The sequence below is a fragment of the Leptidea sinapis genome, chromosome 28 (genome assembly GCF_905404315.1).
Source record: "Leptidea sinapis chromosome 28, ilLepSina1.1, whole genome shotgun sequence".
Classification (NCBI taxonomy): Eukaryota; Metazoa; Arthropoda; class Insecta; order Lepidoptera; family Pieridae; genus Leptidea; species Leptidea sinapis.
The window spans coordinates 3,747,405-3,819,493 of NC_066292.1; the positions used below are offsets into that span (position 1 = coordinate 3,747,405).

General features: G+C 41.8%; 1 protein-coding gene across 1 annotated transcript; it reads left to right on the forward strand.

The window, feature by feature from the left end:
- Nucleotides 1-25,510: 25,510 nt before the first annotated feature.
- Nucleotides 25,511-30,500, forward strand: LOC126973112 (uncharacterized). The gene is made up of 2 exons (XM_050820255.1): nucleotides 25,511-26,533; nucleotides 29,499-30,500. Exons 1-2 carry the CDS (start codon nucleotides 25,589-25,591, stop codon nucleotides 29,532-29,534), a joined length of 981 nt encoding a protein of 326 aa, XP_050676212.1. The 5' UTR covers nucleotides 25,511-25,588; the 3' UTR covers nucleotides 29,535-30,500.
- The last annotated feature ends 41,589 nt before the right edge of the window (nucleotides 30,501-72,089 follow it).

Sequence of the window (72,089 nt, forward strand, 5' to 3'; positions counted from 1 at the left end):
TCGGACACGAAATCCATATTGCTGAAATCATAATTTTAAGCGGCGGCCATCTTTGATTTGAAAAATGATCACGAAATCGTTTTCTGCTCCCTCGAGAACCTCGGGTACGATATCCATATTGCTGAAATCATAATTTTGTGCGGCGGCCATCTTGGATTTGAAAAATAATCACAAAATCGTTCTCAGCACCCTCGAGAGCCTCGGACACGATATCCATATTGCTGAAATCATAATTTTGTGCGGCGGCCATCATGGATTTGAAAAATGATCACAAAATCGTTCTCAGCACCCTCGAGAACCTCTGATACGATACCCATAATGTAGTTATCATACTTTTGAGCCGCGGCCATCTTGGATTTGACAAATGATCACAAAATAGTTCTCTGCACCTTCGTGAACCTCGGATACTATACCCACAACGTAGTTATCATAATTTTGAGCGGCGGCCATCTTCGATTTGAAAAATTATCACAAAAAGTTCTAAGCACCCTCGAGAACCTCGGATACGATACCCATAATGTAGTTACCATAATTTTGAGCGGCGGCCATCTTGGATTTCAAAAATGATCACAAAATCGTTCTGTGCACTCTCGAGAACCTCGGATACGATACCCATATTTTTATGATCATAATCTTGCACGGCAGCCATCTTGGATTTGAAAAATGATCACAAAAACGTTCTCTGCACCCTCGAGAACCTCGGATACGATTCCCATAATGTAGTTATCATAATTTTGAGCGGCGGCCATCTCGGATTAAAAAATGATCCCAAAATTGTTTTCTGCACCCTCGCGAACCTCGGACACGATATCCATATTGCTGAAAACATAGTTGTTTGTGGCAGCCCTTTTGGATTTCAAAAATGATCACAGAATTTTTCTCTGCACCCTCGAGAACTTCGGATACGATACCAATAATGTTGTTATCATACTTTTGAGCGGCGGCCATCTTGGATTTGAAAACTGATCACAAAATCTTTCTCTGCACCCTCGAGAACCTCGGATACGATACCCATAATGTAGTTATCATTATTTTGAGCGGCGGCACTCTCGGATTTAAAAATGATCACAAAATCGTTCTCTGCACCCTCGAGAACCTCGGATACGAAACCCATAATGTAGTAATCATAATTTTGAGCGGCGGCCATCTCGGATTTAAAAATGATCCCAAAATTGTTTTCTGCACCCTCGAGAACCTCGGGTACGATATCCATATTGCTGAAATCATAATTTTGTGCGGAAGCCATCTTGGATTTGAAAAATGATCACAAAATCGTTCTCAGCACCCTCGAGAACCTCTGATACGATAGCCATAATGTAGTTATCATACTTTTGAGCAGCGGCCATCTTGGATTTGAAAACTGATCACAAAATCTTTCTCTGCACCCTCGAGAACCTAGGAAACGATACCCATAATCTAGTAATCATACTTTTGAGCGGCGGCCATCTTGGATTTAAAAATGATCCCAAAATCGTTCTGTGCACTCTCGAGAACCTCGGATGCGATAGCCATATTTTTGTGATCATAGTCTTGCACGGCGGCCATCTCGGATTTGAAAATGATCAGAAAATCGTTCTGTGAACTCTCGAGAACCTCGGACACGATACCCATATTTTTATGATCATAATCTTGCACAGCAGCCATCTTGGATTAGAAAAATGATCACAAAAACGTTCTCTGCACCCTCGAGAACCTCGGATACGACACCCATAATGTAGTTATCATAATTTTGAGCGGCAGCCATCTCGGATTTAAAAATGATCCCAAAATTGTTTTCTGCACCCTCGAGAACCTCGGACACGATATCCATATTGCTGAAAACATAATTGTTTGCGGCAGCCCTCTTGGATTTCAAAAATGATCACAAAAACGTTCTCTGCACCCTCGAGAACCTCGGAAACGATTTCCATATTGCTAAAATCATAATTTTGTGCGGCGGCCATCTTGGATTTGAAAATTGATCACCAAATGGTTCTCTGCACCCTCGAGAACCTCGGGTACGATATCCATATTGCTGAAATCACAATTTTGTGCGACGGCCATCTTCGATTTGAAAAATGTTCAGAAAATCGTTCTCTGCACCCTCGAGAACCTCGGATCCGATACCCATAATGTAGTTATCATTATTTTGAGCGGCGGCACTCTCGGATTTAAAAATGATCACAAAATCGTTCTCTGCACCCTCGAGAACCTCGGATACGAAACCCATAATGTAGTAATCATAATTTTGAGCGGCGGCCATCTCGGATTTAAAAATGATCCCAAAATTGTTTTCTGCACCCTCGAGAACCTCGGGTACGATATCCATATTGCTGAAATCATAATTTTGTGCGGAAGCCATCTTGGATTTGAAAAATGATCACAAAATCGTTCTCAGCACCCTCGAGAACCTCTGATACGATAGCCATAATGTAGTTATCATACTTTTGAGCAGCGGCCATCTTGGATTTGAAAACTGATCACAAAATCTTTCTCTGCACCCTCGAGAACCTAGGATACGATACCCATAATCTAGTTATCATACTTTTGAGCGGCGGCCAACTTGGATTTAAAAATGATCCCAAAATCGTTCTGTGCACTCTCGAGAACCTCGGATGCGATAGCCATATTTTTGTGATCATAGTCTTGCACGGCGGCCAACTCGGATTTAAAAATGATCATAAAATTATTTTCTGCACCCTCGAGAACCTCAGACACGATATCCATATTGCTGAAAACATTATTGTTTGCGGCTGCCCTCTTGAATTTCAAAAATGATCACCAAATCGTTCTCTGCACCCTCGAGAACCTCTGATACGATAGCGATAATGTAGTTATCAAACTTTTGAGCGGCGGCCATCTTGGATTTGAAAACTGATCACAAAATCTTTCTCTGCACCCTCGAGAACCTAGGATACGATACCCATACTCTAGTTATCATACTTTTGAGCGGCGGCCATCTCGGATTTAAAAATGATCCCAAAATCGTTCTGTGCACTCTCGAGAACCTCGGATGCGATAGCCATATTTTTGTGATCATAGTCTTGCACGGCGGCCAACTCGGATTTTAAAATGATCATAAAATTATTTTCTGCACCCTCGAGAACCTCGGGTACGATATCCATGTTGCTGAAATGATAATTCTGTGCGGCGGCCATCTCGGATTTGAAAATGATCAGAAAATCGTTCTGTGAACTCTTGAGAACCTCGGATACGATACCCATATTTTTATGATCATAATCTTGCACAGCAGCCATCTTGGATTAGAAAAATGATCACAAAAACGTTCTCTGCACCCTCGAGAACCTCGGATACGACACCCATAATGTAGTTATCATAATTTTGAGCGGCGGCCATCTCGGATTTAAAAATGATCCCAAAATTGTTTTCTGCACCCTCGAGAACCTCGGACACGATATCCATATTGCTGAAAACATTATTGTTTGCGGCAGCCCTCTTGGATTTCAAAAATGATCACAGAATTGTTCTCTGCACCCTCGAGAACCTCGGAAACGATTTCCAAATTGCTAAAATCATAATTTTGTGCGGCGGCCATCTTGAATTTGAAAAATGATCACCAAATGGTTCTCTGCACCCTCGAGAACCTCGGGTACGATATCCATATTGCTGAAATCACAATTTTGTGCGACGGCCATCTTCGATTTGAAAAATGTTCAGAAAATCGTTCTCTGCACCCTCGAGAACCTCGGATACGATACCCATAATGTAGTTATCATTATTTTGAGCGGCGGCACTCTCGGATTTAAAAATGATCACAAAATCGTTCTCTGCACCCTCGAGAACCTCGGATACGAAACCCATAATGTAGTAATCATAATTTTGAGCGGCGGCCATCTCGGATTTAAAAATGATCCCAAAATTGTTTTCTGCACCCTCGAGAACCTCGGGTACGATATCCATATTGCTGAAATCATAATTTTGTGCGGAAGCCATCTTGGATTTGAAAAATGATCACAAAATCGTTCTCAGCACCCTCGAGAACCTCTGATACGATAGCCATAATGTAGTTATCATACTTTTGAGCAGCGGCCATCTTGGATTTGAAAACTGATCACAAAATCTTTCTCTGCACCCTCGAGAACCTAGGATACGATACCCATAATCTAGTTATCATACTTTTGAGCGGCGGCCATCTTGGATTTAAAAATGATCCCAAAATCGTTCTGTGCACTCTCGAGAACCTCAGATGCGATAGCCATATTTTTGTGATCATAGTCTTGCACGGCGGCCATCTCGGATTTGAAAATGATCAGAAAATCGTTCTGTGAACTCTCGAGAACCTCGGATACGATACCCATATTTTTATGATCATAATCTTGCACAGCAGCCATCTTGGATTAGAAAAATGATCACAAAAACGTTCTCTGCACCCTCGAGAACCTCGGATACGACACCCATAATGTAGTTATCATAATTTTGAGCGGCGGCCATCTCGGATTTAAAAATGATCCCAAAATTGTTTTCTGCACCCTCGAGAACCTCGGACACGATATCCATATTGCTGAAAACATAATTGTTTGCGGCAGCCCTCTTGAAATTCAAAAATGATCACAGAATTGTTCTCTGCACCATCGAGAACCTCGGATACGATACCCATAATGTAGTTATCATAATTTTGAGCGGCGGCCATCTTCGATTTGAAAAATTATCACAAAAAGTTCTAAGCACCCTCGAGAACCTCGGACACGATACCCATAATGTAATAATCATAAGTTTGAGCGGCGGCCCTCTCGGATTTGAAATTGATCACAAAACCGTTCTCTGCACAATCGAGAACCTCGGATACGATACCCATAGTGTAGTTATCATACTTTTGAGCCGCGGCCATCTTGGATTTGAAAAATGATCACAAAATGGTTCTCTGCACCTTCGTGAACCTCGGATAAGATACCCATAACGTAGTTATCATAATTTTGAGCGGCGGCCATCTTGGATTTCAAAAATGATCACAAAATCGTTCTGTGCACTCTCGAGAACCTCGGATACGATACCCATATTTTTATGATCATAATCTTGCACAGCAGCCATCTTGGATTTAAAAATGATCACAAAATCGTTCTCTGCACCCTCGAGAACCTCGGATACAAAACCCATAATGTAGTAATCATAATTTTGAGCGGCGGCCATCTCGGATTTAAAAATGATCCCAAAATTGTTTTCTGCACCCTCGAAAACCTCGGGTACGATATCCATATTGCTGAAATCATAATTTTGTGCGGAAGCCATCTTGGATTTGAAAAATGATCACAAAATCGTTCTCAGCACCCTCGAGAACCTCTGAAACGATAGCCATAATGTAGTTATCATACTTTTGAGCAGCGGCCATCTTGGATTTGAAAACTGATCACAAAATCTTTCTCTGCACCCTCGAGAACCTAGGATACGATACCCATATTTTTATGATCATAATCTTGCACAGCAGCCATCTTGGATTTAAAAATGATCACAAAATCGTTCTCTGCACCCTCGAGAACCTCGGATACAAAACCCATAATGTAGTAATCATAATTTTGAGCGGCGGCCATCTCGGATTTAAAAATGATCCCAAAATTGTTTTCTGCACCCTCGAGAACCTCGGGTACGATATCCATATTGCTGAAATCATAATTTTGTGCGGAAGCCATCTTGGATTTGAAAAATGATCACAAAATCGTTCTCAGCACCCTCGAGAACCTCTGATACGATAGCCATAATGTAGTTATCATACTTTTGAGCAGCGGCCATCTTGGATTTGAAAACTGATCACAAAATCTTTCTCTGCACCCTCGAGAACCCCGGGTACGATATCCATATTGCTGAAATCATAATTTTGTGCGGCGGCCATCTTGGATTTGAAAAATGATCACCAAATCGTTCTCTGCACCCTGGAGAACCTCGGGTACGATATCCATATGGATATCGTATGCTGAATTCATAATTTTGTGGAGCGGCCATCTTGTATTTGAAAAATTATCACAAAACCGTTCTCTGCACCCTCGAGAATCTCTGATACGATGGCGATAATGTAGTTATCAAACTTTTGAGCGGCGGCCATCTTGGATTTGAAAACTGATCACAACATCTTTCTCTGCACCCTCGAGAACCTAGGATACGATACCCATACTCTAGTTATCATACTTTTGAGCGGCGGCCATCTCGGATTTTAAAATGTTCCCAAAATCGTTCTGTGCACTCTCGAGAACCTCGGATGCGATAGCCATATTTTTGTGATCATAGTCTTGCACGGCGGCCAACTCGGATTTTAAAATGATCATAAAATTATTTTCTGCACCCTCGAGAACCTCGGGTACGATATCCATATTGCTGAAATCATAATTCTGTGCGGCGGCCATCTCGGATTTGAAAATGATCAGAAAATCGTTCTGTGAACTCTCGAGAACCTCGGATACGATACCCATATTTTTATGATCATAATCTTGCACAGCAGCCATCTTGGATTAGAAAAATGATCACAAAAACGTTCTCTGCACCCTCGAGAACCTCGGATACGACACCCATAATGTAGTTATCATAATTTTGAGCGGCGGCCATCTCGGATTTAAAAATGATCCCAAAATTGTTTTCTGCACCCTCGAGAACCTCGGACACGATATCCATATTGCTGAAATCATAATTTTGTGCGGCGGCCATCATTGATTTGAAAAATGATCACCAAATCGTTTTCTGCTCCCTCGAGAACCTCGGGTACGATATCCATATTGCTGAAATCATAATTTTGTGCGGCGGCCTTCTTGGATTTGAAAAATTATCACAAAATCGTTCTCAGCACCCTCGAGAGCCTCGGACACGATATCCATATTGCTGAAATCATAATTTTGTGCGGCGGCCATCTTGGATTTGAAATATGATCACCAAATCGTTCTCTGCACCCTCGAGAACCTCGGACACGAAATCCATATTGCTGAAATCATAATTTTGTGCGGCGGCCATCTTCGATTTGAAAAATGTTCAGAAAATCGATCTCTGCACCCTCGAGAACCTCGGATACGATACCCATAATGTAGTTATCATAATTTTGAGCGGCGGCACCCTCGGATTTAAAAATGATCACAAAATCGCTCTCTGCACCCTCGAGAACCTCGGATACGAAACCCATAATGTAGTAATCATAATTTTGAGCGGCGGCCATCTCGGATTTAAAAATGATCCCAAAATTGTTTTCTGCACCCTCGAGAACCTCGGGTACGATATCCATATTGCTGAAATCATAATTTTGTGCGGAAGCCATCTTGGATTTGAAAAATGATCACAAAATCGTTCTCAGCACCCTCGAGAACCTAGGATACGATACCCATAATCTAGTTATCATACTTTTGAGCGGCGGCCATCTTGGATTTAAAAATGATCCCAAAATCGTTCTGTGCACTCTCGAGAACCTCGGATGCGATAGCCATATTTTTGTGATCATAGTCTTGCACGGCGGCCAACTCGGATTTAAAAATGATCATAAAATTATTTTCTGCACCCTCGAGAACCTCAGACACGATATCCATATTGCTGAAAACATTATTGTTTGCGGCTGCCCTCTTGAATTTCAAAAATGATCACCAAATCGTTCTCTGCACCCTCGAGAACCTCGAGTACGATATCCATATTGCTGAAATCATAATTCTGTGCGGCGGCCATCTCGGATTTGAAAATGATCAGAAAATCTTTCTCTGCACCCTAGAGAACCTCGGATACGATACCTAAAATGTATGTATGTATGTATGTATGTATGCGGCGGCCATCTTTGATTTGAAAAATGATCATCAAATCGTTCTCTGCTCCCTCGAGAACCTCGGGTACGATACCCATATTGCTGAAATCATAATTTTGTGCGGCGGTCATCTTGGATTTGAAAAATGATCACAAAATCGTTCTCAGCACCCTCGAGAGCCTCGTACACGATATCCATATTGCTGAAATCACAATTTTGTGCGGCGGCCATCTTGGATTTGAAAAATGATCAAAAATTCGTTCTCAGCACCCTCGAGAACCTCTGATACGATACCCATAACGTAGTTATCATAATTTTGAGCGGCGGCCATCTTCGATTTGAAAAGTGATCAGAAAATCGTTCTCTGTTCCCTCGAGAACCTCGGATACGATACCCATAATGTTGGTATCATACTTTTGAGCGGCGGCCACCTTGGATTTGAAAACTGATCACAAAATCTTTCTCTGCATCCTAGAGAACCTCGGATACGATACCTAAAATGTAGTTATCATAATTATGAGCGGCGGCCATCTTGGAATTCAAAAATGATCACAAAATCGTTCTGTGGACTCTCGAGAACCTCGGATACGATACCCATATTTTTATGATCATAATCTTGCACAGCAGCCATCTTGGATTAGAAAAATGATCACAAAAACGTTCTCTGCACCCTCGAGAACCTCGGATACGACACCCATAATGTAGTTATCATAATTTTGAGCGGCGGCCATATCGGATTTAAAAATGATCCCAAAATTGTTTTCTGCACCCTCGAGAACCTCGGACACGATATCCATATTGCTGAAAACATTATTGTTTGCGGCAGCCCTCTTGGATTTCAAAAATGATCACAGAATTGATTTCTGCACCCTCGAGAGCCTCGGACACGATATCCATATTGTGAAAATCATAATTTTATGCGGCGGCCATCTTTGATTTGAAAAATGATCATCAAATCGTTCTCTGCTCCCTCGAGAACCTCGGGTACGATACCCATATTGCTGAAATCATAATTTTGTGCGGCGGTCATCTTGGATTTGAAAAATGATCACAAAATCGTTCTCAGCACCCTCGAGAGCCTCCTACACGATATCCATATTGCTGAAATCATAATTTTGTGCGGCGGCCATCTTGGATTTGAAAAATGATCAAAAATTCGTTCTCAGCACCCTCGAGAACCTCTGATACGATACCCATAATGTAGTTATCATACTTTTGAGCCGCGGCCATCTTGGATTTGAAAAATGATGACAAAATCGTTCTCTGCACCTTCGTGAACCTCGGATACGATACCCATAACGTAGTTATCATAATTTTGAGCGGCGGCCATCTTCGATTTGAAAAGTGATCAGAAAATCGTTCTCTGTTCCCTCGAGAACCTCGGATACGATACCCATAATGTTGGTATCATACTTTTGAGCGGCGGCCATCTTGGATTTGAAAACTGATCACAAAATCGTTCTCAGCACCCTCGAGAGCCTCGGACACGATATCCATATTGCTGAAATCATAATTTTGTGCGGCGGTCATCTTGGATTAGAAAAATGATCACAAAATCGTTCTCAGCACCCTCGAGAACCTCTGATACGATACCCATAATGTAGTTATCATACTTTTGAGCCGCGGCCATCTTGGATTTGAAAAATGATCACAAAATAGTTCTCTGCACCTTCGTGAACCTCGGATACGATACCCATATTTTTATGATCATAATCTTGCACGGCAGCCATCTTGGATTTGAAAAATGATCACAAAAACGTTCTCTGCACCCTCGAGAACCTCGGATACGATTCCCATAATGTAGTTATCATAATTTTGAGCGGCGGCCATCTCGGATTTAAAAATGATCCCAAAATTGTTTTCTGCACCCTCGAGAACCTCGGACACGATATCCATATTGCTGAAAACATAGTTGTTTGCGGCAGCCCTTTTGGATTTCAAAAATGATCACAGAATTTCTCTCTGCACCCTCGAGAACTTCGGATACGATACCAATAATGTTGTTATCATACTTTTGAGCGGCGGCCATCTTGGATTTGAAAACTGATCACAAAATCTTTCTCTGCACCCTCGAGAACCGCGGGTACGATATCCATATTGCTGAAATCATAATTTTGTGCGGCGGCCATCTTGGATTTGAAAAATGTTCACCAAATCGTTCTCTGCACCCTCGAGAACCTCTGATACTATAGCGATAATGTAGTTATCAAACTTTTGAGCGGCGGCCATCTCGGATTTGAATATGATCAGAAAATCGTTCTCTGCACCCTAGAGAACCTAGGATACGATACCCATACTCTAGTTATCATACTTTTGAGCGGCGGCCATCTCGGATTTAAAAATGATACCAAAATCGTTCTGTGCACTCTCGAGAACCTCGGATGCAATAGCCATATTTTTGTGATCATAGTCTTGCACGGCGGCCAACTCGGATTTTAAAATGATCATAAAATTATTTTCTGCACCCTCGAGAACCTCGGGTACGATATCCATATTGCTGAAATCATAATTCTGTGCGGCGGCTATCTCGGATTTGAAAATGATCAGAAAATCGTTCTGTGAACTCAGAACTGAACCGAACCGAACCGAACTGAACCGAGATCTGAGAACCTCGGATACGACACCCATAATGTAGTTATCATAATTTTGAGCGGCGGCCATCTCGGATTTAAAAATGATCCCAAAATTGTTTTCTGCACCCTCGAGAACCTCGGACACGATATCCATATTGCTGAAAACATAATTGTTTGCGGCAGCCCTCTTGGATTACAAAAATGATCACAGAATTGTTCTCTGCACCCTCGAGAACCTAGGATACGATACCCATATTTTTATGATCATAATCTTGCACAGCAGCCATCTTGGATTTAAAAATGATCACAAAATCGTTCTCTGCACCCTCGAGAACCTCGGATACAAAACCCATAATGTAGTAATCATAATTTTGAGCGGCGGCCATCTCGGATTTAAAAATGATCCCAAAATTGTTTTCTGCACCCTCGAGAACCTCGGGTACGATATCCATATTGCTGAAATCATAATTTTGTGCGGAAGCCATCTTGGATTTGAAAAATGATCACAAAATCGTTCTCAGCACCCTCGAGAACCTCTGATACGATAGCCATAATGTAGTTATCATACTTTTGAGCAGCGGCCATCTTGGATTTGAAAACTGATCACAAAATCTTTCTCTGCACCCTCGAGAACCTAGGATACGATACCCATAATCTAGTTATCATACTTTTGAGCGGCGGCCATCTTGGATTTAAAAATGATCCCAAAATCGTTCTGTGCACTCTCGAGAACCTCGGATGCGATAGCCATATTTTTGTGATCATAGTCTTGCACGGCGGCCAACTCAGATTTAAAAATGATCATAAAATTATTTTCTGCACCCTCGAGAACCTCAGACACGATATCCATATTGCTGAAAACATTATTGTTTGCGGCTGCCCTCTTGAATTTCAAAAATGATCACCAAATCGTTCTCTGCACCCTCGAGAACCTCGAGTACGATATCCATATTGCTGAAATCATAATTCTGTGCGGCGGCCATCTCGGATTTGAAAATGATCAGAAAATCTTTCTCTGCACCCTAGAGAACCTCGGATACGATACCTAAAATGTATGTATGTATGTATGTATGTATGCGGCGGCCATCTTTGATTTGAAAAATGATCATCAAATCGTTCTCTGCTCCCTCGAGAACCTCGGGTACGATACCCATATTGCTGAAATCATAATTTTGTGCGGCGGTCATCTTGGATTTGAAAAATGATCACAAAATCGTTCTCAGCACCCTCGAGAGCCTCGTACACGATATCCATATTGCTGAAATCATAATTTTGTGCGGCGGCCATCTTGGATTTGAAAAATGATCAAAAATTCGTTCTCAGCACCCTCGAGAACCTCTGATACGATACCCATAATGTAGTTATCATACTTTTGAGCCGCGGCCATCTTGGATTTGAAAAATGATCACAAAATCGTTCTCTGCACCTTCGTGAACCTCGGATACGATACCCATAACGTAGTTATCATAATTTTGAGCGGCGGCCATCTTCGATTTGAAAAGTGATCAGAAAATCGTTCTCTGTTCCCTCGAAAACCTCGGATACGATACCCATAATGTTGGTATCATACTTTTGAGCGGCGGCCATCTTGGATTTGAAAACTGATCACAAAATCTTTCTCTGCACCCTAGAGAACCTCGGATACGATACATAAAATGTAGTTATCATAATTATGAGCGGCGGCCATCTTGGAATTCAAAAATGATCACAAAATCGTTCTGTGCACTCTCGAGAACCTCGGATACGATACCCATATTTTTATGATCATAATCTTGCACAGCAGCCATCTTGGATTTAAAAATGATCACAAAATCGTTCTCTGCACCCTCGAGAACCTCGGATACAAAACCCATAATGTAGTAATCATAATTTTGAGCGGCGGCCATCTCGGATTTAAAAATGATCCCAAAATTGTTTTCTGCACCCTCGAAAACCTCGGGTACGATATCCATATTGCTGAAATCATAATTTTGTGCGGAAGCCATCTTGGATTTGAAAAATGATCACAAAATCGTTCTCAGCACCCTCGAGAACATCTGATACGATAGCCATAATGTAGTTATCATACTTTTGAGCAGCGGCCATCTTGGATTTGAAAACTGATCACAAAATCTTTCTCTGCACCCTCGAGAACCTAGGATACGATACCCATAATCTAGTTATCATACTTTTGAGCGGCGGCCATCTTGGATTTAAAAATGATCCCAAAATCGTTCTGTGCACTCTCGAGAACCTCGGATGCGATAGCCATATTTTTGTGATCATAGTCTTGCACGGCGGCCAACTCAGATTTAAAAATGATCATAAAATTATTTTCTGCACCCTCGAGAACCTCAGACACGATATCCATATTGCTGAAAACATTATTGTTTGCGGCTGCCCTCTTGAATTTCAAAAATGATCACCAAATCGTTCTCTGCACCCTCGAGAACCTCGAGTACGATATCCATATTGCTGAAATCATAATTCTGTGCGGCGGCCATCTCGGATTTGAAAATGATCAGAAAATCTTTCTCTGCACCCTAGAGAACCTCGGATACGATACCTAAAATGTATGTATGTATGTATGTATGTATGCGGCGGCCATCTTTGATTTGAAAAATGATCATCAAATCGTTCTCTGCTCCCTCGAGAACCTCGGGTACGATACCCATATTGCTGAAATCATAATTTTGTGCGGCGGTCATCTTGGATTTGAAAAATGATCACAAAATCGTTCTCAGCACCCTCGAGAGCCTCGTACACGATATCCATATTGCTGAAATCATAATTTTGTGCGGCGGCCATCTTGGATTTGAAAAATGATCAAAAATTCGTTCTCAGCACCCTCGAGAACCTCTGATACGATACCCATAATGTAGTTATCATACTTTTGAGCCGCGGCCATCTTGGATTTGAAAAATGATCACAAAATCGTTCTCTGCACCTTCGTGAACCTCGGATACGATACCCATAACGTAGTTATCATAATTTTGAGCGGCGGCCATCTTCGATTTGAAAAGTGATCAGAAAATCGTTCTCTGTTCCCTCGAAAACCTCGGATACGATACCCATAATGTTGGTATCATACTTTTGAGCGGCGGCCATCTTGGATTTGAAAACTGATCACAAAATCTTTCTCTGCACCCTAGAGAACCTCGGATACGATACATAAAATGTAGTTATCATAATTATGAGCGGCGGCCATCTTGGAATTCAAAAATGATCACAAAATCGTTCTGTGCACTCTCGAGAACCTCGGATACGATACCCATATTTTTATGATCATAATCTTGCACAGCAGCCATCTTGGATTTAAAAATGATCACAAAATCGTTCTCTGCACCCTCGAGAACCTCGGATACAAAACCCATAATGTAGTAATCATAATTTTGAGCGGCGGCCATCTCGGATTTAAAAATGATCCCAAAATTGTTTTCTGCACCCTCGAAAACCTCGGGTACGATATCCATATTGCTGAAATCATAATTTTGTGCGGAAGCCATCTTGGATTTGAAAAATGATCACAAAATCGTTCTCAGCACCCTCGAGAACCTCTGATACGATAGCCATAATGTAGTTATCATACTTTTGAGCAGCGGCCATCTTGGATTTGAAAACTGATCACAAAATCTTTCTCTGCACCCTCGAGAACCTAGGATACGATACCCATAATCTAGTTATCATACTTTTGAGCGGCGGCCATCTTGGATTTAAAAATGATCCCAAAATCGTTCTGTGCACTCTCGAGAACCTCGGATGCGATAGCCATATTTTTGTGATCATAGTCTTGCACGGCGGCCAACTCGGATTTAAAAATGATCATAAAATTATTTTCTGCACCCTCGAGAACCTCAGACACGATATCCATACTGCTGAAAACATTATTGTTTGCGGCTGCCCTCTTGAATTTCAAAAATGATCACCAAATCGTTCTCTGCACCCTCGAGAACCTCGAGTACGATATCCATATTGCTGAAATCATAATTCTGTGCGGCGGCCATCTCGGATTTGAAAATGATCAGAAAATCTTTCTCTGCACCCTAGAGAACCTCGGATACGATACCTAAAATGTATGTATGTATGTATGTATGTATGTTTGTATGCGGCGGCCATCTTTGATTTGAAAAATGATCATCAAATCGTTCTCTGCTCCCTCGAGAACCTCGGGTACGATACCCATATTGCTGAAATCATAATTTTGTGCGGCGGTCATCTTGGATTTGAAAAATGATCACAAAATCGTTCTCAGCACCCTCGAGAGCCTCGTACACGATATCCATATTGCTGAAATCATAATTTTGTGCGGCGGCCATCTTGGATTTGAAAAATGATCAAAAATTCGTTCTCAGCACCCTCGAGAACCTCTGATACGATACCCATAATGTAGTTATCATACTTTTGAGCCGCGGCCATCTTGGATTTGAAAAATGATCACAAAATCGTTCTCTGCACCTTCGTGAACCTCGGATACGATACCCATATTTTTATGATCATAATCTTGCACAGCAGCCATCTTGGATTTAAAAATGATCACAAAATCGTTCTCTGCACCCTCGAGAACCTCGGATACAAAACCCATAATGTAGTAATCATAATTTTGAGCGGCGGCCATCTCGGATTTAAAAATGATCCCAAAATTGTTTTCTGCACCCTGGAGAACCTCGGGTACGATATCCATATTGCTGAAATCATAATTTTGTGCGGAAGCCATCTTGGATTTGAAAAATGATCACAAAATCGTTCTCAGCACCCTCGAGAACCTCTGATACGATAGCCATAATGTAGTTATCATACTTTTGAGCAGCGGCCATCTTGGATTTGAAAACTGATCACAAAATCTTTCTCTGCACCCTCGAGAACCTAGGATACGATACCCATAATCTAGTTATCATACTTTTGAGCGGCGGCCATCTTGGATTTAAAAATGATCCCAAAATCGTTCTGTGCACTCTCGAGAACCTCGGATGCGATAGCCATATTTTTGTGATCATAGTCTTGCACGGCGGCCAACTCGGATTTAAAAATGATCATAAAATTATTTTCTGCACCCTCGAGAACCTCAGACACGATATCCATACTGCTGAAAACATTATTGTTTGCGGCTGCCCTCTTGAATTTCAAAAATGATCACCAAATCGTTCTCTGCACCTTCGAGAACCTCGAGTACGATATCCATATTGCTGAAATCATAATTCCGTGCGGCGGCCATCTCGGATTTGAAAATGATCAGAAAATCTTTCACCGCACCCTAGAGAACCTCGGATACGATACCTAAAATGTATGTATGTATGTATGTATGTATGCGGCGGCCATCTTTGATTTGAAAAATGATCATCAAATCGTTCTCTGCTCCCTCGAGAACCACGGGTACGATACCCATATTACTGAAATCATAATTTTGTGCGGCGGTCATCTTGGATTTGAAAAATGATCACAAAATCGTTCTCAGCACCCTCGAGAGCCTCGTACACGATATCCATATTGCTGAAATCATAATTTTGTGCGGCGGCCATCTTGGATTTGAAAAATGATCAAAAATTCGTTCTCAGCACCCTCGAGAACCTCTGATACGATACCCATAATGTAGTTATCATACTTTTGAGCCGCGGCCATCTTGGATTTGAAAAATGATCACAAAATCGTTCTCTGCACCTTCGTGAACCTCGGATACGATACCCATAACGTAGTTATCATAATTTTGAGCGGCGGCCATCTTCGATTTGAAAAGTGATCAGAAAATCGTTCTCTGTTCCCTCGAGAACCTCGGATACGATACCCATAATGTTGGTATCATACTTTTGAGCGGCGGCCATCTTGGATTTGAAAACTGATCACAAAATCTTTCTCTGCACCCTAGAGAACCTCGGATACGATACCTAAAATGTAGTTATCATAATTATTAGCGGCGGCCATCTTGGAATTCAAAAATGATCACAAAATCGTTCTGTGGACTCTCGAAAACCTCGGATACGATACCCATATTTTTATGATCATAATCTTGCACGGCAGCCATCTTGGATTTGAAAAATGATCACAAAAACGTTCTCTGCACCCTCGAGAACCTCGGATACGATACCCATAATGTAGTTAACATAATTTTGAGCGGCGGCCATCTTGGATTTAAAAATGATCCCAAAATTGTTTTCTGCACCCTCGAGAACCTCGGACACGATATCTATATTGCTGAAAACATTATTGTTTGCGGCAGCCCTCTTGGATTTCAAAAATGATCACAGAATTGTTTTCTGCACCCTCTAGAGCCTCGGACACGATATCCATATTGTGAAAATCATAATTTTATGCGGCGGCCATCTTTGATTTGAAAAATGATCATCAAATCGTTCTCTGCTCCCTCGAGAACCTCGGGTACGATACCCATATTGCTGAAATCATAATTTTGTGCGGCGGTCATCTTGGATTTGAAAAATGATCACAAAATCGTTCTCAGCACCCTCGAGAGCCTCGTACACGATATCCATATTGCTGAAATCATAATTTTGTGCGGCGGCCATCTTGGATTTGAAAAATGATCAAAAATTCGTTCTCAGCACCCTCGAGAACCTCTGATACGATACCCATAATGTAGTTATCATACTTTTGAGCCGCGGCCATCTTGGATTTGAAAAATGATCACAAAATCGTTCTCTGCACCTTCGTGAACCTCGGATACGATACCCATAACGTAGTTATCATAATTTTGAGCGGCGGCCATCTTCGATTTGAAAAGTGATCAGAAAATCGTTCTCTGTTCCCTCGAGAACCTCGGATACGATACCCATAAAGTTGGTATCATACTTTTGAGCGGCGGCCATCTTGGATTTGAAAACTGATCACAAAATCTTTCTCTGCACCCTCGAGAACCTCGGGTACGATATCCATATTGCTGAAATCATAATTTTGTGCGGCGGCCATCTCGGAATTGAAAATGATCAGAAAATCGTTCTCTGCACCCTCGAGAACCTCGGATACGATATCCATATTGCTGAAATCATAATTTTGTGCGGCGGCCATCTTGGATTTGAAATATGATCACCAAATCGTTCTCTGCACCCTCGAGAATCTCGGACACGAAATCCATATTGCTGAAATCATAATTTCGTGCGGCGGCCATCTTTGATTTGAAAAATGATCACAAAATCGTTCTCAGCACCCTCGAGAGCCTCGGACACGATATCCATATTGCTGAAATCATAATTTTGTGCGGCGGCCATCTTGGATTAGAAAAATGATCACAAAATCGTTCTCAGCACCTTCGAGAACCTCTGATACGATACCCATAATGTAGTTATCATACTTTTGAGCCGCGGCCATCTTGGATTTGAAAAATGATCACAAAATAGTTCTCTGCACCTTCGTGAACCTCGGATACGATACCCATAACGTAGTTATCATAATTTTGAGCGGCGGCCATCTTAGATTTGAAAAATTATCACAAAAAGTTCTAAGCACCCTCGAGAACCTCGGATACGCTACCCATAATGTAGTTATCATAATTTTGAGCGGCGGCCATCTTGGATTTCAAAAATGATCACAAAATCGTTCTGTGCACTCTCGAGAACCTCGGATACGATACCCATATTTTTATGATCATAATCTTGCACGGCAGCCATCTTGGATTTGAAAAATGATCACAAAAACGTTCTCTGCACCCTCGAGAACCTCGGATACGATTCCCATAATGTAGTTATCATAATTTTGAGCGGCGGCCATCTCGGATTTAAAAATGATCCCAAAATTGTTTTCTGCACCCTCGAGAACCTCGGACACGATATCCATATTGCTGAAAACATAGTTGTTTGCGGCAGCCCTTTTGGATTTCAAAAATGATCACAGAATTTCTCTCTGCACCCTCGAGAACTTCGGATACGATACCAATAATGTTGTTATCATACTTTTGAGCGGCGGCCATCTTGGATTTGAAAACTGATCACAAAATCTTTCTCTGCACCCTCGAGAACCTCTGATACGATAGCGATAATGTAGTTATCAAACTTTTGAGCGGCGGCCATCTCGGATTTGAATATGATCAGAAAATCGTTCTCTGCACCCTAGAGAACCTAGGATACGATACCCATACTCTAGTTATCATACTTTTGAGCGGCGGCCATCTCGGATTTAAAAATGATCCCAAAATCGTTCTGTGCACTCTCGAGAACCTCGGATGCAATAGCCATATTTTTGTGATCATAGTCTTGCACGGCGGCCAACTCGGATTTTAAAATGATCATAAAATTATTTTCTGCACCCTCGAGAACCTCGGGTACGATATCCATATTGCTGAAATCATAATTCTGTGCGGCGGCTATCTCGGATTTGAAAATGATCAGAAAATCGTTCTGTGAACTCAGACACGATATCCATATTGCTGAAAACATTATTGTTTGCGGCTGCCCTCTTGAATTTCAAAAATGATCACCAAATCGTTCTCTGCACCCTCGAGAACCTCGGGTACGATATCCATATTGCTGAAATCAATCAAGCCATCTTGAAAAATGATCACAAAAACGTTCTCTGCACCCTCGAGAACCTCGGATACGATACCCATAATGTAGTTATCATAATTTTGAGCGGCGGCCATCTTGGATTTAAAAATGATCCCAAAATTGTTTTCTGCACCCTCGAGAACCTCGGACACGATATCCATATTGCTGAAAACATAATTGTTTGCGGCAGCGCTCTTGAATTTCAAAAATGATCACAGAATTGTTCTCTGCACCCTCGAGAACCTCGGATACGATACCCATAATGTAGTTATCATACTTTTGAGCGGCGGCCATCTTGTATTTAAAAACTGATCACAAAATCGTTCTCTGCTCACTTGAGAACCTCGGGTACGATATCCATATTGCTGAAATCATAATTTTGTGCGGCGACCATCTTAGATTTGAAAAATGATCACAAAATCGTTTTCAGCACACTCGAGAACCTCGGACACGATACCCATAATGTAGTAATCATAATTTTGAGCGGCGGCCCTCTCGGATTTGAAATTGATCACAAAACCGTTCTCTGCACAATCGAGAACCTCGGATACGATACCCATAGTGTAGTTATCATACTTTTGAGCCGCGGCCATCTTGGATTTGTAAAATGATCACAAAATGGTTCTCTGCACCTTCTTGAACCTCGGATAAGATACCCATAACGTAGTTATCATAATTTTGAGCGGCGGCCATCTTGGATTTCAAAAATGATCACAAAATCGTTCTGTGCACTCTCGAGAACCTCGGATACGATACCCATATTTTTATGATCATAATCTTGCACAGCAGCCATTTTGGATTTAAAAATGATCACAAAATCGTTCTCTGCACAATCGAGAACCTCGGATACGAAACCCATAATGTAGTAATCATAATTTTGAGCGGCGGCCATCTCGGATTTAAAAATGATCCCAAAATTGTTTTCTGCACCCTCAAGAACCTCGGGTACGATATCCATATTGCTGAAATCATAATTTTGTGCGGAAGCCATCTTGGATTTGAAAAATGATCACAAAATCGTTCTCAGCACCCTCGAGAACCTCTGATACGATACCCATAATGTAGTTATCATACTTTTGAGCAGCGGCCATCTTGGATTTGAAAACTGATCACAAAATCTTTCTCTGCACCCTCGAGAACCTAGGATACGATACCCATAATCTAGTTATCATACTTTTGAGCGGCTGCCATCTCGGATTTAAAAATGATCCCAAAATCGTTCTGTGCACTCTCGAGAACCTCGGATGCGATAGCCATATTTTTGTGATCATAGTCTTGCACGGCGGCCAACTCGGATTTAAAAATGATCATAAAATTATTTTCTGCACCCTCGAGAACCTCAGACACGATATCCATATTGCTTAAAACATGATTGTTTGCGGCTGCCCTCTTGGATTACAAAAATGATCACCAAATCGTTCTCTGCACCCTCGAGAACCTAGGATACGATACCCATAATCTAGTTATCATACTTTTGAGCGGCGGCCATCTCGGATTTAAAAATGATCCCAAAATCGTTCTGTGCACTCTCGACAACCTCGGATGCGATAGCCATATTTTTGTGATCATAGTCTTGCACGGCGGCCAACTCGGATTTAAAAATGATCATAAAATTATTTTCTGCACCCTCGAGAACCTCAGACACGATATCCATATTGCTGAAAACATTATTGTTTGCGGCTGCCCTCTTGGATTTCAAAAATGATCACAAAATCGTTCTGTGGACTCTCGAGAACCTCGGATACGATACCCATATTTTTATGATCATAATCTTGCACGGCAGCCATCTTGGATTTGAAAAATGATCACAAAATCGTTCTCAGCACCCTCGAGAACCTCTGATACGATACCCATAATGTAGTTATCATACTTTTGAGCAGCGGCCATCTTGGATTTGAAAACTGATCACAAAATCTTTCTCTGCACCCTCGAGAACCTAGGATACGATACCCATAATCTAGTTATCATACCTTTGAGCGGCTGCCATCTCGGATTTAAAAATGATCCCAAAATCGTTCTGTGCACTCTCGAGAACCTCGGATGCGATAGCCATATTTTTGTGATCATAGTCTTGCACGGCGGCCAACTCGGATTTAAAAATGATCATAAAATTATTTTCTGCACCCTCGAGAACCTCAGACACGATATCCATATTGCTGAAAACATGATTGTTTGCGGCTGCCCTCTTGGATTACAAAAATGATCACCAAATCGTTCTCTGCACCCTCGAGAACCTAGGATACGATACCCATAATCTAGTTATCATACTTTTGAGCGGCGGCCATCTCGGATTTAAAAATGATCCCAAAATCGTTCTGTGCACTCTCGAGAACCTCGGATGCGATAGCCATATTTTTGTGATCATAGTCTTGCACGGCGGCCAACTCGGATTTAAAAATGATCATAAAATTATTTTCTGCACCCTCGAGAACCTCAGACACGATATCCATATTGCTGAAAACATTATTGTTTGCGGCTGCCCTCTTGGATTTCAAAAATGATCACAAAATCGTTCTGTGGACTCTCGAGAACCTCGGATACGATACCCATATTTTTATGATCATAATCTTGCACGGCAGCCATCTTGGATTTGAAAAATGATCACAAAAACGTTCTCTGCACCCTCGAGAACCTCGGATACGATACCCATAATGTAGTTATCATAATTTTGAGCAGCGGCCATCTCGGATATAAAAATGATCCCAAAATTGTTTTCTGCGCCCTCGAGAACCCTGGACACGATATCCATATTGCTGAAAACATAATTGTTTGTGGCAGCCCTCTTGAATTTAAAAAATTATCACAGAATTGTTCTCTGCACCCTCGAGAACCTCGGATACGATACCCATAATGTAGTTATCATACTTTTGAGCAGCGGCCATCTTGGATTTGAAAACTGATCACAAAATCTTTCTCTGCACCCTCGAGAACCTAGGATACGATACCCATAATGTAGTTATCATACTTTTGAGCGGCGGCCATCTTGGATTAAAAAAATGATCACAAAATCGTTCTCTGCACACTTGAGAACCTCGGGTACGATATCCATATTGCTGAAATCATAATTTTGTGCGGCGGCCATCTTGGATTTGAAAAATGATCACAAAATCGTTCTCTGCACCTTCGTGAACCTCGGATAAGATACTTATAACGTAGTTATCATAATTTGAGCGGCGGCCATCTTGGCTTTCAAAAATGATCACAAAATCGTTCTCTGCACTCTCGAGAACCTCGGATACGATAACCATATTTTTATGATCATAATCTTGCACAGCAGCCATCTTGGATTTAAAAATGATCACAAAATCGTTCTCTGCACCCTCGAGAACCTCGGATACGAAACCCATAATGTAGTAATCATAATTTTGAGCGGCGGCCATCTCGGATTTAAAAATGATCCCAAAATTGTTTTCTGCACCCTCAAGAACCTCGGGTACGATATCCATATTGCTGAAATCATAATTTTGTGCGGAAGCCATCTTGGATTTGAAAAATGATCACAAAATCGTTCTCAGCACCCTCGAGAACCTCTGATACGATAGCCATAATGTAGTTATCATAATTTGAGCGGCGGCCATCTTGGCTTTCAAAAATGATCACAAAATCGTTCTCTGCACCCTCGAGAACCTCGGATACGAAACCCATAATGTAGTAATCATAATTTTGAGCGGCGGCCATCTCGGATTTAAAAATGATCCCAAAATTGTTTTCTGCACCCTCAAGAACCTCGGGTACGATATCCATATTGCTGAAATCATAATTTTGTGCGGAAGCCATCTTGGATTTGAAAAATGATCACAAAATCGTTCTCAGCACCCTCGAGAACCTCTGATACGATAGCCATAATGTAGTTATCATACTTTTGAGCAGCGGCCATCTTGGATTTGAAAACTGATCACAAAATCTTTCTCTGCACCCTCGAGAACCTAGGATACGATACCCATAATCTAGTTATCATACTTTTGAGCGGAGGCCATCTTGGATTTAAAAATGATCCCAAAATCGTTCTGTGCACTCTCGAGAACCTCGGATGCGATAGCCATATTTTTGTGATCATAGTCTTGCACGGCGGCCAACTCGGATTTAAAAATGATCATAAAATTATTTTCTGCACCCTCGAGAACCTCAGACACGATATCCATATTGCTGAAAACATTATTGTTTGCGGCTGCCCTCTTGGATTTCAAAAATGATCACAAAATCGTTCTGTGGACTCTCGAGAAGTTCGGATACGATACCCATATTTTTATGATCATAATCTTGCACGGCAGCCATCTTGGATTTGAAAAATGATCACAAAAACGTTCTCTGCACCCTCGAGAACCTCGGATACGATACCTATAATGTATTTATCATAATTTTGAGCGGCGGTCACCTCGGATATAAAAATGATCCCAAAATTGTTTTCTGCACCCTCGAGAACCTCGGACACGATATCCATATTGCTGAAAACATAATTGTTTGCGGCAGCCCTCTTTAATTTCAAAAATTATCACAGAATTGTTCTCTGCACCCTCGAGAACCTCGGATACGATACCCATAATGTAGTTATCATACTTTTGAGCGGCGGCCATCTCGGATTTGAAATTGATCACAAAACCGTTCTCTGCACAATCGAGAACCTCGGATACGATACCCATATTGTAGTTATCATACTTTTGAGCAGCGGCCATCTTGGATTTGAAAAATGATCACAAAATCGTTCTCTGCACCTTCGTGAACCTCGGATAAGATACCCATAACGTAGTTATCATAATTTTGAGCGGCGGCCATCTTGAATTTCAAAAATGATCATAAAAACGTTCTCTGCACCCTCGAGAACCTCGGATATGATACCCATAATGTAGTTACCATAATTTTGAGCGGCGGCCATCTCGGATTTAAAAATGATCCCAAAATTGTTTTCTGCACCCTCGAGAACCTCGGACACGATATCCATATTGCTGAAAACATAATTGTTTGCGGCAGTCCTCTTGAATTTCAAAAATGATCACAGAATTGTTCTCTGCACCCTCGAGAACCTCGGATACGATACCCATAATGTAGTTATCATACTTTTGAGCGGCGGCTATCTTGGATTTGAAAAATGATCACAAAATCGTTCTCTGCACACTTGAGAACCTCGGGTACGATATCCATATTGCTGAAATCATAATTTTGTGCGTCCGCCATCTTGGATTTGAAAAATGATCACAAAATCGTTTTCAGCACACTCGAGAACCTCGGACACGATACCCATAATGTAGTTATCATTATTTTGAGCGGCGGCCATCTCCGATTTGAAATTGATCACAAAACCGTTCTCTGCACAATCGAGAACCTCGGATACGATACCCATAGTGTAGTTATCATACTTTTGAGCCGCGGCCATCTTGGATTTGAAAAATGATCACAAAAACGTTCTCTGCACCCTCGAGAACCTCGGATACGATACCCATAATGTAGTTATCATAATTTTGAGCGGCGGCCATCTCGGATTTAAAAATGATCCCAAAATTGTTTTCTGCACCCTCGAGAACCTCGGACACGATATCCATATTGCTGAAAACATAATTGTTTGCGGCAGCCCTTGTTCAAGTCTTGAACCGGTTAGCGCGGGGAGGCGCGGGGCGCGCGGGCAGGCGCGGGCGCAGCTCTCCGTGTCCAACAATGCTTCAGCGACGGTCATTCATACATCACGTATCAAGACATCATATTATATTCTCAAATTATTAAAGTCATGTTATAACCAAGGCGTATTCTCTTCTTCCCATTTACACGCCCATCCAATTTGGTCCTCCGGCCTTTGTATAATTTCAAGAAACCAGCCAAAATAACGGAATTGATCGCGGAAACAAAAGGATTGAGGACACGGACATTTGTGAGTTTGTTCCATATTATTCCTTTCTTCTATTCCGTCTTCTACTTGTTCCGTCTTCTATTTGGATCTTGTATTAAAATAATTTCAATATCTTATATTATCTTGTATTAAAATCATTAATTAATTTTAATTTAAAAGACAATTGTAAATTAAAAATTAGTTTTCGTTGCTTTACTTTGCTTATCAATTTATACTATACGATATATATTACTTAGCCAAACCTTACAAATACAAATTATAGAAATATTATATTATATTGCCATTACTAGTAATCATTTCATTACCTGTTTCGCTAATTCACTTCGTATTATAAGTGCACATAGCGAGCAATTGTTGCTCAAGCCACAACGCGAAGCCGGTTATAAACTCATCTTGCCGAGTGCCGGTCGCTTATTAGCTTATATTATTTACCTATTGCTAACTTGCCTTGCATATATACGTGTTAATAATGTCTGACATGAAGATTAAAGAATTAATTAAACTACGCGGCAGCGTTAAAGGAAAGCTTACCATATTTCAAAATTTTCTTAATAGCATAGATAGCGATAGTCTAACTGAAAACCAGTATAACGATCTTGAATCTCGGTTAAATAAATTAGATTCGCTAAACACTGAATACGATAAGTTTCAGACGGAGCTGGAGTTATTATCCGAAGATTCAACACAATTATTTCAAGAACGTGAAGAGTTCGATACAAAATATTTCTCACTTGTGGGATCAGCGCGTACGCTTTTAAATAAATGGAGTCGAGAGAGCAGGCGTATGCTTTCCGTTTCCGAATCCAATGAGGGAAGCGAGCTCAGAAATCGGGACGCACTGCGTGATTTCGTCAGGCTACCTAAAATCAATCTTCCTACCTTCGACGGCAACTTTCAGCACTGGCTCACATTTCGAGATACGTATATTTCTCTTATTCACACGAATATCACAATAGGTGAAATCAATAAATTTCATTATTTAAAAGCATCTTTGAAAGGCAGCGCCTTAAATATGATACAAAATTTAGAATTTACTTCTAAAAATTATGCGATTGCCTGGCAGCTTTTGTCTAGTAGATTTGATAATGAGAGACTTTTAGTGAATAACCATGTTAATGCAATTTTAAATTTTACTGCTATTGCACAAGAGTCTTGCCAAGCTATAAGAAAATTAATTGACACTATTAATAAAAATTTAGCTGCTTTAAATACCCTTGGCCAACCCACTGACCATTGGGACACATTAATTATACATATAATGATCAAAAAATTCGATACTGTCACATTTCGAGAATCGGAAGAAAAACGAAACTCAATTACAACTTCACCTAGCCTCAAACAATTCTTAGATTTTCTTACAAACAGAGCAGACTTATTAGATGCAATACAACAAGATGAAAAGCAAAGACAGCTTACAACATACAAAATTCATTCAGACACACAAAATTCACAATACACACACAAAGTCGAAATAAAATCAAAAAACACAAATTACAATAAAATAAAAAATTCAGACACAAAGGTAATTTCATGTCCAATGTGTAATCAAAATCATTTCTTATTTGCTTGTCCTGAGTTTAGAAATCTTGATATTGATTCTCGCATTATAAAAATGCAAAGCTTTAATAATATATGCAATAACTGCCTCAGGCCTGACCATAAGGAAAAATATTGCAAGCTGACGCATTGTAAATATTGCAATATTAAACACTCTAGCCTGCTTCACAAACATACACAGAAGCACACAGAACAATTCAATGAAGTTGCTTTATCTTCTGACATACATTATATTAACAAACCCAATATACTGCTTTCCACAGCCTTGGTGAACGTGGTCGGCGCATACGGGATACTACATCCTGCTCGCGTTCTTCTAGACAACGGTGCAACAGCACACTATGTCACACGTAAATTCTGTGAAAAGCTCGGCGTCTCGCGGCGTAGCGTAAGCTCCACGGTAACAGGAATCAATAATCAATGTTCCTACAGTGCAGAGTCTTGTAACTTATCCATCGAGTCATCTTCGGGTGACTATAAGTTTTGTGTCGAATGTTATGTTTTACCTCAAATAACAAAATCGGTACCTTCCAGTAACATTAATATAAAATCCATACGATTGCCTCTTAATATCAAACTAGCCGATCCTTCTTTTCACATATCCGCACCCATAGACATATTGATGGGAGCTGATGTATTCTGGGACGTCATATGTTCAAAATCAATTGATTTAGGTAAACATTATCCTAAATTACAGCAAACAAAACTTGGCTGGCTTGTTTCGGGCACTCTTAATACAAATAAAAATTTATCCTTAAAAAACTTAAATCAGTCTTCTAATTGTTTTTTCACTCAAAATGATGAGGCCTTACTAACACGATTTTGGGAGTTAGAATCGGTACATTCTAAATATAATTAATCTTTAGAAGAACAAGCTTGTGAGAAAAGCTTCGCAGAGAACACTCGGCGCGATAATAACGGCCGCTTCATTGTAACCATACCGTTGAAAGAGCCCCCCGAAGTTCTTGGCGAGTCTTATCACACAGCAAAATGTCGCTTATTGGCGCTAGAACGCAGGTTCGAACGCGATCCTATTTTAAAAGAGCGTTATATAAATTTTATGACTGAGTATGAAGAGTTAGGTCACATGACAAATACATCAAAACAATTCTCTGAACTCATTCATACACAGATATATTCTTATTATTTACCTCATCATGGGGTCATACGCGAATCCTCGTCAACCACAAAACTACGCGTGGTTTTCAATGGTTCTAGCCCCACGTCAAATAAAAAATCATTTAATGATATTCAAATGGTTGGACCGGTAGTCCAAGATGATTTGGTGTCAATTTTATTACGTTTCCGACAGCATAAGTATGTCGTATCCGGAGATATTGAAAAAATGTATAGAGCCGTGCTTGTAGAGCCCTCTCAACGTTCATTACAGCAAATTTTATTTAGATTTAACCGTAGTGATGTTATACAGTCATATACATTAAATACAGTTACATACGGCACTGCAGCCGCACCTTACTTAGCCACTAAGTGCTTGGTTTCGCTGGCAGACCAATGTTCCGATCCAGATGCAAAATTCGCTATTTCAAAAGATTTTTATGTCGACGATTTTTTGAGCGGCGGAGAAACCATTCCGTCAGTAATAAATCTATGTAAACAGGTGATCAATTCTTTACAGTCAGCACAATTTAAGTTACGAAAGTGGCAATCGAATAGCCCTGAGATATTAGAATCATTACCAAATGAGAATTTGCATGTTAATTATAGGGATAAAACACTTGATTTGGATAATTCATTACCACAAAAGACACTTGGTCTTCATTGGGATTGCAGTAAAGATAATTTATTATTCAAAATTAATTTAAACACAAATACAAAAAAAATTACAAAACGAATTATTTTATCGCTTATAAGCCAAATTTTTGATCCTTTAGGTCTTCTGGGACCATGTACTGTACAATCTAAAATTCTTATGCAAAAACTTTGGGTTCAGAAATACGGTTGGGATGACAAAGTTTCTAAAGAAACCCAGAAGTGTTTTTCAAATTTCGTAGCTTCTCTTATTTCACTTAACTCGCTTCGCATTCCCCGTTGGGTTTGTACTAATAATGTATTGTTATTAGAACTACATACCTTTTCAGACGCTTCAGAACGTGCATATGGCGCATGTGTTTACGTAAGAGCGGTCAACATGAATGGCAAAGTACAAGTTCGTCTTCTTACCTCTAGGAATAAAGTGGCGCCCTTGAAACCAACAACAATACCCCGGTTAGAGTTGTGTGGTTCACTTCTTGCCACTAGACTCCATACTAAAGTCATATCTTCTTTAACACTTAAAATACATAATTCTTATTTTTGGACTGACTCTACAATCGTGTTAGCATGGCTAAAGACTCAACCAAATCAATTAAAAATGTTTGTTACGTACAAACTAGAACAAACTAAGTACAACTCGAGTGGGTGAGATACAAGACTGAACAGCTGGTCATCGATGGAGCTACGTACCGTCAAAAGAAAACCCTGCTGATTTAGTCTCACGGGGAGTGACCGCAGACAGTATTAGCTCTGCTACTTTATGGTGGTCTGGTCCTCAATTTTTGCAGTCAAAAAATATTAATTTTCCAACCATACCAAATACGCATACAAACTCAAACACAGAATTAGTCCTACACACTACAAGTACACAAAAAAATGATACAATTAATTTTCAATCTAACATCATTCATAATTTAGTTCACAAAAAATCCAACTACACACTACACATTTAATAAGAACATTTGCCTATATATTAAGATTTATTTTCAACTGTAAGAATCCCAAAAGTAAGTTAACAAACTTTTTATCTCCATCTGAGATATCAAATTCAGAAACAATTTTATTACAATCCGTTCAACAAGAAATGTTTCCTGAGGAATACAAATTAATTAAGTCAGGTAAAAACATTCCATCAAACAGCAAATTAAATTCATTGTCCCCTTTCTTGGACCCACATAATCTCTTAAGAGTTGGTGGTCGCCTCAAAAACTCTTCTTACACTTATGATGTTAAGCATCCTATACTACTATGTAGTAAACATCATATTACTAAACTTTTATTTCAAAAAGAGCATACAGAGCTTATGCATGCCGGACCTCAACTTCTTTTGTCTTGTGTTAGACAAAAATATTGGCCACTCGGGGGGAGGAACTTGGTTAAACGCGTCGTGCATAGCTGCGTTAGATGCTTTAGATTTAAATCAAAATATGTTCAACCCATTATGGGCGATTTGCCTCATGATAGGACACATTTGGAATTTCCATTTTTACATACAGGCGTGGATTATGCTGGGCCAGTGTTGATAGCCGACCGTAAGGGAAGAGGCGCTAAGCTGACGAAATCTTATATATGTATTTTTGTTTGTTTTGCAGTCAAAGCAGTACATCTGGAGCTCGTCACGGACTTAACCACCGATGCCTATCTCTCGGCACTGTATCGATTCGTTTCACGCCGCGGTAAACCAGCATCAATTACCTCCGACAACGCTTCTACATTTCTTGGAGCTAGTAACGAACTTTCTACATTTTTAAATAATTCTTTAAATGATATTATGTCAAACATAAATAATAAAGGCATAGAATTCAAAACAATCCCAGCTTATTCCCCGCATTTTGGAGGAATATGGGAAAGTATGGTAAAATTAGTAAAGCATCATCTTCGTAGGGTCCTTACATTAACCCATTTAACTTACGAAGAAATGTCAACGTGTCTTATCCAAATAGAAGCCATCCTAAATTCCCGACCTTTGACACCTCTATCTTCTGATCCTTTGGACCTCAGTTGCCTCACTCCAGCACATTTCTTGATTGGGCGCTCACTTTTGACTGTTCCTCGTCCTTGCGTTAGCGATGCCAACATCAGCCGCTTGCAGCGCTACGAAAGGATTGAGAGCCTCAGACAACATTTTTGGTCACGCTTCTCACAAGATTATATCTCTCTCCTTCAGCAAAGAACCAAATGGCGAGCTTCAACATCAAGCCTCAAACGAGGCGCCATGGTGCTCGTGAGGGAGAAGAACCAACCACCGCTTTTGTGGCAGCTTGGAAGAATTGTGAAGCTGCATCCCGGTAGAGACGGTGACAACAGGGTTGCCGATATCAAAACTAAACGAGGAATCTTGCAAAGGGCTTTCAACAATATTTGTCCCCTTCCTCTCTCTTAATCAAGTTTGAAGACATCAACCTTGCCCCTGCAGACTGTTCAAGTCTTGAACCGGTTGGCGCGGGGAGGCGCGGGGCGCGCGGGCAGGCGCGGGCGCAGCTCTCCGTGTCCAACAATGCTTCAGCGACGGTCATTCATACATCACGTATCAAGACATCATATTATATTGTCAAATTATTAAAGTCATGTTATAACCAAGGCGTCTACTCTTCTTCCCATTTACACGCCCATCCAGCCCTCTTGGATTTCAAAAATGATCACAGAATTGTTCTTTGCACCCTCGAGAACCTCGGACACGATTTCCATATTGCTAAAATCATAATTTTGTGCGGCGGCCATCTTTGATTTGAAAAATGATCACCAAATCGTTCTCTGCTCCCTCGAGAAACTCGGGTACGATATCCATATTGCTGAAATCATAATTTTGTGCGGCGGCCATCTTGGATTTGAAAAATTATCACAAAAGCGTTCTCAGCACCCTCGAGAGCCTCGGACACGATATCCATATTGCTGAAATCATAATTTTGTGCGGCGGCTATCTTGGATTTGAAAAATGATCACAAAATCGTTCTCAGCACCCTCGAGAACCTCTGATACGATACCCATAATGTAGTTATCATACTTTTGAGCCGCGGCCATCTTGGATTTGAAAAATGATCACAAAATCGTTCTCTGCACCTTCGTGAACCTCGGATACGATACCCATAACGTAGTTATCATAATTTTGAGCCGCGGCCATCTTGGATTTGAAAAATGATCACAAAATCGTTCTCTGCACCTTCGTGAACCTCGGATACGATACCCATAACGTAGTTATCATAATTTTGAGCGGTGGCCATCTTGGATTTCAAAAATGATCACAAAATCGTTCTGTGCACTCTCGAGAACCTCGGATACGATACCCATATTTTTATGATCATAATCTTGCACGGCAGCCATCTTGGGTTTGAAAAATGATCACAAAAACGTTCTCTGCACCCTCGAGAACCTCGGATACGATTCCCATAATGTAGTTATCATAAGTTTGAGCGGCGGCCATCTCGGATTTAAAAATGACCCCAAAATTGTTTTCTGCACCCTGGAGAACCTCAGACACGATATCCATATTGCTGAAAACATAATTGCTTGCGGCAGCCCTCTTGAATTTCAAAAATGATCACAGAATTTTTCTCTGCACCCTCGAGAACTTCGGATACGAAACCAATAATGTAGTTATCATACTTTTGAGCGGCAGCCATCTTGGATTTGAAAACTGATCACAAAATCTTTCTCTGCACCCTCGAGAACCTCGGGTACGATATCCATATTGCTGAAATCATAATTTTGTGCGGCGGCCATCTTGGATTTGATTTTTTTTTTTTTTTGTGAGAGGAGGAAATACTGTTACGTATTTACGCCCCGGAACGGGGCGTAATATGTCGGACTCAAGTGGCCGCGTAAGCGGACGCCCCATACCGACTAAAACCTCCTCTGTGCTGTTAGCAGCCCTGGCTTTCACAGCGAAGTAGGACTTGGGCCGTGGAGCCCGCAAAGACTTCGCAACAACAGTCGCGGGGCGTCTCCTAAGGAGACTCGAACCTCAGACCGGCTGTGTGCTTGTGGGAAGGAGAGAGAATGAAAATGAAAATGAAGATGAAAAGAACACACTCGCCGCCGAGTGTGGTGATGTTTAGTGTAATGTATGTAAGTGTGTGTGTATGTGTTTATGATTGTATGTATGTATGTTTGTATCTGTGTAAGTAGTGTAAATGTTAGTGTGCATGTATGTTTGTGTTTGTTTGTGGAGTGTGTTTGTGATTGTGTAAGTGGTGTAAGTCAGTCCGTCAGTCAGTCCGTGTGTGAGTGAGTGTAGTGAAGCGATTACAGGACGAGGACTAACGTCTCGTCGGGTATCAAAACAATGTGTGGTGTATCTAGGGTGCGGGCCGCTGGCCATCGCCAGAGTGACGAGTGCCAGTGGTTTGCGGTGGTTGACCGCGCCTACGCCTGCGAAGGCGGTGTGTGCGTGTCTGTGTCGGTGTTTGTGTGGGTGTCGCGTTCGCGATGGTGATGTCGTCATCCGGGTCTACCGTTATGTGTCTGGGACGTCTTATTGGGTTGAGACTATGGTGAAGGGGGGTGTACCTGCATGCCTTCCTAACCAAGATGTTGGGATGGTTAGGCGCCTTGTCAAAGAAGCGTCGCGAGATCTCTTTAAAGTGTTGAGCTATCGTCGGAAGCTCTAGGTCGCGGTGAAGGTCAACGTTTCGGATGAACCACGGGGCTCCGGTTGCCATGCGCGTGAATTTATTTTGAACTACTTGCAAACGACGTAAGTAGCTCGGTCGGGTGTGCGCGAAAACGACGCTTGCGTATGACAGTATGGGCCGTACGATGGTTTTGTACAGCGTCACTTTGTGTTTGAGCGGAAGTTTGCTTCGCCCACACACAAGTGGATAAAGGCGACTGAGGACAAATTGGGCTCTATTGCATACCGTATCAATATGTTTCTTGAAGTTCATATTGCTGTTGAACGTGACTCCTAAGTATTTGTAATCCTTCACCCACGGTATGGGTGTTTCATACAATTTAATGACGTCGGTCGGTCGTTTTTTAGCGCGGATGCTATTCGCGTTACCGAAGAGTACCGCTGCACTCTTGGTGGGGTTCACTTTAATCCGCCATTTTCTGAACCAGTTGCCTAGTTCATCGATGGCGGCTTGAAGCACTTTAATGTTCCTGCTCAAGGTTGAGCGGTTCTATAGAGCGGAGCCAAAGTAGAGTGCCGTATCGTCAGCGTACTGAGCGAGCTGGACACTCGGAAACTTGGGAATGTCGCTCGTGAAGAGCGAGAAAAGTGTAGGAGAGAGGACTGAACCCTGTGGCACGCCAGACCTGATGGGTCTGGGTGAGGATAGGGTGCCCTCTTCTCGATATCGGAAGGAGCGATCAGTAAGGTAGGCTCGTATGATGCGCACGAGCCTGTCTGGCACTCCCAGTTGATACAGCTTGAATACTAAGCCGTTGTGCCATACCTTGTCGAATGCCTTCGCGACATCGAAAAACACGGCTGCCGTGGTATCGTGAAGTTGACGCCGTACGAGAATGTACTCGGTGAGTCGGTGAGCCTGCTGGGGACACGAGTGAGCGGTTCTGAATCCGAACTGTATGTCGGGTATCAGGTTGAGCTCCGCGATGTATTGATTAAGACGCGCGAGAATTAATCTTTCGTAAAGTTTCCCGATCGAGTTAATTAAGCTAATAGGCCTATAGCTACTCGGATTAGCTTTAGGTTTATTGGGTTTTGGGATACCGATAACAATGGAATCCTTCCATTGTTCGGGGAACGCGCTATTAGACAATAGAATATTAAAAATGGTAACCAATAAAGTAATAAGAGTCGAGGGTAGGATTTTAAGAACCCTATTGTTTATAGTGTCGGGCCCCGGGGCCTTCTTGGAGTTAAGCTCCTTAATGATTAGCTTCACCTCTTCGTAAGAGGTGGGTTTTATTACATCGCCTGAAGGGCTCAGAGCGGAAAGACGTTCAACTTCACGATCAACTTCGTCAACGTGTGTCGGGTCGGCTGCTACATTTGGAGAGCACTGACTCTAAGACTATCGGCGAGGCATTCAGCCTTCTCATCGTCATCGAGCGCCGGCTGCAGTCCCGGTCTGTCCAAAGGAGGCATGACAGTGGGCGGCTCCTGTTTGAACGCGCGAGGCAGCTTCCAGAAAGCCACATGTGATGGCTTAAGGTTGCCGAGCAAGCGGTCCCAACGTTCACTCCGCGGCACGTTCTCGTACCACCCGCTGTAGGTAGCGGAGGTGGCGCCTATTCTCGACCGACGGATACCTATCGCAAAGTCTAGTGTCTCTGTGCTTCTGTGTGAGTAAGTTCCTGACCTCTGGAGGCAGGTTTAGGCGATGCGGTTGCATCGTCGCCTGCCTGGAGCAGGCCTTGATCCTATTCTGTATATGTGACGTCACATGAGAGATAGCACTGTGAGCCGTGTCGACCGAGTCGATGACGTCCGGTATAAGGTCAAGGTCGTCGGACTTGATAGACTCGAGATCCTTTTCCAGCCGTTGCCAGTCGATCACTGTTTTCGTTGGTGGTTGAAAGTTAACCGGTGGGCCTAGATTTAGGACGACGGGCCGGTGGTCTGACTCTAATTCGTGAAAAACCTCGATTGAGTTTACATTGAGCGTTACGTTCTTAAGTAACGCAACGTCTAGAATGTCGGGTCGGTGCGCGACGTTATCCGGATAACGTGTTGGTTCGTCGGGTGCTATTACTGAAAAGTTCAGCTTGTTTGTCAGCGAATCTAATAAGATTCCGTTTCTATTTGTAGCTCTACTGTTCCAGCTGGAGTGTTTGGCGTTAAGATCGCCGCCCACTATGACTGCGGCCCCGTGGCCGAGTAATGCTTCTATATCTGTGTCTAATACTTGTTTGTTGGGCGAAAGATAAGCTGAAATAACAGTGATCGGCTGGTGATTCGCCATACTGACTCGGATGGCAGAGGCCTCGATGTAAGTGAGGACCGGAGGATCTATAGGTATACAGTGTAGAGACCTTTTAAAATAAATGAGGGTGCCGCCCATACGGGTGGTGCGATCATTCCTGACTAAGTTATAATTAGCGATACGCGGATCGCGTATACGTGGTTTTAGAAATGTCTCTTGCACTAAGAATAGGTCTAATTGATGTTCGTGAGCGAACTCCTTCACCAAGTCTAGTTGAGGCTTAAGGCCTTGGGCGTTAAAATACGCTATACGGAGCGTATGTGGTTTAACCCGTCCGCTTACGTAATTAGGCATCGCGAATGTTTTTATACTTTAGCCCTATATCGGTGAGGGCACGGAATATTTTGCCGTTGTCTGCCATAACTTTCAGGAGCGACGGCGGGTCGTCCCGGACAGCGTCGAGCCTGCTGGCCGGGGCTGTGATTTCATCAATGTCGAACAGCTGTGACAGTTCGAACATGAAGGCAAAGGTGCTGCCGCCTTTGTTACCTGTTGCCGCGGACGCGGGCGCCGGTGGCCTCGGTCGCGGGACCGACGCCGCCGGGCGGGACGCTAGCGGTGGCCGGAGGGGCGCGGGGGCCGCGAGAGTGGCCTCTGTGGCAGCGTTGGCAGCCGGAGGAGACCTCGCCCAGGCGTTTACCTTCGGGGGCGGCGCAGGTTTGAAGGTCGGAGTGAACTCCACCTTCTCTGCTCTGCCTTGCGGCTGGCGGCGCCCTGGGCGACGCATGTGTTTGGGTGCCTTGGGACACCCGCGATAGCTCGCGGGGTGCCCCTTCTCCCCGCACAAGACGCAGGCCGGGGGCTCCGCGCATTGCGCTGGTCGAGGGCACTCCGGCGTGCCGTGTTTCCCGAGGCACTTCACACACCTCGGGGTGTGTTCGCAGTTTCGTGCCGAGTGCCCGTATAATTGGCATCTGTGACACTGACCGGGCCCCCCGCGGTTGCGAGGAGCTTCGGTACGGATGCCCTGAAGGGAGCAAATCGATTTAATATTGAAAATTTCCTTTCCCTCTTGCGTGAGGTCGAGGATGACGAGAACCATGTTAAATGGTTGTTTGTTGGTGGTTCCGCGCATACGGTGCACCTCATGTGCAGGGTAACCCTGCTCTTTGAGGTCCGACAGAATGTCGGCCTCGTCTAATTCTTTGGGGACGTTCCTAATAACGACCCTCAGACGCTTCTCCTCAGGCAGGGCGTACGTGTGGAAACCCACACTCAGCTCTCTAAGAAGAGATGTCAAGGCGTGGTGGTCCGCTACCTCTTTGGACTCTAATTTGATGAGAGATTGGTACGCCCTCGCCTGGAAGGAGAGCGTCTTCGGGATCCTATTTTTGATAGCTAGCCAGCGCCCTCGGTCTCCTATAAAAATAGGAGGCGGGCGCTTGGTCGGGGGCGGTACGCGGGCTTTAGCGGGCGCGGGCGCGGACGCGGGAGTGGGGCCAGTCGTGGCCTCGGCTTTCTTGGCGGGTGTGCCATCAAGAGAAGGCGATTCGCGACCGCGCTTCTTCTTGCGACTGACGGTGATGAAGCCGTCAGCATCCGACGCTACACTCTCCGCTCTCGACGGTAGAGCAGTTTCCGGCTGGGCCGGTGTAGCACTGGAAGCCTGAGGGGCTTCCGTGCGGACAGGACTGACCGCGGGGACCTTAGGGGTCGCCTGCGCGTCGAAGTACGCCTGTAGGACAGGCGGACGGGCTGATCGGGTGATCACTTTTCTCGGTTTGACCGAGGCCACGGAACTTGCGTCGGACGCATTACCTATCTCCATTTCGGATTCCCCGTCGGAACTCGAAATGTCAGATAACGATTTGTATTTTTTGGATTTCGCTCTAAAAGCCGGATCCACTGTCTCATCTATAGTTTCCTTAATTAGCGGAGCGATCTTCTCCGTAAATAATCTATCTAAGAGAGCGCTGAAGAAGCCCTCGTCGGGAACCATTGGTGAAGCCATGGTTGTTATTAATTAGGTTAAGCGGGTGACAACCCCCGCTGCCCGAGTCAGGCAGAGGGGGAATATAATAATAAAGTGGTCAACTATACTTTAGTTGTACACTTGCACATTAATAAAATACTATTAATAATAATGAAATATACTAAAATTAAAAGAAATTAATAATAATACTTAAGCCTAAGACTTAGCTTTGCTGGATGTAGACTGGGCCGGGACACCGATGCACGCTGTGCAGGCCCCCGCGGAGAAGACACACACGGCATGGTCTACAACACTCACAAACACACACGATTAGCGTGCAGAATCGCGAAACACAGAACAGGTGCTAACTAACACGATCGTAAAACCGGCTAATTAACACAGATAATAACTAAGCTACGTTCCGCGAAGGTACGTAACAGGTGCGGGACTCGAAGAGTCCCGAACAATAGAGCGCGATAACAATAGCAGCCCAGGTGGCCTGAGCAGATAGTGCGATAACGCAGGTAATAAAAATATTCGAAGGAGGACAGATAACGCGGCACGTGTGCTCGCGTTGCCTGCCTGAATCGAACACTTGGATTTGAAAAATGATCACCAAATCGTTCTCTGCACCCTGGAGAACCTCGGGTACGATATCCATATGGATATCGTATGCTGAATTCATAATTTTGTACGGCGGCCATTTTGGATTTGAAAAATTATCGCAAAATCGTTCTCTGCACCCTCGAGAACCTCTGATACGATAGCGATAATGTAGTTATCATACTTTTGAGCGGCGGCCATCTTGGATTTGAAAACTGATCACAAAATCTTTATCTGCACCCTCGAGAACCTAGGATACGATACCCATACTCTAGTTATCATACTTTTGAGCGGCGGCCATCTTGGATTTAAAAATGATCCCAAAATCGTTCTGTGCACTCTCGAGAACCTCGGATGCGATAGCCATATTTTTGTGATCATAGTCTTGCACGGCGGCCAACTCGGATTTAAAAATGATCATAAAATTATTTTCTGCACCCTCGAGAACCTCAGACACGCTATCCATATTGGTGAAAACATTATTGTTTGCGGCTGCCCTCTTGGATTTCAAAAATGATCACCAAATCGTTCTCTGCACCCTCGAGAACCTCGGGTACGATATCCATATTGCTGAAATCATAATTCTGTGCGGCGGCCATCTCGGATTTGAAAATGATCAGAAAATCGTTCTGTGCACTCTCGAGAACCTCGGATACGATACCCATATTTTTATGATCATAATCTTGCACAGCAGCCATCTTGGATTTGAAAAATGATCACAAAAACGTTCTCTGCACCCTCGAGAACCTCGAATACGATACCCATAATGTAGTTATCATAATTTTGAGCGGCGGCCATCTCGGATTTAAAAATGATCCCAAAATTGTTTTCTGCACCCTCGAGAACCTCGGACACGATATCCATATTGCTGAAAACATAATTTTGTGCGGCGGCCATCTTGGATTTGAAAAATGATCACCGAATCGTTCTCTGCACCCTCGAGAACCTCGGGTACGATATCCATATTGCTGAAATCATAATTTTGTGCGACGGCCATCTTAGATTTGAAAAATGTTCAGAAAATCGTTCTCTGCACCCTCGAAAAACTCGGATACGATACCCATAATGTAGTTATCATAATTTTGAGCGGCGGCACTCTCGGATTTAAAAATGATCACAAAATCGTTCTCTGCACCCTCGAGAACCTCGGATACGAAACCCATAATGTAGTAATCATAATTTTGAGCGGCGGCCATCTCGGATTTAAAAATGATCCCAAAATTGTTTTCTGCACCATCGAGAACCTCGGGTACGATTTCCATATTGCTAAAATCATAAGTTTGTGCGGCTGCCATCTTGGATTTGAAAAATGATCAACAAATCGTTCTCTGCACCTTCGTGAACCTCGGATACGATACTCATAACGTAGTTATCATAATTTTGAGCGGTGGCCATCTTCGATTTGAAAAATGATCAGAAAATCGTTCTCTGCACCCTGGAGAACCTCGGATACGAGACCCATAATGTAGTTCTCGTAATTTGGAGCGGAGGCTATCTTGGATTTCAAAAATGATCACAAAATCGTTCTGTGCACTCTCGAGAACCTCGGATACGATACCCATATTATTATGATCATAATCTTGCACGGCAGCCATCTTGGATTTGAAAAATGATCACAAAAACGTTCTCTGCACCCTCGAGAACCTCGGATACGATACCCATGATGTAGTTATCATAATTTTGAGCGGCTGCCATCTCGGATTTAAAAATGATCCCAAAATTATTTTCTGCACCCACGAGAACCTCTGATACGATATCCATAATGTAGTTATCATACTTTTGAGCGGCGGCCATCTTGGATTTGAAAACTGATCAAATAATCTTTCTCTGAACCCTCGAGAACCTAGGATACAATACCCATAATCTAGTTATCATACTTCTGAGCGGCGGCCATCTCGAATTTAAAAATGATCTCAAAATTGTTTTCTGCACACTCGAGAACGTCGGACACGATATCCATATTGCTGAAAACATAATTGTTTGCGGCAGCCCTCTTGGATTTCAAAAATGATCACAGAATTGTTCTCTGCACCCTCGAGAACCTCGGACACGATATCAATATTGCTGAAATCATAATTTTGTGCGCCGGCCATCTTTGATTTGAAAAATGATCACAAAATCGTTCTCAGCACCCTCGAGAACCTCGGATACGATACCCATAATGTAGTTATCATACTTTTGAGCGGCGGCCATCTTGGATTTGATAAATGATCACAAAATCGTTCTCTGCACCCTCGAGAACCTCGGATACGATACCCACAATCTAGTTATCATACTTTTGAGCGGCGGCCATCTTGGATTTGAAAAATGATCCCAAAATTGTTTTCTGCACACTCGAGAACCTCGGACACGATATCCATATTGCTGAAAACATAATTGTTTGCGGCAGCCCTCTTGGATTTCAAAAATGATCACAGAATTGTTCTCTGCACCCTCGAGAACCTCGGACACGATATCAATATTGCTGAAATCATAATTTTGTGCGCCGGCCATCTTTGATTCGAAAAATGATCACCAAATCGTTCTCTGCACCCTCGAGAACCTCGGGTACGATATCCGTATTGCTGAAATCATAATTTTGTGCGGCGGCCATCTTGGATTTGAAAAATGATCACAAAATCGTTCTCAGCACCCTCGAGAACCTCGGATACGATACCCATAATGTAGTTATCATAATTTTGAGCGGCGGCCATCTCGGATTTAAAATGATCCCAAAATTGTTTTCTGCACCCTCGAGTACCTCGGACACGATATCCATATTGCTGAAAACATTATTGATTGCAGCAGCACTCTTGGATTTCAAAAATGATCACAGAATTGTTCACTGCACCCTGGAGAACCTCGGACACGATATTCATATTGCTAAAATCATAATTATGTGCGGCGGCCATCTGGGATTTGAAAAATGATCACCAAATCGTTCTCTGCACCCTCGAGAATAGCGGACACAATATCCATATTGCTGAAAACATTATTGTTTGCAGCAGCACTCTTGGATTTCAAAAATGATCACAGAATTGTTCACTGCACCCTGGAGAACCTCGGACACGATATCCATATTGCTAAAATCATAATTTTGTGCGGCGGCCATCTTGGATTTGAAAAATGATCACCAATTCGTTCTCTGCACCCTCGAGAACCTCAGGTACGATTTCCATATTGCTGAAATCATAATTTTGTGTGGCGGCCATCTTGGATTTGAAAAATGATCACAAAATCGTTCTCAGAACCCTCGAGAACGTCTGATACGATACCCGTAATGTAGTTATCATACTTTTGAGCAGCGGCCACCTTGGATTTGAAAAATGATAACAAAATAGTTCTCTGCACCCTCGAGAACCTCGGATACGATACCCATATTGCTGAAATCATAATTTTGTGCGGCAGCCATCTTGGATTTGAAAAATGATCCCAAAATTGTTTTCTGCACCCTCGAGAATCTGAAATACGATATCCATATTGCTGAAATCACAATTTTGTGCGGCGGCCATCTTGGATTTGAAAAATGATCAGAAAATCGTTCTCAGCACCCTCGAGAACCTCTGATACGATACCCATAATGTAGTTATCATACTTTTTAGCGGCGGCCATCTTGGATTTGAAAAATGATCACAAAATCGTTCTCTACACCCTCGAGAACCTCAGATACGATACCCATATTGCTGAAATCATAATTTTGTGCGGCAGCCATCTTGGATTTGAAAAATGATCCCAAAATTGTTTTCTGCACCCTCGAGAATCTGAAATACGATATCCATATTGCTGAAATCACAATTTTGTGCGGCGGCCATCTTGGATTTGAAAAATGATCAGAAAATCGTTCTCAGCACCCTCGAGAACCTCGGACACGATATATATATTGCTGAAAACATTATTGTTTGCGGCAGCACTCTTGCATTTCAAAAATGATCACAGAATTGTTCACTGCACCCTGGAGAACCTCGGACACGATATCCATATTGCTTAAATCATAATTTTGTGCGGTGGCCAACTTGGATTTGAAAAATGATCACCAAATCATTCTCTGCACCCTCGAGAATCTCGGACATGATAACCATAAAGTAGGTATCATAATTTTGAGCGGCGGCCATCTCGGATTAAAAATGATCCCAAAATTGTTTTCTGCACCCTCGAGTACCTCGGACACGATATCCATATTGCTGAAAACATTATTGTTTGCGGCAGCACTCTTGGATTTCAAAAATGATCACCAAATCGTTCTCTGCACCCTCGAGAATCTCGGACACGATATCCATATTGCTGAAATCATAATTTTGTGCGGCGGCCATCTTGGATTTGAAAAATGATCACAAAATCGTTCTCAGCACCCTCGATAACCTCTGATACGATACCCACAATGTAGTTATCATACTTTTGAGCAGCGGCCATCTTGGATTTGAAAAATGATAACAAAATCGTTATCTGCACCCTCGAGAACCTCGGATACGATACCCATAATGTAGTTATCATAATTTTGAGCGGCGGCCATCTTGGATTTGAAAATTGATCACAAAATCGTTCACTGAACTCTCGAGAACTTCTGATACGATACCCATAATGTAGTTATCATAAGTTTGAGCGGCGGCCATCTCGGATTTAAAAATGATCCCAAAATTTTTTTCTGCACCCTCGAGAACCTCGGCCACGATATCTATATTGCTGAAAACATTATTGTTTGCAGCAGCCCTCTTGGATTTCAAAAATGATCATAGAATTGTTCTCTGCACCCTCGAGAACCTCGGACACGATATCCATACTGCTAAAATCATAATTTTAAGCGGCAGCCATCTTGGATTTGAAAATTGATCACAAAATCGTTCTCAGCACCCTCGAGAACCTCTTATACGATACCCATACAGTATTTATCATACTTTTGAGCGGCGGCCATCTTGGATTTCAAAAATGATCACAGAATTGTTCTCTGCATCCTCGAGAGCCTCGGGCACGATATCCATATTGCTAAAATCATAATTTTGTGAAGCAGCCATCTTGGATTTGCAAAATGATCACAAAATCGTTCTCAGCACCCTCGAGAACCTCTTATACGATACCCATACTGTAGTTATCATACTTTTGAGCGGCGGCCATCTTGGATTTGAAAAATGATCACAAAATCGTTCTCTGCACCCTCGAGTACCTCGGACACGATATCCATATTGCTGAAACCATTATTGTTTGCGGCAGCAATCTTGGATTTAAAAAATGCTCACAGAATTGTTCACTGCACCCTGGAGAACCTCGGACACGATATTCATATTGCTAAAATCATAATTATGTGCGGCGGCCATCTTGGATTTGACAAATGATCACCAAATCGTTCTCTGCACCCTCGAGAATAGCGGACACAATATCCATATTGCTGAAATCATAATTTTGTGCGGCGGCCATCTTGGATTTGAAAAATGATCACCAATTCGTTCTCTGCACCCTCGAGAACCTCAGGTACGATATCCATATTGCTGAAATCATAATTTTATGCGGCGGCCATCTTGGATTTGAAAAATGATCACAAAATCGTTCTCAGAACCCTCGAGAACCTCTGATACGATACCCGTAATGTAGTTATCATACTTTTGAGCAGCGGCCATCTTGGATTTGAAAATTGATAACAAAATCGTTCTCTGCACCCTCGAGAACCTCGGATACGATACCCATAATGTAGTTATCGTAATTTTGAGCGGCGGCCATCTTGGATTTCAAAAATGATCACAAAATCGTTCTGTGCACTCTCGAGAACCTCGGATACGATACCCGTAATGTAGTTTCATAATTTTGAGCGGCGGCCATCTCGGATTAAAAATGATCCCAAAATTGTTTTCTGCACCCTCGAGTACCTCGGACACGATATATATATTGCTGAAATCATAATTTTGTGCGGCGGCCATGTTGGATTTGAAAAATGATCACCAAATCGTTCTTTGCACCCTCGAGAATCTCGGACACGATATCCATATTGCTGAAATCATAATTTTGTGCGGCAGCCATCTTGGATTTGAAAAATGATCACCAAATCGTTCTCAGCACCCTCGATAATCTGGGACACGATATCCATATTGCTGAAATCATAATTTTGTGCTGCGGCCATCTTGGATTTGAAAAATGATCACAAAATCGTTCTCAGCACCCTCGAGTACCTCTGATACGATACCCATAATGTATTTATCATACTTTTGAGCGGCGGCCATCTTGGATTTGAAAAATGATCACAAAATCGTTCTCTACACCCTCGAGAATCTCGGACACGATACCCATAAAGTAGGTATCATAATTTTGAGCGGCGGCCATCTCGGATTAAAAATGATCCCAAAATTGTTTTCTGCACCCTCGAGTTCCTCGGACACGATATCCATATTGCTGAAAACATTATTGTTTGCGGCAGCCCTCTTGGATTTCAAAAATGATCATAGAATTTTTCTCTGCACCCTCGAGAATCTCGGACACTATATCCATATTGCTGAAATCATAATTTTGTGCGGCGGCCATCTTGGATTTGAAAAATGATCACAAAATCGTTCTCAGCACCCTCGAGAACCTCTGATACGATATCCATAATGTAGTTATCATACTTTTGAGCAGCGGCCATCTTGGATTTGAAAAATGATAACAAAATCGTTATCTGCACCCTCGAGAACCTCGGATATGATACCTATAATGTAGTTATCATAATTTTGAGCGGCGGCCATCTTGGATTTCAAAAATGATCACAAAATCGTTCTCAGCACCCTCGAGAATCTGGAATACGATATCCATATTGCTGAAATCACAATTTTGTGCGGCGGCCATCTTGGATTTGAAAAATGATCAGAAAATCGTTCTCAGCACCCTCCAGAACCTCTGATACGATACCCATAATGTAGTTATCATACTTTTGAGCGGCAGCCATCTTGGATTTGAAAAATGATCACAAAATCGTTCTGTGCACTCTCGAGAACTTCGGATACGATACCCATAATGTAGTTATCGTAATTTTGAGCGGCGGTCATCTTGGATTTCAAAAATGAGCACAAAATCGTTGTGTGCACTCTCGAGAACCTCGGATACGATACCCGTAATAAAGTTATCATAATTTTGAGCGGCGGCCATCTCGGATTAAAAAAGATCCCAAAATTGTTTTCTGCACCCTCGAGTACGTCGGACACGATATATATTGCAGAAAACATTATTCTTTGCGGCAGCTCTCTTGCATTTCAAAAATGATCACAGAATTGTTCACTGCACCCTGGAGAACCTCGGACACGATATCCATATTGCTTAAATCATAATTTTGTGCGGCGGCCATCTTGGATTTGAAAAATAATCACCAAATCGTTCTCTGAACCCTCGAGAATCTCGGACACGATACCCATAAAGTAGGTATCATAATTTTGAGCGGCGGCCATCTCGGATTAAAAATGATCCCAAAATTGTTTTCTGCACCCTCGAGTTCCTCGGACACAATATCCATATTGCTGAAAACATTATTGTTTGCGGCAGCCCTCTTGGATTTCAAAAATGATCATAGAATTTTTCTCTGCACCCTCGAGAATCTCGGACACTATATCCATATTGCTGAAATCATAATTTTGTGCGGCGGCCATCTTGGATTTGAAAAATGATCACAAAATCGTTCTCAGCACCCTCGAGAACCTCTTATATGATATCCATAATGTAGTTATCATACTTTTGAGCAGCGGCCATCTTGGATTTGAAAAATGATAACAAAATCGTTATCTGCACCCTCGAGAACCTCGGATATGATACCTATAATGAAGTTATCATAATTTTGAGCGGCGGCCATCTTGGATTTCAAAAATGATCACAAAATCGTTCTGTGCAATCTCGAGAACCTCGGATACGATACCCATAATGTTGTTATCATACTTTTGAGGGGCGGCCATCTTGGATTTGAAAAATGATCACAAAATTGTTCTCTGCACCCTCGAGAACATCTGATACGATACCCATAAAGTAGGTATCATAATATTGAGCGGCGGCCATCTCGGATTAAAAATGATCCCAAAATTGTTTTCTGCACCCTCGAGAATCTGGAATACGATATCCATATTGCTGAAATCACAATTTTGTGCGGCGGCCATCTTGGATTTGAAAAATGATCAGAAAATCGTTCTCAGCACCCTCCAGAACCTCTGATACGATACCCATAATGTAGTTATCATACTTTTGAGCGGCAGCCATCTTGGATTTCAAAAATGATCATAGAATTGTTCTCTGCACCCTCGAAAACCTCGGACACGATATCCATATTGCTAAAATCATAATTTTTTGCGACAGCCATCTTGGATTTGAAAAATGATCACAAAATCGTTCTTTGCACCCTCGAGAACCTCGGATACGATACCCATAATTTAAATATCATAATTTTGTTCGGCGGCCATCTTGCATTTGAAAAATGATCACAAAATCGTTCTCAGAACCCTCGAGAACCTCTGATACGATACCCGTAATGTAGTTATCATACTTTTGAGCAGCGGCCATCTTGGATTTGAAAAATGATAACAAAATCGTTCTCTGCACCCTCGAGAACCTCGGATACGATACCCATAATGTAGTTATCATAATTTTGAGCGGCGGCCATCTTGGATTTCAAAAATGATCACAAAATCGTTCTGTGCACTCTCGAAAACTTTGGATACGATACCCATAATGTAGTTATCATAATTTTGAGCGGCGGCCATCTCGGATTTAAAATGATCCCAAAATTGTTTTCTGCACCCTCGAGTACCTCGGACACGATATCCATATTGCTGAAAACATTATTGTTTGCAGCAGCACTCTTGGATTTCAAAAATGATCACAGAATTGTTCACTGCACCCTGGAGAACCTCGGACACGATATTCATATTGCTAAAATCATAATTATGTGCGGCGGCCATCTGGGATTTGAAAAATGATCACCAAATCGTTCTCTGCATCCTCGAGAATAGCGGACACAATATCCATATTGCTGAAAACATTATTGTTTGCAGCAGCACTCTTGGATTTCAAAAATGATCACAGAATTGTTCACTGCACCCTGGAGAACCTCGGACACGATATCCATAATGCTAAAATCATAATTTTGTGCGGCGGCCATCTTGGATTTGAAAAATGATCACCAATTCGTTCTCTGCACCCTCGAGAACCTCAGGTACGATTTCCATATTGCTGAAATCATAATTTTGTGTGGCGGCCATCTTGGATTTGAAAAATCATCACAAAATCGTTCTCAGAACCCTCGAGAACGTCTGATACGATACCCGTAATGTAGTTATCATACTTTTGAGCAGCGGCCATCTTGGATTTGAAAAATGATAACAAAATCGTTCTCTGCACCCTCGAGAACCTCGGATACGATACCCATAATGTAGTTATCATAATTTTGAGCGGCGGCCATCTTGGATTTCAAAAATGATCACAAAATCGTTCTGTGCACTCTCGAAAACTTTGGATACGATACCCATGATGTAGTTATCATAATTTTGAGCGGCGGCCATCTCGGATTTAAAATGATCCCAAAATTGTTTTCTGCACCCTCGAGTACCTCGGACACGATATCCATATTGCTGAAAATATTATTGTTTGCAGCAGCACTCTTGGATTTCAAAAATGATCACAGAATTGTTCACTGCACCCTGGAGAACCTCGGACACGATATTCATATTGCTAAAATCATAATTATGTGCGGCGGCCATCTGGGATTTGAAAAATGATCACCAAATCGTTCTCTGCACCCTCGAGAATAGCGGACACAATATCCATATTGATGAAAACATTATTGTTTGCAGCAGCACTCTTGGATTTCAAAAATGATCACAGAATTGTTCACTGCACCCTGGAGAACCTCGGACACGATATCCATATTGCTAAAATCATAATTTTGTGCGGCGGCCATCTTGGATTTGAAAAATGATCACCAATTCGTTCTCTGCACCCTCGAGAACCTCAGGAACGATTTCCATATTGCTGAAATCATAATTTTGTGTGGCGGCCATCTTGGATTTGAAAAATGATCACAAAATCGTTCTCAGAACCCTCGAGAACCTCTGATACGATACCCGTAATGTAGTTATCATACTTTTGAGCAGCGGCCACCTTGGATTTGAAAAATGATAACAAAATCGTTCTCTGCACCCTCGAGAACCTCGGATACGATACCCATATTGCTGAAATCATAATTTTGTGCGGCAGCCATCTTGGATTTGAAAAATGATCCCAAAATTGTTTTCTGCACCCTCGAGAATCTGGAATACGATATCCATATTGCTGAAATCACAATTTTGTGCGGCGGCCATCTTGGATTTGAAAAATGATCAGAAAATCGTTCTCAGCACCCTCGAGAACCTCTGATACGATACCCATAATGTAGTTATCATACTTTTGAGCGGCGGCCAAATTGGATTTGAAAAATGATCACAAAATCGTTCTCTACACCCTCGAGAACCTCAGATACGATACCCATAATGTAGTTATCATAATTTTGAGCGGCGGCCATCTTGGATTTCAAAAATGAGCACAAAATCGTTGTGTGCACTCTCGAGAACCTCGGATACGATACCCGTAATGTAGTTATCATAATTTTGAGCGGCGGCCATCTCGGATTAAAAATGATCACCAAATCGTTCTCTGCACCCTCGAGAATAGCGGACACAATATCCATATTGCTGAAAACATTATTGTTTGCGGCAGCACTCTTGCATTTCAAAAATGATCACAGAATTGTTCACTGCACCCTGGAGAACCTCGGACACGATATCCATATTGCTTAAATCATAATTTTGTGCGGTGGCCAACTTGGATTTGAAAAATGATCACCAAATCATTCTCTGCACCCTCGAGAATCTCGGACACGATAACCATAAAGTAGGTATCATAATTTTGAGCGGCGGCCATCTCTGATTAAAAATGATCCCAAAATTGTTTTCTGCACCCTCGAGTACCTCGGACACGATATCCATATTGCTGAAAACATTATTGTTTGCGGCAGCACTCTTGGATTTCAAAAATGATCACCAAATCGTTCTCTGCACCCTCGAGAATCTCGGACACGATATCCATATTGCTGAAATCATAATTTTGTGCGGCGGCCATCTTGGATTTGAAAAATGATCACAAAATCGTTCTCAGCACACTCGATAACCTCTGATACGATACCCACAATGTAGTTATCATACTTTTGAGCAGCTGCCATCTTGGATTTGAAAAATGATAACAAAATCGTTATCTGCACCCTCGAGAACCTCGGATACGATACCCATAATGTAGTTATCATAATTTTGAGCGGCGGCCATCTTGGATTTGAAAATTGATCACAAAATCGTTCACTGAACTCTCGAGAACTTCTGATACGATACCCATAATGTAGTTATCATAAGTTTGAGCGGCGGCCATCTCGGATTTAAAAATGATCCCAAAATTTTTTTCTGCACCCTCGAGAACCTCGGCCACGATATCTATATTGCTGAAAACATTATTGTTTGCAGCAGCCCTCTTGGATTTCAAAAATGATCATAGAATTGTTCTCTGCACCCTCGAGAACCTCGGACACGATATCCATACTGCTAAAATCATAATTTTAAGCGGCAGCCATCATGGATTTGAAAATTGATCGCAAAATCGTTCTCAGCACCCTCGAGAACCTCTTATACGATACCCATACAGTAGTTATCATACTTTTGAGCGGCGGCCATCTTGGATTTGAAAAATGATCACAAAATCGTTCTCTGCACCCTCGAGAACCTCGGATACGATTCCCATAATGTTGTTATCATAATTTTGAGCGGCGGCCATCTTGGATTTCAAAAATGATCACAGAATATTTCTCTGCATCCTCGAGAGCCTCGGGCACGATATCCATATTGCTTAAATCATAATTTTGTGAAGCAGCCATCTTGGATTTGCAAAATGATCACAAAATCGTTCTCAGCACCCTCGAGAACCTCTTATACGATACCCATACTGTAGTTATCATACTTTTGAGCGGCGGCCATCTTGGATTTGAAAAATGATCACAAAATCGTTCTCTGCACCCTCGAGTACCTCGGACACGATATCCATATTGCTGAAACCATTATTGTTTGCGGCAGCACTCTTGGATTTAAAAAATGCTCACAGAATTGTTCACTGCACCCTGGAGAACCTCGGACACGATATTCATATTGCTAAAATCATAATTATGTGCGGCGGCCATCTTGGATTTGACAAATGATCACCAAATCGTTCTCTGCACCCTCGAGAATAGCGGACACAATATCCATATTGCTGAAATCATAATTTTGTGCGGCGGCCATCTTGGATTTGAAAAATGATCACCAATTCGTTCTCTGCACCCTCGAGAACCTCAGGTACGATATCCATATTGCTGAAATCATAATTTTATGCGGCGGCCATCTTGGATTTGAAAAATGATCACAAAATCGTTCTCAGAACCCTCGAGAACCTCTGATACGATACCCGTAATGTAGTTATCATACTTTTGAGCAGCGGCCATCTTGGATTTGAAAATTGATAACAAAATCGTTCTCTGCACCCTCGAGAACCTCGGATACGATACCCATAATGTAGTTATCGTAATTTTGAGCGGCGGCCATCTTGGATTTCAAAAATGATCACAAAATCGTTCTGTGCACTCTCGAGAACCTCGGATGCGATACCCGTAATGTAGTTTCATAATTTTGAGCGGCGGCCATCTCGGATTAAAAATGATCCCAAAATTGTTTTCTGCACCCTCGAGTACCTCGGACACGATATATATATTGCTGAAATCATAATTTTGTGCGGCGGCCATGTTGGATTTGAAAAATGATCACCAAATCGTTCTCTGCACCCTCGAGAATCTCGGACACGATATCCATATTGCTGAAATCATAATTTTGTGCGGCAGCCATGTTGGATTTGAAAAATGATCACCAAATCGTTCTCAGCACCCTCGATAATCTGGGACACGATATCCATATTGCTGAAATCATAATTTTGTGCTGCGGCCATCTTGGATTTGAAAAATGATCACAAAATCGTTCTCAGCACCCTCGAGAACCTCTGATACGATACCCATAATGTATTTATCATACTTTTGAGCGGCGGCCATCTTGGATTTGAAAAATGATCACAAAATCGTTCTCTACACCCTCGAGAACCTCGGACACGATATCCATATTGCTGAAATCATAATTTTGAGCGGCAGCCATCTTGGATTTGAAAAATGATCACAAAATCGTTCTGTGCACTCTCGAGAACTTCGGATACGATACCCATAATGTAGTTATCGTAATTTTGAGCGGCGGTCATCTTGGATTTCAAAAATGAGCACAAAATCGTTGTGTGCACTCTCGAGAACCTCGGATACGATACCCGTAATAAAGTTATCATAATTTTGAGCGGCGGCCATCTCGGATTAAAAATGATCCCAAAATTGTTTTCTGCACCCTCGAGTACGTCGGACACGATATATATTGCAGAAAACATTATTCTTTGCGGCAGCTCTCTTGCATTTCAAAAATGATCACAGAATTGTTCACTGCACCCTGGAGAAGCTCGGACACGATATCCATATTGCTTAAATCATAATTTTGTGCGGCGGCCATCTTGGATTTGAAAAATAATCACCAAATCGTTCTCTGAACCCTCGAGAATCTCGGACACGATACCCATAAAGTAGGTATCATAATTTTGAGCGGCGGCCATCTCGGATTAAAAATGATCCCAAAATTGTTTTCTGCACCCTCGAGTTCCTCGGACACGATATCCATATTGCTGAAAACATTATTTTTTGCGGCAGCCCTCTTGGATTTCAAAAATGATCATAGAATTTTTCTCTGCACCCTCGAGAATCTCGGACACTATATCCATATTGCTGAAATCATAATTTTGTGCGGCGGCCATCTTGGATTTGAAAAATGATCACAAAATCGTTCTCAGCACCCTCGAGAACCTCTGATACGATATCCATAATGTAGTTATCATACTTTTGAGCAGCGGCCATCTTGGATTTGAAAAATGATAACAAAATCGTTATCTGCACCCTCGAGAACCTCGGATATGATACCTATAATGTAGTTATCATAATTTTGAGCGGCGGCCATCTTGGATTTCAAAAATGATCACAAAATCGTTCTCAGCACCCTCGAGAATCTGGAATACGATATCCATATTGCTGAAATCACAATTTTATGCGGCGGCCATCTTGGATTTGAAAAATGATCAGAAAATCGTTCTCAGCACCCTCCAGAACCTCTGATACGATACCCATAATGTAGTTATCATACTTTTGAGCGGCAGCCATCTTGGATTTGAAAAATGATCACAAAATCGTTCTGTGCACTCTCGAGAACTTCGGATACGATACCCATAATGTAGTTATCGTAATTTTGAGCGGCGGTCATCTTGGATTTCAAAAATGAGCACAAAATCGTTGTGTGCACTCTCGAGAACCTCGGATACGATACCCGTAATAAAGTTATCATAATTTTGAGCGGCGGCCATCTCGGATAAAAAATGATCCCAAAATTGTTTTCTGCACCCTCGAGTACGTCGGACACGATATATATTGCAGAAAACATTATTCTTTGCGGCAGCTCTCTTGCATTTCAAAAATGATCACAGAATTGTTCACTGCACCCTGGAGAACCTCGGACACGATATCCATATTGCTTAAATCATAATTTTGTGCGGCGGCCATCTTGGATTTGAAAAATAATCACCAAATCGTTCTCTGAACCCTCGAGAATCTCGGACACGATACCCATAAAGTAGGTATCATAATTTTGAGCGGCGGCCATCTCGGATTAAAAATGATCCCAAAATTGTTTTCTGCACCCTCGAGTTCCTCGGACACTATATCCATATTGCTGAAATCATAATTTTGTGCGGCGGCCATCTTGGATTTGAAAAATGATCACAAAATCGTTCTCAGCACCCTCGAGAACCTCTGATACGATATCCATAATGTAGTTATCATACTTTTGAGCAGCGGCCATCTTGGATTTGAAAAATGATAACAAAATCGTTATCTGCACCCTCGAGAACCTCGGATATGATACCTATAATGTAGTTATCATAATTTTGAGCGGCGGCCATCTTGGATTTCAAAAATGATCACAAAATCGTTCTGTGCAATCTCGAGAACCTCGGATACGATACCCATAATGTAGTTATCATACTTTTGAGGGTCGGCCATCTTGGATTTGAAAAATGATCACAAAATTGTTCTCTGCACCCTCGAGAACATCTGATACGATACCCATAAAGAAGGTATCATAATATTGAGCGGCGGCCATCTCGGATTAAAAATGATCCCAAAATTGTTTTCTGCACCCTCGAGAATCTGGAATACGATATCCATATTGCTGAAATCACAATTTTGTGCGGCGGCCATCTTGGATTTGAAAAATGATCAGAAAATCGTTCTCAGCACCCTCCAGAACCTCTGATACGATACCCATAATGTAGTTATCATACTTTTGAGCGGCAGCCATCTTGGATTTGAAAAATGATCACAAAATCATTCTGTGCACTCTCGAGAACTTCGGATACGATACCCATAATGTAGTTATCATATTTTTGAGCGGCGGCCATCTCGGATTTAAAATGATCCCAAAATTGTTTTCTGCACCCTCGAGAACCTCGGACACGATATCCATATTGCTGAAATCATAATTTTGTGTGGCAGCCATCTTGGATTTGAAAAATGATCCCAAAATTGTTTTCTGCACCCTCGAGAATCTGGAATACGATATCCATATTGCTGAAATCACAATTTTGTGCGGCGGCCATCTTGGATTTGAAAAATGATCAGAAAATCGTTCTCAGCACCCTCGAGAACCTCTGATACGATACCCATAATGTAGTTATCATACTTTTGAGCGGCGGCCATCTTGGATTTGAAAAATGATCACAAAATCGTTCTCTACACCCTCGAGAACCTCAGATACGATACCCATAATGTAGTTATCATAATTTTGAGCAGCGGCCATCTCGGCTTTAAAAATGATCCCAAAATTGTTTTCTGCACCCTCGCGAACCTCGGACACGATATCCATATTGCTGAAATCATAATTTTGTGCGGCAGCCATCTTGGATTTGAAAAATGATCACAAAATCGTTCTCAGCACCCTCGAGAATCTGGAATACGATATCCATATTGCTGAAATCACAATTTTGTGCGGCGGCCATCTTGGATTTGAAAAATGATCAGAAAATCGTTCTCAGCACCCTCCAGAACCTCTGATACGATACCCATAATGTAGTTATCATACTTTTGAGCGGCAGCCATCTTGGATTTGAAAAATGATCACAAAATCGTTCTGTGCACTCTCGAGAACTTCGGATACGATACCCATAATGTAGTTATCATATTTTTGAGCGGCGGCCATCTCGGATTTAAAATGATCCCAAAATTGTTTTCTGCACCCTCGAGTACCTCGGACACGATATCCATATTGCTGAAAACATTATTGTTTGCGGCAGCACTCTTGGATTTGAAAAATGATCACCAAATCGTTCTCTGCACTTTCGAGAATAGCGGTCACAATATCCATATTGCTGAAATCATAATTTTGTGCGGCGGCCATCTTGGATTTGAAAAATGATCACCAATTCGTTCTCTGCACCCTCGAGAATAGCGGACACAATATCCATATTGCTGAAATCATAATTTTGTGCGGCGGCCATCTTGGATTTGAAAAATGATCACCAATTCGTTCTCTGCACCCTCGAGAACCTCAGGTACGATATCCATATTGCTGAAATCATAATTTTGTGCGGCGGCCATCTTGGATTTGAAAACTGATCACAAAATCGTTCTCAGCACCCTCGAAAACCTCTTATACGATACCCATACTGTAGTTATCATACTTTTGAGCGGCGGCCATCTTGGATTTGAAAAATGATCACAAAATCGTTCTCTGCACCCTCGAGAACCTCGGATACGATACCCATAATGTAGTTATCGTAATTTTGAGCGGCGGTCATCTTGGATTTCAAAAATGAGCACAAAATCGTTGTGTGCACTCTTGAGAACCTCGGATACGATACCCGTAATAAAGTTATCATAATTTTGAGCGGCGGCCATCTCGGATTAAAAATGATCCCAAAATTGTTTTCTGCACCCTCGAGTACGTCGGACACGATATATATTGCAGAAAACATTATTGTTTGCGGCAGCTCTCTTGCATTTCAAAAATGATCACAGAATTGTTCACTGCACCCTGGAGAACCTCGGACACGATATCCATATTGCTTAAATCATAATTTTGTGCGGCGGCCATCTTGGATTTGAAAAATAATCACCAAATCGTTCTCTGAACCCTCGAGAATCTCGGACACGATACCCAAAAAGTAGGTATCATAATTTTGTGCGGCGGCCACCTCGGATTAAAAATGATCCCAAAATTGTTTTCTGCACCCTCGAGTACCTCGGACACGATATCCATATTGCTGAAAACATTATTGTTTGCGGCAGCCCTCTTGGATTTCAAAAATGATCATAGAATTTTTCTCTGCACCCTCGAGAATCTCGGACACTATATCCATATTGCTGAAATCATAATTTTGTGCGGCGGCCATCTTGGATTTGAAAAATGATAACAAAATCGTTATCTGCACCCTCGAGAACCTCGGATATGATACCCATAATGTAGTTATCATAATTTTAGCGGCGGCCATCTTGGATTTCAAAAATGATCACAAAATCGTTCTGTGCAATCTCGAGAACCTCGGAAACGATACCCCTAATGTAGTTATCATACTTTTGAGGGGCGGCAATCTTGGATTTGAAAAATGATCACAAAATCGTTCTCTGCACCCTCGAGAACATCTGATACGATACCCATAAAGTAGGTATCATAATATTGAGCGGCGGCCATCTCGGAATAAAAATGATCCCAAAATTGTTTTCTGCACCCTCGAGTACCTCGGACACGATATCCATATTGCTGAAAACATTATTGTTAGCGGCAGCACTCTTGGATTTCAAAAATGATCACAGAATTGTTCACCGCACACTGGAGAACCTCGGACACGATATCCATATTGCTAAAATCATAATTTTGTGCGGCGGCCATCTTGGAATTGAAAACTGATCACAAAATCTTTCTCAGCACCCTCGAGGACCTCTCATACGATACCCATACTGTAGTTATCATACTTTTGAGCGGCGGCCATCTTGGATTTCAAAAATTATCACAAAATCGTTCTCTGCACCCTCGAGAACCTCGGATACGATAATCATATTTTTGTGATCATACTTTTGAGCGGCGGCCATCTTGGATTTGAAAATTGATCACAAAATCGTTCACTGCATTCTCGAGAACTTCTGATACGATACCCATAATGTAGTTATCATAATTTTGAGCGGCGGCCATCTCGGATTTAAAAATGATCCCAAAATAGTTTTCTGCACCCTCGAGAACCTCGGCCACGATATCTATATTGCTAAAATCATAATTTTAAGCGGAAGCCATCTTGGATTTGAAAAATGATCACAAAATCGTTCTCAGCACCCTCGAGAATCTGGAACACGATATCCATATTGCTGAAATCACAATTTTGTGCGGCAGCCATCTTGGATTTGAAAAATGATCACAAAATCGTTCTCAGCATCCTCGAGAACATCTGATACGATACCCATAATGTAGTTATCATACTTTTGAGCGGCGGCCATCTTGGATTTGAAAAATGATCACAAAATCGTTCTCTGCACCCTCGAGTTTCTCTGATACGATATCCATAATGTAGTTATCATAATTTTGAGCAGCGGCCATCTCGGATTTTAAAATGATCCCAAAATTGTTTTCTGCACCCTCGAGAACCTCGGCCACGATATCCATATTGCTGAAAACATTATTGTTTGCGGCAGCCCTCTTGGATTTCAAAAATGATCATAGAATTGTTCTCTGCACCCTCGAGAACCTCGGACACGATATCCATATTGCTAAAATCATAATTTTTTGCGACAGCCATCTTGGATTTGAAAAATGATCACAAAATCGTTCTTTGCACCCTCGAGAACCTCGGATACGATACCCATAATTTTAATATCATAATTTTGTTCGGCGGCCATCTTGCATTTGAAAAATGATCACAAAATCGTTCTCAGAACCCTCGAGAACCTCTGATACGATACCCGTAATGTAGTTATCATACTTTTGAGCAGCAGCCATCTTGGATTTGAAAAATGATAACAAAATCGTTCTCTGCACCCTCGAGAACCTCGGATACGATACCCATAATGTAGTTATCGTAATTTTGAGCGGCGGCCATCTCGGATTAAAAATGATCACAGAATTGTTCACTGCACCCTGGAGAACCTCGGACACGATATCCATATTGCTAAAATCATAATTATGTGCGGCGGCCATCTGGGATTTCAAAAATGATCACAGAATTGTTCACTGCACCCTGGAGAACCTCGGACACGATATCCATATTGCTAAAATCATAATTTTGTGCGGCGGCCATCTTGGATTTGAAAAATGATCACCAATTCGTTCTCTGCACCCTCGAGAACCTCAGGTACGATTTCCATATTGCTGAAATCATAATTTTGTGTGGCGGCCATCTTGGATTTGAAAAATGATCACAAAATCGTTCTCAAAACCCTCGAGAACGTCTGATACGATACCCATAATGTAGTTATCATAATTTTGAGCGGCGGCCATCTCGGATTAAAAATGATCCCAAAATTGTTTTCTGCACCCTCGAGTACCTCGGACACGATAAATATATTGCTGAAAACATTATTGTTTGCGGCAGCACTCTTGCATTTCAAAAATGATCACAGAATTGTTCACTGCACCCTGGAGAACCTCGGACACGATATCCATATTGCTTAAATCATAATTTTGTGCGGTGGCCAACTTGGATTTGAAAAATGATCACCAAATCGTTGTGTGCACTCTCGAGAACCTCGGATACGATACCCGTAATGTAGTTATCATAATTTTGAGCGGCGGCCATCTCGGATTAAAAATGATCCCAAAATTGTTTTCTGCACCCTCGAGTACCTCGGACACGATAAATATATTGCTGAAAACATTATTGTTTGCGGCAGCACTCTTGCATTTCAAAAATGATCACAGAATTGTTCACTGCACCCTGGAGAACCTCGGACACGATATCCATATTGCTTAAATCATAATTTTGTGCGGTGGCCAACTTGGATTTGAAAAATGATCACCAAATCGTTCTCTGCACCCTCGAGAATCTCGGACACGATAACCATAAAGTAGGTATCATAATTTTGAGCGGCGGCCATCTCGGATAAAAAATGATCCCAAAATTGTTTTCTGCACCCTCGAGTACCTCGGACACGATATCCATATTGCTGAAAACATTATTGTTTGCGGCAGCACTCTTGGATTTAAAAAATGATCACCAAATCGTTCTCTGCACCCTCGAGAATCTCGGACACGATATCCATATTGCTGAAATCATAATTTTGTGCGGCGGCCATCTTGGATTTGAAAAATGATCACAAAATCGTTCTCAGCACTCTCGATAACCTCTGATACGATACCCACAATGTTGTTATCATACTTTTGAGCAGCGGCCATCTTGGATTTGAAAAATGATAACAAAATCGTTATCTGCACCCTCGAGAACCTCGGATACGATACCCATAATGTAGTTATCATAATTTTGAGCGGCGGCCATCTTGGATTTGAAAATTGATCACAAAATCGTTCAATGAACTCTCGAGAACTTCTGATACGATACCCATAATGTAGTTATCATAAGTTTGAGCGGCGGCCATCTCGGATTTAAAAATGATCCCAAAATTGTTTTCTGCACCCTCGAGAACCTTGGCCACGATATCTATATTGCTGAAAACATTATTGTTTGCAGCAGCCCTCTTGGATTTCAAAAATGATCATAGAATTGTTCTCTGCACCCTCGAGAACCTCGGACACGATATCCATATTGCTAAAATCATAATTTTAAGCGGCAGCCATCTTGCATTTGAAAAATGATCACAAAATCGTTCTCAGCACCCTCGAGAACCTCTTATACGATACCCATACAGTAGTTATCATACTTTTGAGCGGCGGCAATCTTGGATTTGAAAAATGATCACAAAATCGTTCTCTGCACCCTCGAGAACCTCGGATACGATTCCCATAATGTTGTTATCATAATTTTGAGCGGCGGCCATCTTGGATTTCAAAAATGACCACAGAATTGTTCTCTGCATCCTCGAGAGTCTCGGGTACGATATCCATATTGCTAAAATCATAATTTTGTTAAGCAGCCATCTTGGATTTGCAAAATGATCACAAAATCGTTCTCAGCACCCTCGAGAACCTCTTATACGATACCCATACTGTAGTTATCATACTTTTGAGCGGCGGCCATCTTGGATTTGAAAAATGATCACAAAATCGTTCTCTGCACCCTCGAGTACCTCGGACACGATATCCATATTGCTGAAACCATTATTGTTTGCGGCAGCACTCTTGGATTTAAAAAATGCTCACAGAATTGTTCACTGCACCCTGGAGAACCTCGGACTCGATATTCATATTGCTAAAATCATAATTATGTGCGGCGGCCATCTTGGATTTGACAAATGATCACCAAATCGTTCTCTGCACCCTGGAGAACCTCGGACACGATATCCATATTGCTTAAATCATAATTTTGTGCGGTGGCCAACTTGGATTTGAAAAATGATCACCAAATCGATCTCTGCACCCTCGAGAATCTCGGACACGATAACCATAAAGTAGGTATCATAATTTTGAGCGGCGGCCATCTCGGATAAAAAATGATCCCAAAATTGTTTTCTGCACCCTCGAGTACCTCGGACACGATATCCATATTGCTGAAAACATTATTGTTTGCGGCAGCACTCTTGGATTTAAAAAATGATCACCAAATCGTTCTCTGCACCCTCGAGAATCTCGGACACGATATCCATATTGCTGAAATCATAATTTTGTGCGGCGGCCATCTTGGATTTGAAAAATGATCACAAAATCGTTCTCAGCACTCTCGATAACCTCTGATACGAAACCCACAATGTTGTTATCATACTTTTGAGCAGCGGCCATCTTGGATTTGAAAAATGATAACAAAATCGTTATCTGCACCCTCGAGAACCTCGGATACGATACCCATAATGTAGTTATCATAATTTTGAGCGGCGGCCATCTTGGATTTGAAAATTGATCACAAAATCGTTCAATGAACTCTCGAGAACTTCTGATACGATACCCATACAGTAGTTATCATACTTTTGAGCAGCGGCCATCTTGGATTTGAAAAATGATCACAAAATCGTTCTCTGCACCCTCGAGAACCTCGGATACGATTCCCATAATGTTGTTATCATAATTTTGAGCGGCGGCCATCTTGGATTTCAAAAATGATCACAGAATTGTTCTCTGCATCCTCGAGAGTCTCGGGTACGATATCCATATTGCTAAAATCATAATTTTGCTAAGCAGCCATCTTGGATTTGCAAAATGATCACAAAATCGTTCTCAGCACCCTCGAGAACCTCTTATACGATACCCATACTGTAGTTATCATACTTTTGAGCGGCGGCCATCTTGCATTTGAAAAATGATCACAAAATCGTTCTCAGAACCCTCGAGAACCTCTGATACGATACCCGTAATGTAGTTATCATACTTTTGAGCAGCAGCCATCTTGGATTTGAAAAATGATAACAAAATCGTTCTCTGCACCCTCGAGAACCTCGGATACGATACCCATAATGTAGTTATCGTAATTTTGAGCGGCGGCCATCTCGGATTAAAAATGATCACAGAATTGTTCACTGCACCCTGGAGAACCTCGGACTCGATATTCATATTGCTAAAATCATAATTATGTGCGGCGGCCATCTTGGATTTGACAAATGATCACCAAATCGTTCTCTGCACCCTCGAGAATAGCGGACACAATATCCATATTGCTGAAATCATAATTTTGTGCGGCGGCCATCTTGGATTTGAAAAATGATCACCAATTCGTTCTCTGCACCCTCGAGAATCTCAGGTACGATATCCATATTGCTGAAATCATAATTTTATGCGGCGGCCATCTTGGATTTGAAAAATGATCACAAAATCGTTCTCAGAACCCTCGAGAACATCTGATACGATACCCGTAATGTAGTTATCATACTTTTGAGCAGCGGCCATCTTGGATTTGAAAATTGATAACAAAATCGTTCTCTGCACCCTCGAGAACCTCGGATACGATACCCATAATGTAGTTATCGTAATTTTGAGCGGCGGCCATCTCGGATTAAAAATGATCCCAAAATTGTTTTCTGCACCCTCGAGTACCTCGGACACGATATATATATTGCTGAAATCATAATTTTGTGCGGCGGCCATGTTGGATTTGAAAAATGATCACCAAATCGTTCTCTGCACCCTCGAGAATCTCGGACACGATATCCATATTGCTGAAATCATAATTTTGTGCGGCAGCCATCTTGGATTTGAAAAATGATCACCAAATCGTTCTCAGCACCCTCGATAATCTGGGACACGATATCCATATTGCTGAAATCATAATTTTGTGCTGCGGCCATCTTGGATTTGAAAAATGATCACAAAATCGTTCTCAGCACCCTCGAGAACCTCTGATACGATACCCATAATGTAGTTATCATACTTTTGAGCGGCGGCCATCTTGGATTTGAAAAATGATCACAAAATCGTTCTCTACACCCTCGAGAACCTCAGATACGATACCCATAATGTAGTTATCATAATTTTGAGCAGCGGCCATCTCGGCTTTAAAAATGATCCCAAAATTGTTTTCTGCACCCTCGAGAACCTCGGACACGATATCCATATTGCTGAAATCATAATTTTGTGCGGCAGCCATCTTGGATTTGAAAAATGATCACAAAATCGTTCTCAGCACCCTCGAGAATCTGGAATACGATATCCATATTGCTGAAATCACAATTTTGTGCGGCGGCCATCTTGGATTTGAAAAATGATCAGAAAATCGTTCTCAGCACCCTCGAGAAACTCTGATACGATACCCATAATGAAGTTATCATACTTTTGAGCGGCAGCCATCTTGGATTTGAAAAATGATCACAAAATCGTTCTGTGCACTCTCGAGAACTTCGGATACGATACCCATAATGTAGTTATCATATTTTTGAGCGGCGGCCATCTCGTATTTAAAATGATCCCAAAATTGTTTTCTGCACCCTCGAGTACCTCGGACACGATATCCATATTGCTGAAAACATTATTGTTTGCGGCAGCATTCTTGGATTTGAAAAATGATCACCAAATCGTTCTCTGCACTTTCGAGAATAGCGGTCACAATATCCATATTGCTGAAATCATAATTTTGTGCGGCGGCCATCTTGGATTTGAAAAATGATCACCAATTCGTTCTCTGCACCCTCGAGAACCTCAGGTACGATATCCATATTGCTGAAATCATAATTTTGTGCGGCGGCCATCTTGGATTTGAAAAATGATCACAAAATCGTTCTCTGCACCCTCGAGAACCTCGGATACGATTCCCATAATGTTGTTATCATAATTTTGAGCGGCGGCCATCTTGGATTTCAAAAATGATCACAGAATTGTTCTCTGCATCCTCGAGAGTCTCGGGTACGATATCCATATTGCTAAAATCATAATTTTGTTAAGCAGCCATCTTGGATTTGCAAAATGATCACAAAATCGTTCTCAGCACTTTCGAGAATAGCGGTCACAATATCCATATTGCTGAAATCATAATTTTGTGCGGCGGCCATCTTGGATTTGAAAAATGATCACCAATTCATTCTCTGCACCCTCGAGAACCTCAGGTACGATATCCATATTGCTGAAATCATAATTTTGTGCGGCGGCCATCTTGGATTTGAAAACTGATCACAAAATCGTTCTCTGCACTTTCGAGAATAGCGGTCACAATATCCATATTGCTGAAATCATAATTTTGTGCGGCGGCCATCTTGGATTTGAAAAATGATCACCAATTCGTTCTCTGCACCCTCGAGAACCTCAGGTACGATATCCATATTGCTGAAATCATAATTTTGTGCGGCGGCCATCTTGGATTTGAAAACTGATCACAAAATCGTTCTCAGCACCCTCGAAAACCTCTTATACGATACCCATACTGTAGTTATCATACTTTTGAGCGGCGGCCATCTTGGATTTGAAAAATGATCACAAAATCGTTCTCTGCACCCTCGAGAACCTCGGATACGATACCCATAATGTAGTTATCATAATTTTGTTCGGCGGCCATCTTGGATTTCAAAAATGATCACAAAAACGTTCTGTGCACTCTCGAGAACTTTGGATACGATACCCATAATGTAGTTATCATAATTTTGAGTGGCGGCCATCTCGGATTTAAAATGATCCCAAAATTGTTTTCTGCACCCTCGAGTACCTCGGACATGATATCCATATTGCTGAAAACATTATTGATGCAGCAGCACTCTTGGATTTCAAAAATGATCACAGAATTGTTCACTGCACCCTGGAGAACCTCGGACACGATATCCATATTGCTAAAATCATAATTTTGTGAAGCAGCCATCTTGGATTTGCAAAATGATCACAAAATCGTTCTCAGCACCCTCGAGAACCTCTTATACGATACCCATACTGTAGTTATCATACTTTTGAGCGGCGGCCATCTTGGATTTGAAAAATGATCACAAAATCGTTCTCTGCACCCTCGAGTACCTCGGACACGATATCCATATTGCTGAAAACATTATTGTTTGCAGCAGCCCTCTTGGATTTCAAAAATGATCATAGAATTGTTCTCTGCACCCTCGAGAACCTCGGACACGATATCCATATTGCTAAAATCATAATTTTAAGCGGCAGCCATCTTGGATTTGAAAAATGATCACCAAATCGTTCTCAGCACCCTCGAGAACCTCTTATACGATACCCATACAGTAGTTATCATACTTTTGAGCAGCGGCCATCTTGGATTTGAAAAATGATCACAAAATCGTTCTCTGCACCCTCGAGAACCTCGGATACGATTCCCATAATGTTGTTATCATAATTTTGAGCGGCGGCCATCTTGGATTTCAAAAATGATCACAGAATTGTTCTCTGCATCCTCGAGAGTCTCGGGTACGATATCCATATTGCTAAAATCATAATTTTGTTAAGCAGCCATCTTGGATTTGCAAAATGATCACAAAATCGTTCTCAGCACCCTCGAGAACCTCTTATACGATACCCATACTGTAGTTATCATACTTTTGAGCGGCGGCCATCTTGGATTTGAAAAATGATCACAAAATCGTTCTCTGCACCCTCGAGTACCTCGGACACGATATCCATATTGCTGAAACCATTATTGTTTGCGGCAGCACTCTTGGATTTAAAAAATGCTCACAGAATTGTTCACTGCACCCTGGAGAACCTCGGACTCGATATTCATATTGCTAAAATCATAATTATGTGCGGCGGCCATCTTGGATTTGACAAATGATCACCAAATCGTTCTCTGCACCCTCGAGAATAGCGGACACAATATCCATATTGCTGAAATCATAATTTTGTGCGGCGGCCATCTTGGATTTGAAAAATGATCACCAATTCGTTCTCTGCACCCTCGAGAATCTCAGGTACGATATCCATATTGCTGAAATCATAATTTTATGCGGCGGCCATCTTGGATTTGAAAAATGATCACAAAATCGTTCTCAGAACCCTCGAGAACATCTGATACGATACCCGTAATGTAGTTATCATACTTTTGAGCAGCGGCCATCTTGGATTTGAAAATTGATAACAAAATCGTTCTCTGCACCCTCGAGAACCTCGGATACGATACCCATAATGTAGTTATCGTAATTTTGAGCGGCGGCCATCTCGGATTAAAAATGATCCCAAAATTGTTTTCTGCACCCTCGAGTACCTCGGACACGATATATATATTGCTGAAATCATAATTTTGTGCGGCGGCCATGTTGGATTTGAAAAATGATCACCAAATCGTTCTCTGCACCCTCGAGAATCTCGGACACGATATCCATATTGCTGAAATCATAATTTTGTGCGGCAGCCATCTTGGATTTGAAAAATGATCACCAAATCGTTCTCAGCACCCTCGATAATCTGGGACACGATATCCATATTGCTGAAATCATAATTTTGTGCTGCGGCCATCTTGGATTTGAAAAATGATCACAAAATCGTTCTCAGCACCCTCGAGAACCTCTGATACGATACCCATAATGTAGTTATCATACTTTTGAGCGGCGGCCATCTTGGATTTGAAAAATGATCACAAAATCGTTCTCTACACCCTCGAGAACCTCAGATACGATACCCATAATGTAGTTATCATAATTTTGAGCAGCGGCCATCTCGGCTTTAAAAATGATCCCAAAATTGTTTTCTGCACCCTCGAGAACCTCGGACACGATATCCATATTGCTGAAATCATAATTTTGTGCGGCAGCCATCTTGGATTTGAAAAATGATCACAAAATCGTTCTCAGCACCCTCGAGAATCTGGAATACGATATCCATATTGCTGAAATCACAATTTTGTGCGGCGGCCATCTTGGATTTGAAAAATGATCAGAAAATCGTTCTCAGCACCCTCGGGAAACTCTGATACGATACCCATAATGTAGTTATCATACTTTTGAGCGGCAGCCATCTTGGATTTGAAAAATGATCACAAAATCGTTCTGTGCACTCTCGAGAACTTCGGATACGATACCCATAATGTAGTTATCATATTTTTGAGCGGCGGCCATCTCGGATTTAAAATGATCCCAAAATTGTTTTCTGCACCCTCGAGTACCTCGGACACGATATCCATATTGCTGAAAACATTATTGTTTGCGGCAGCATTCTTGGATTTGAAAAATGATCACCAAATCGTTCTCTGCACTTTCGAGAATAGCGGTCACAATATCCATATTGCTGAAATCATAATTTTGTGCGGCGGCCATCTTGGATTTGAAAAATGATCACCAATTCGTTCTCTGCACCCTCGAGAACCTCAGGTACGATATCCATATTGCTGAAATCATAATTTTGTGCGGCGGCCATCTTGGATTTGAAAACTGATCACAAAATCGTTCTCAGCACCCTCGAAAACCTCTTATACGATACCCATACTGTAGTTATCATACTTTTGAGCGGCGGCCATCTTGGATTTGAAAAATGATCACAAAATCGTTCTCTGCACCCTCGAGAACCTCGGATACGATACCCATAATGTAGTTATCATAATTTTGTTCGGCGGCCATCTTGGATTTCAAAAATGATCACAAAATCGTTCTGTGCACTCTCGAGAACTTTGGATACGATACCCATAATGTAGTTATCATAATTTTGAGTGGCGGCCATCTCGGATTTAAAATGATCCCAAAATTGTTTTCTGCACCCTCGAGTACCTCGGACATGATATCCATATTGCTGAAAACATTATTGATGCAGCAGCACTCTTGGATTTCAAAAATGATCACAGAATTGTTCACTGCACCCTGGAGAACCTCGGACACGATATCCATATTGCTAAAATCATAATTTTGTGAAGCAGCCATCTTGGATTTGCAAAATGATCACAAAATCGTTCTCAGCACCCTCGAGAACCTCTTATACGATACCCATACTGTAGTTATCATACTTTTGAGCGGCGGCCATCTTGGATTTGAAAAATGATCACAAAATCGTTCTCTGCACCCTCGAGTACCTCGGACACGATATCCATATTGCTGAAACCATTATTGTTTGCGGCAGCACTCTTGGATTTAAAAAATGCTCACAAAATCGTTCTCAGCACCCTCGAGAACCTCTTATACGATACCCATACTGTAGTTATCATACTTTTGAGCGGCGGCCATCTTGGATTTGAAAAATGATCACAAAATCGTTCTCTGCACCCTCGAGAACCTCGGATACGATTCCCATAATGTTGTTATCATAATTTTGAGTGGCGGCCATCTTGGATTTCAAAAATGATCACAGAATTGTTCTCTGCATCCTCGAGAGTCTCGGGTACGATATCCATATTGCTAAAACCATAATTTTGTTAAGCACCCATCTTGGATTTGCAAAATGATCACAAAATCGTTCTCAGCACCCTCGAGAACCTCTTATACGATACCCATACTGTAGTTATCATACTTTTGAGCGGCGGCCATCTTGGATTTGAAAAATGATCACAAAATCGTTCTCTGCACCCTCGAGTACCTCGGACACGATATCCATATTGCTGAAACCATTATTGTTTGCGGCAGCACTCTTGGATTTAAAAAATGCTCACAGAATTGTTCACTGCACCCTGGAGAACCTCGGACTCGATATTCATATTGCTAAAATCATAGTTATGTGCGGCGGCCATCTTGGATTTGACAAATGATCACCAAATCGTTCTCTGCACCCTCGAGAATAGCGGACACAATATCCATATTGCTGAAATCATAATTTTGTGCGGCGGCCATCTTGGATTTGAAAAATGATCACCAATTCGTTCTCTGCACCCTCGAGAATCTCAGGTACGATATCCATATTGCTGAAATCATAATTTTATGCGGCGGCCATCTTGGATTTGAAAAATGATCACAAAATCGTTCTCAGAACCCTCGAGAACATCTGATACGATACCCGTAATGTAGTTATCATACTTTTGAGCAGCGGCCATCTTGGATTTGAAAATTGATAACAAAATCGTTCTCTGCACCCTCGAGAACCTCGGATACGATACCCATAATGTAGTTATCGTAATTTTGAGCGGCGGCCATCTCGGATTAAAAATGATCCCAAAATTGTTTTCTGCACCCTCGAGTACCTCGGACACGATATATATATTGCTGAAATCATAATTTTGTGCGGCGGCCATGTTGGATTTGAAAAATGATCACCAAATCGTTCTCTGCACCCTCGAGAATCTCGGACACGATATCCATATTGCTGAAATCATAATTTTGTGCGGCAGCCATCTTGGATTTGAAAAATGATCACCAAATCGTTCTCAGCACCCTCGATAATCTGGGACACGATATCCATATTGCTGAAATCATAATTTTGTGCTGCGGCCATCTTGGATTTGAAAAATGATCACAAAATCGTTCTCAGCACCCTCGAGAACCTCTGATACGATACCCATAATGTAGTTATCATACTTTTGAGCGGCGGCCATCTTTGATTTGAAAATTGATCACAAAATCGTTCTCTACACCCTCGAGAACCTCAGATACGATACCCATAATGTAGTTATCATAATTTTGAGCAGCGGCCATCTCGGCTTTAAAAATGATCCCAAAATTGTTTTCTGCACCCTCGAGAACCTCGGACACGATATCCATATTGCTGAAATCATAATTTTGTGCGGCAGCCATCTTGGATTTGAAAAATGATCACAAAATCGTTCTCAGCACCCTCGAGAATCTGGAATACGATATCCATATTGCTGAAATCACAATTTTGTGCGGCGGCCATCTTGGATTTGAAAAATGATCAGAAAATCGTTCTCAGCACCCTCGAGAAACTCTGATACGATACCCATAATGTAGTTATCATACTTTTGAGCGGCAGCCATCTTGGATTTGAAAAATGATCACAAAATCGTTCTGTGCACTCTCGAGAACTTCGGATACGATACCCATAATGTAGTTATCATATTTTTGAGCGGCGGCCATCTCGGATTTAAAATGATCCCAAAATTGTTTTCTGCACCCTCGAGTACCTCGGACACGATATCCATATTGCTGAAAACATTATTGTTTGCGGCAGCATTCTTGGATTTGAAAAATGATCACCAAATCGTTCTCTGCACTTTCGAGAATAGCGGTCACAATATCCATATTGCTGAAATCATAATTTTGTGCGGCGGCCATCTTGGATTTGAAAAATGATCACCAATTCGTTCTCTGCACCCTCGAGAACCTCAGGTACGATATCCATATTGCTGAAATCATAATTTTGTGCGGCGGCCATCTTGGATTTGAAAACTGATCACAAAATCGTTCTCAGCACCCTCGAAAACCTCTTATACGATACCCATACTGTAGTTATCATACTTTTGAGCGGCGGCCATCTTGGATTTGAAAAATGATCACAAAATCGTTCTCTGCACCCTCGAGAACCTCGGATACGATACCCATAATGTAGTTATCATAATTTTGTTCGGCGGCCATCTTGGATTTCAAAAATGATCACAAAAACGTTCTGTGCACTCTCGAGAACTTTGGATACGATACCCATAATGTAGTTATCATAATTTTGAGTGGCGGCCATCTCGGATTTAAAATGATCCCAAAATTGTTTTCTGCACCCTCGAGTACCTCGGACATGATATCCATATTGCTGAAAACATTATTGATGCAGCAGCACTCTTGGATTTCAAAAATGATCACAGAATTGTTCACTGCACCCTGGAGAACCTCGGACACGATATCCATATTGCTAAAATCATAATTTTGTGAAGCAGCCATCTTGGATTTGCAAAATGATCACAAAATCGTTCTCAGCACCCTCGAGAACCTCTTATACGATACCCATACTGTAGTTATCATACTTTTGAGCGGCGGCCATCTTGGATTTGAAAAATGATCACAAAATCGTTCTCTGCACCCTCGGACACGATATCCATATTGCTGAAACCATTATTGTTTGCGGCAGCACTCTTGGATTTCAAAAATGATCACAGAATTGTTCACTGCACCCTGGAGAACCTCGGACACGATATCCATATTGCTAAAATCATAATTATGTGCGGCGGCCACCTGGGATTTGAAAAATGATCACCAAATCGTTCTCTGCACCCTCGAGAATAGCGGACACAATATCCATATTGCTGAAATCATAATATTGTGCGGCGGCCATCTTGGATTTGAAAAACGATCACCAATTCGTTCTCTGCACCCTCGAGAACCTCAGGTACGATATCCATATTGCTGAAATCATAATTTTGTGCGGCGGCCATCTTGGATTTGAAAAATGATCACAAAATCGTTCTCAGAACCCTCGAGAACCTCTGATACGATACCCGTAATGTAGTTATCATACTTTTGAGCAGCGGCCATCTTGGATTTGAAAAATGATAACAAAATCGTTCTCTGCACCCTCGAGAACCTCGGATACGGTACCCATAATGTAGTTATCATAATTTTGAGCGGCGGCCATCTTGGATTTCAAAAATGATCACAACATCGTTCTGTGCACTCTCGAGAACTTCGGATTCGATACCCATAATGTAGTTATCATAATTTTGAGCGGCGGCCATCTCGGATTTAAAATGATTCCAAAATTGTTTTCTGCACCCTCGAGTACCTTGGACACGATATCCATATTGCTGAAAACATAACTGTTTGCAGCAGCACTCTTGGATTTCAAAAATGATCACAAAATCGTTCTCTGCACCCTCGAGTACCTCGGACACGATATCCATATTGCTGAAACCATTATTGTTTGCGGCAGCACTCTTGGATTTAAAAAATGCTCACAGAATTGTTCACTGCACCTCGAGAACCTCTGCTACGATACCCGTAATGTAGTTATCATACTTTTGAGCAGCGGCCATCTTGGATTTGAAAATTGATAACAAAATCGTTCTCTGCACCCTCGAGAACCTCGGATACGATACCCATAATGTAGTTATCGTAATTTTGAGCGGCGGCCATCTTGGATTTCAAAAATGATCACAAAATCGTTCTGTGTACTCTCGAGAACCTCGGATACGATACCCATAATGTAGTTATCATAATTTTGTGCAGCGGCCATCTCGGATTAAAAATGATCCCAAAATTGATTTCTGCACCCTCGAGTACCTCGGACACGATATATATATTGCTGAAAACATTATTGTTTGCGGCAGCACTCTTGCATTTCAAAATTGATCACAGAATTGTTCACTGCACCCTGGAGAACCTCGGACACGATATCCATATTGCTTAAATCATAATTTTGTGCGGCGGCCATCTTGGATTTGAAAAATTATCACCAAATCGTTCTCTGCACCCTCGCGAATCTCGGACACGATATCCATATTGCTGAAATCATAACTTTGTGCGGCAGCCATCTTGGATTTGAAAAATGATCACCAAATCGTTCTCAGCACCCTCGATAATCTGGGACACGATATCCATATTGCTGAAATCATAATTTTGTGCGGCGGCCATCTTGGATTTGAAAAATGATCACAAAATTGTTCTCAGCACCCTCAAGATCCTCTGATACGATACCCATAATGTAGTTATCATACTTTTGAGCTGCGGTCATCTTGGATTTGAAAAATGATCATTAAATCTTTCTCTGCACCCTCGAGAACCTCAGATACGATACCCATATTGCTGAAATCATAATTTTATGCGGCGGCCATCTTGGATTTGAAAAATGATCACAAAATCGTTCTCAGAACCCTCGAGAACCTCTGATACGATACCCGTAATGTAGTTATCATACTTTTGAGCAGCGGCCATCTTGGATTTGAAATTTGATAACAAAATCGTTCTCTGCACCCTCGAGAACCTCGGATACGATACCCATAATGTAGTTATCGTAATTTTGAGCGGCGGCCATCTTGGATTTCAAAAATGATCACAAAATCGTTCTGTGCACTCTCGAGAACCTCGGATACGATACCCATAATGTAGTTATCATAATTTTGTGCAGCGGCCATCTCGGATTAAAAATGATCCCAAAATTGTTTTCTGCACCCTCGAGTACCTCGGACACGATATATATATTGCTGAAAACATTATTGTTTGCGGCAGCACTCTTGCATTTCAAAATTGATCACAGAATTGTTCACTGCACCCTGGAGAACCTCGGACACGATATCCATATTGCTTAAATCATAATTTTGTGCGGCGGCCATCTTGGATTTGAAAAATTATCACCAAATCGTTCTCTGCACCCTCGCGAATCTCGGACACGATATCCATATTGCTGAAATCATAATTTTGTGCGGCGGCCATCTTGGATTTGAAAAATGATCACAAAATTGTTCTCTGCACCCTCAAGAACCTTTGATACGATACCCATAATGTAGTTATCATACTTTTGAGCGGCGGTCATCTTGGATTTGAAAAATGATCATTAAATCTTTCTCTGCACCCTCGAGAACCTCAGATACGATACCCATAATGTAGTTATCATAATTTTGTGCAGCGGCCATCTGGGCTTTAAAAATGATCCCAAAATTTTTTTCTGCACCCTCGAGAACCTCGGACACCATATCCATATTGCTGAAATCATAATTTTGAGCGGCGGCCATCTCGGATTAAAAATGATCCCAAAATTGTTTTCTGCACCCTCGAGTACCTCGGACATGATATCCATATTGCTGAAAACATTATTGATGCAGCAGCACTCTTGGATTTCAAAAATGATCACAGAATTGTTCACTGCACCCTGGAGAACCTCGGACACGATATCCATATTGCTAAAATCATAATTATGTGCGGCGGCCATCAGGGATTTGAAAAATGATCACCAAATCGTTCTCTGCACCCTCGAGAATAGCGGACACAATATCCATATTGCTGAAATCATAATTTTGTGCGGCGGCCATCTTGGATTTGAAAAATGATCATCAATTCGTTCTCTGCACCCTCGAGAACCTCAGGTATGATATCCATATTGCTGAAATCATAATTTTGTGCGGCGGCCATCTTGGATTAGAAAACTGATCACAAAATCGTTCTCAGCACCCTCGAAAACCTCTTATACGATACCCATACTGTAGTTATCATACTTTTGAGCGGCGGCCATCTTGGATTTGAAAAATGATCACAAGATCGTTCTCTGCACCCTCAAGAACCTCGGATACGATACCCATAATGTAGTTATCGTAATTTTGAGCGGCGGTCATCT

Excerpts from the sequence above, each read along its gene's own strand:
- LOC126973112 (XM_050820255.1), top strand. The coding sequence starts at position 25,589 with ATGATACAAAATTTAGAATTTACTTCTAAAAATTATGCGATTGCCTGG. Across the intron at positions 26,534-29,498 it reads GGCGTAGCGTAAGCTCCACG|TCAAAGCAGTACATCTGGAG; the intron begins GTAACAGGAATC and ends TTTGTTTTGCAG.